Here is a 72,089-nt window from a genome sequence, read left to right as displayed (position 1 = left end):
CAGTGACACTCATGTCTGTGGTCCTGCAGTTGGCCCCACAGGGTAACCAAGTGCTTGGCTGAGAGCAGTCGAAAACCTCTGCACACCTGAGGAGCGGACAGAACAGCAGGTCTGACATTTTGTTAAAGTCTTCCTTTCACACAAGGGACTGTGGTGAAAATAAATTTTGATCCTCAGACAGTAATGAGAAGCAAACACTGGAGACAGAAAACCAAGGGTTTTATGCAACCCTTCTTCCCCATCTCCACGGAGATCCCCACACCTGCGTTCAATTGCTTTACTCTCTCTTCTCTTAAATCAGGGTCTTCTGTCTTCCTGGGACAGGACTGTGAGCACATATGCAGGGGGCTTTAATTAAAAGGGAACTGCCCAGAAAACAACAAAACTCTGTAAACTAATTATCCTTCAATTAAAAAATAAATTTAAAAAGGGGGGGAACTGCTAAGTACTCGAGAGGGTTTTGAATGGATAGGCACATTATGGAGTGCAACACTTTGGACCATGATGCACAAGAGGATGTCTATGGTAAGACCAAGAGATATAATATATACATACACAGTGTTTCCCAAACTAAAGGAAGCTGCTGCCAGATTTCTGCTGAACCCTTTCTGTAATGCAGACATGGTATAACAGATCTGTTTTTGTGTGTCCAACATCCTTTAACATATGATTTCAGCATCCACCTTCCTCCACTTTCTACGGACACTTGTTCCTGTGCTGCTACCATTCCGTGTGGTTGTCGTGGGACCGCCAATCACAATGTCTCGCCCCATCTTTCTGGACTCGATGATTGGTCCATGGAAAAGGCAACAGACCCAAGCTGGGCCAATCAGAGGTTTTCCTGATATATTAAAGCAGTAGGCAAGAACTCAGTTTTGCCCTATGGGAAAAGGAGACGTTTTTTCCCGTAGGGAGCTATAGGTTAGAGCTGCCTTTGGCCTCATTTTCCTCCATTCGTGCGGAGGAAGACAATGGACGCTGCGAGAGAACAAGAACTCTGATGACACTCTTGCTGCTTTGGCCAGTTCTGCAGCCCAGCACCCAGCCTACTTTACTTGCACGGACAGACAGATGGAGGAGCGGTGTATGGTGGGGCAAAGGGTATTTGCTTGTTGCTTAGGCTAGTATAAGTTGCTTTTTGTAATTTACACCTCAAAGAGTTGCTTCAGCATGCATATAATGAAGCATTACAGGATTTCGAGTGACAACCTGTGTTTGAAGCCAAGAGCTGATTCTTATTAACCATGTTCAAGACATCTAACTTGTCCAGACCTCAGTCTCATCATCTGTACAATATACAAGGTATTCATGAGGTTTAAATGAGCTAATTGTGTGAAAGTGCTTTGTATAATGATAAAATGTTGTCTGAATGTTAATTACTAATCTAAGCACCTTTCTCCTACAAAATAAAGGGGGGCCAGCAGTCTCCCTCATGACCCTCCCAGCCAATCCACTCTACCCAAAGGAACCACTGTTCTGACCCCTATAATTAGAGATTATCAGAAAACCTGGGTTTGAATACCAGTGTTGCTAATTATTAACAGTATGACTAACTTCTTTGAACTGTAGTATTATCATCAGTAAAATGGAGTTAATTTTAAAAGAAAAAGCTTTGGAGAGTAGCTGAAAAGTTTGCTAGGCTTTCTAATATAAGTTTCCCAACAAGGATCCTTATAATGTGGTCTGTTAAGGAATAAGTGGTTTATTTCTCTGCTATGAGACCATCGAGGGCAGGTGCTTGGGTTGGTGGGTGGCTTAGGCACCAGGTCTGATAGCAATTCGTGGATTTTAAGACTATTACAATCTGTATCAACTTAACCAACAGGAAAGGGGAGAAGAACATGGAGGAGGCAGCTCCAGTTGAGTGTGGTTAACTCTCGCTCAGGGTCCGTTAGTGAAGGCGTAGACATGTGAGCCCACCTGGCTCAAGGGAGCCTGGGAAATGTAGTCACAGGCTGGGCAGCCATGTTCCAGCTACAACACTTGCCAGCCAAGATGGGGAGCTACTGTACAAGGAGTAAATAATTGCATTTAAGGTGTTTAGACTATTCCAGAACACAGGGTTGTACCAAATATGAGCTGTTTAGTATTGTTAATTCTCATGCAGTAGAAAATTAGGAAAGAAAGTTTTTCCTCAAACTGGGCTACAGAATGGCTCTTTCTAGGAAAACTATTTCTCATCTCAAGATTATATTCTGCCAGGTTCCCTTGGCAGCTCTCAGCACATCACTCAACCCCTTCTCTCTAAGGGCTTCCATTCGTCTGCCCTGAAGAGCTTTTAAAATACTCCCTTGTGACAATCTTGAAAGAGCAGCCATGGAGAAAGTCCAGCCTTGTCTGCTGGAAGGCCCCGTTTACTTATGGGATGAACTCAGACAAGCAGACAATTAATGATAAATGGATGTTAGACTTGTTACATTTCCCAGACTAGTTTTAGCCAAATTATGAATTCATGTAAGCCAATATGGAGATCCTGGGAATCTCTTTTGTTAACTTGGGCTCCAGCCACTCCTCTTCTGCTTGCAGACTTGTGGGGAAGAGGGGATGTGGTGGGCACCTGGCTATAAGAGGATGGCTAAGATTGATTGACAGTACGCATTCTGATGTCATGAATAATGCAAGCCTCCGCCCCATTAGCCATGGAAATTTGCAGTAGGAAACTAGTGAAGTCTTTAATTATAAAGTCCTAACTGTTTAGTCTTCCAAGGAGACAGAGTTCCTAATAAATACTCTGGCAGAGGCCTTAAGCAGGGGGTGGGCTGCGTTGTGTAGCTGAATGTATGAAAGACCACCCACAAGGCTAGGAGGGCAGGCAGGCCAGAGTAGGACCTGTTCATGACCTCAGCAGATGGGCTGCCAAGGAAACAAAACGCCCCCCTGCCCCTTACCCCACCCCTGGAACTGCCCAGACCCAGGGAGGAATTGGGGCTCGCTTCGGACAGCCCACCTGCACTTAGCTCGTCCACAAACATTAGCTGGTTTCTTAGCAACCTGGAGCATCTTTAGGAGCCATTCATTGTGCAGTTTCACCCATCAGCTGTGACTAGGACCTGACTTCCTCCACCCTGCTTGTTACAGTTTCCAGCTGTGACCAAGCACAAGCGTTGGCTTGCAAAAGAAAAAAAAGGAGTGATTATCTCTCCCTTACTGGACTATAACGGAAGATGGGGAAATCAGGAAGTGCTTCTTCCATCGAGCACTCTTATAAAAATGCCTGCGGGTTGATATGTCTGGTCGGGGGTGGGGTGGGAGGATGGACTGCCTGAAGCCATCACACACACAGCGTCAAGTGGAAGCAATTCTCCTGATCATTTGGGCTAAAATTCTTTTATTGAAAGGTCCAGAAAGTTGAAGCTAGGTTGCTTATCTGTATTTATTTCTAGGCTGACACTCCCAGAAAATTACCTCAGTTTTCTGCTTCACTTCACTTGTCCAGCCAACCTACAGGGAAGTCAGTTAACTGCCTGGTTCCTTGTTCAGTCGCTAAGTCGTGTCTGCCTCTCTGTGACCCCACAGACTGCAGCATGCCAGGCTCGTCTATCTCCCAGAGTTTGCTCAAATTCTTGTCCTTTGAGTCGGTGATGTCATCCAGCCATCTCATCTTCTGTTGACCCCTTCTTCTCCTGCCCTCAATCTTTCCCAGCACCAGGGTCTTTTCCAAGGTTCAAATCCCAAGAGCTGCTTCTAGAGGCAGCCACAGTGTTCAGGTCACCACAATGTCACCTTCCCTATCACTGAAGGGAACAAGTGCCACCCTGGAGTAGGGGACCCCAAGAATGCCATCTCGTCTGAACACTAACAGACAGATGGACGCCACCTCGGATTTTCAAGGGAAGTACCAAAAGACAGAGGAAGCCTATACTAGAAGCTTCCAGAGCCCCTTCGGGTGGTATCCATAGAAACTGAAGAAAACAAAGGTAACAGGCAGCCCAACTTCAGGCTATGGAGACAGCCCAGGGTGAGTCAGAGCTAATAAAAGTGCTCTGTAATGTCCCTGCACAAACTGTTGAGACGCTTGCAAGCCTCAGAGTGTTTTCACTTTGGCCTGGAGCCCCAGAATCCATTCAGCTGGTGATTAATTGCAGGAAAGATCCTGGGAAATAGATCAGGAACTGAAAGTGGTTTGTATCAGTGTGATCATTAAAATTTGATCAAAAGCTGGACTTGGCTAGTTCCCTTTGGATGGTGTTTTCTGAAAGCAAGTTTGAAAAAGCAGTTCCCAGCCTTCCCACCATGAACTCGTCTTGAATTCCCGAGTCATATTTTGAGGCAACACTGCATAATGGATCAGAAGTAGAGCAAAGCAGATGTGTGCACTGGCACCTTTTTAGATGGCAATGTAGAAAGCAAAGAAATAAAAATAGTTTGAGTGTCAAGACAACTGGTAAAAATCAGAAGTCTTAGCAAAAATGCGTATGGTTGACTCATGTCTCTATATTAACAAGTAGTATAGAAGCAATGTTAAATTTATGGCCTTCCCAGGTGGTTCAGTGGAAAAGAATTTGCATGCCAATGCAGGAGATATGGATTTGATCCCTGGATCAGGAAGATATCCTGAAGAAGGAAATGGCAACCCACTCCAATATTCTTGCCTGGAAAATTCCATGGACAGAGGAGCCTGATGAGCTATATAGTCTGTGGGGGTCTCAAAAGAGCAACAATGTTAAGTTTGTATCCTAGTTAGGTCTTTTAGAAGCTTGGACTTAAAACATTTTCCCATAGTTACAGGGCCAAAGCTCTTATGCTGTAGATGTGATTACAGATAACAGTCACTCCAAAACCATCCCATCCATCCACCCTGCATCCACCCAATTTCACCTTATTGCACTGTTTTTGTTGCCTTTCTATATCTGTGTCCTCAGATAGACTCCAACCAAGTTCATTTTGAGAAAACTCTGGCTTTAGCTCAGCACTAAGTCTTCAGTAGTGAAAGTCACTCAGTCATGTCCAACTCTTTGCAACCCCATGGACTATACAGTCCATGGAATTCTCCAGGCCAGAATACTGGAATGGGTAGCCTTTCCCTTCTCCAGGGCATCTTCCCAACCCAGGGATCGAACCCAGGTCTCCCGCATTGCAGGCGGATCCTTTACCAACTGAGCCACAAGTGAAGCCCAGGAATACTGGAGTGGGTAGCCTATCTCTTCTCCAGCAGATCTTCCCAACCCAGGAATCGAACTAGGGTCTCCTGCATTGTAGGCAGATTATTTACCAACTGAGCTATCAGGGAAGCCCATTCTATAAATACCTGTTTAAATGATGAAAAAAATGAATGCTCATTCAATTTTTCAGCCCTTCCATAGGAATCTACACATTTAAACAGGAGAAAAATAAAACCGTAACTCCTGTTTTTTTAGATGATATCTGTGTTCTCTTCATTAATTTACCCCAAGTTCTTCATAAAGCTATAGATTTCCACCGCTTCTGTTGGAAAATGCGTTTTGGCTTCTAACCAGGATCTCAGGACACCCAAAACATGTTTATCCTGCTCAAGGGTTCTTAATGAAGACAGTGGCTTTCTTCCTCCCCAACTGCTCTGGCAGACAGGATTCTTTCTTTCTTCTCTTTATCTATGACCCCCTGCACTTACTGCAAAAGAAGGATGTCTCCTAGGGGGTCACAGAAGAAAGAAAGCCACCTACTCACATTCATAAGCACATGCTTGCATCCTGGGGAACATTCCTTAAGCGATGGATTTGTCTCCTAGGAACTGCTGCTTCCCTCCTTCCCTCTCCCCCTTTCCTTTCCTGTTTTTTTCTCTTTTCTTCCTTCCCTCTTTCTTTTTCTTTTGTATTCCTTCGAATTGAAAATAAGGAAAATAAGACAGTTTTGAACTCTCACTTTTCTCCTGTTCCAAAATCATTTAGAATGCTCAATTCCCAGTCTTTTCCACTCTGCACTCTGACAGTTAGCCAAAAAGAAACAGCTATTCCCCTCCACTTTGAGAGCACTGGTTTCTTTTTCTTTTTTCTTTAACACGATTTCATTTGTGCATTCCTGAGCTTTGCTCTTACCGTCTTGCAGTATTGCAGAGACAGCTCTTTTCCACCTTGTGTTGCCATCAGGGAAGCTCCCGTCCTGGCAGTCTGGATTGTGGAGATTTGTAACTGCTTAACTGTTAGGGGATGTCGGTGGCTAGCAGGAGGGTTGAAGACGGTAAAGGTATGAGAAAGTCAGTTGGGGAGATAACAGGTGAAGACTGGTTTGCTTTGAAGGCAACACCTATTCATTCATATTATGTGAGAAATATTTAGCCAAAATAATATAAATAGCAAACATTAATTTAAACAAAGTATGCTATAACTATTTGGGAAGATGGGAGTAGCAAGAAAGGATATACTGGGAGGGGGGAGGGGGACATAAGAAGATTTTAGAATTAAATTTAGCTCCTCTATAATAGAAAGTCGATAGACAATGTCCAACATTTTAAAATCAAGGCAATCCCCCGACTTTAATACATGGCATTTTCATTCATTTCATGCAGTCCAAAGTATTTTCTGATTTTTATTGTGATTTCTTCCTGGAAACAGGGATTATTTAGAGGCATGTTTCTAAATTTCCACATATGTGGAGTATATTTTGTTGCTGATTTCAGCTGCAATATTGTCAGAGAACATATGCTATATGACTTAAGTCCTTAAAAATTTGAGACTTGCTTTTTGACAGTATGTGATTGGTCACCTTCTCCATACGTGCTTGGAGAGAGGATGTACCCTGCCGTTGTTGAATGCTCCATGTGGTTCATTAGATTATTTCTTAATCAAGTTGCTGCAGGCTTTTGTGTTCTTACTGATTTTTATCTACTTGTTCTATCAGTTACAAAGCTTCTAAAACTTCAGTAAAATAATATTTTTGACCGTTCCTATTTAGTTCTGTCAATTTTTGCTTTATATTTGGTCATATTCTTAAGGTGAATACAAATTTAGGGGTGTCCTATCTTTCTAACAAAATGTACATTTTATCATTATTGTATCCCCCTTCATGGATATAGTTTACTATATCTGATATTAATAAAGCTATACCTACTTTCTTTTCATTGATATTTACATTATATTTCTTAATTCACCTTTTCCTTTCAACATTTCTGGATTTATGTAGATAATTCTTATAAACATAGTTTTTTTAAATAAGAGTTTAAGGATGTTTGACTATTAATTGTCTCATTGCCTTATACACAATTACTGCTCTATTGGGATTTGTTATTTTACTAAATAATTCATTGTTACTCTTATTTGGTCTACATTCTTTTTTTCCCTCTTCTTTCTTTGTTTTTATTTTGAATTTTTCCCCAAGTTTTATTGAGAAATAATTGACATACAGCACTGTGTAATTTTAAGGTGTATGTCATAATGGTTTGATTTGCAGATTTTGTGAAATGATTACAAGAGATTTAGTTTATATCCATCATCTAATATAGATACATAAAGGAAAGAAATTTCTCTCTGTGATGAGAACTCTTAGCACTTAGTCTCTCAACAACTTTCCTATATATGATACAGCAGTGCAAACTCTAGTTAAGTTGTACATCCCTAATACTTACATATCTTAAAACTGAAAGTTTATCCTTTTTGACCACCATCCTCCAATTCCTCCCTCCACTCACCCAACCACAAATTTGACCCCTTTTTCTGGGTTAGGTATTTTATTTTTGTATTTTTTTATTCCATATATAATCGAGATCATACAATATTTGTCTTTCTCTATCGGTATTATTTCACTTAGCATGATGCCCTCGAGCTTCATCCACGTTGTCACAAGTGGCAGCACTTTAAAGATAATGTTCCCTTGTCTTTTGTTTTACATAACTTTATATTGCTTCTCTTAAACTCACTTGTCTGTCTCATTGTTGCACCTTGAGTGTTGCCTGTATTATAATCAGGATCAGTTTAAGATTTTTATCTTATTTTACAAGTCATACTATAATGTAACTAGGTGTGGTTTTCTTTCTTTAAAAAATAATCTGTTTGAGATCAGCAAGATTTGTTTAATATATGGCTTATTATTGGAGAGGGCAATGGCACCCCACTCCAGTACTCATGCCTGGAAAATCCCATGGACAGAGGAGCCTGGTGGGCTGCAGTCCATGGAGTCTCGAAGAGTCGGACACGACTGACCGACTTCACTTTCACTTTTCACTTTCATTCACTGGAGAAGGAAATGGCAACCCACTCCAGTGTTCTTGCCTGGAGAATCCCAGGGATGGGGGAGCCTGGTGGGCTGCCGTCTATGGGTTCGCACAGAGTCGGACACGACTGAAGCGACTTAGCAGCAGCAGTATGGCTTATTATCTGTCATCAGTTTTGAAAATTTCACATTATTTTCTTCAAACATTACATTTGCCTCATTTTCTCTCTCTCAATCTGTGATATCTTCTTATTGAATCTTTTATTTACCATTGCCTGTGTGTTGTCCATTAATTTATCTCTTCACAGTTCAGTCTGCATTATTTGCTCTGACCTATCTGCCATTTCACTGATTTTCTCTTCATCTGTGTCAAAGCCTTTGTTCAATCCATCTATAGAGTTCTTAATTTCAGTTGCTAACTTTTTCCATTTTAAGATTTCCGCTTGGTTCTTTCTTATACTTTACAGCTCTTGACAAAAATTACTGGTCTATTCATTTGTCTCTCTGAACTTGGTGAACAGTGATATGAGAGATAATTCCCATATCTGAAGCTCCTGTGGGTCTCTTTCTTTGGTTTGTTGTTTCTGATTTTGTTTGTTTCATGTTGTCTCATCATGTTTTAGGCTACTTTTTTAAACTTTTTATCCTGTATTGGGGTATAGCTGATTAATAAACAATGTTGTGATAGTTTCAGGCAAACAGCAAAGGGAACCAGCCACACACATACATGCGTCCACTCTCCACCAAACCTGCCGCCCATGGCTTTTTTTTTTTAATTAGGTACCCAATGTTGTATTTGCCACATTGACTGTGGAATATACTTCAGGTCTAGGGTGATACTTTCCTCTAGAGAGGAATGTCACCAGCTGGTTTTACCTCCATCATTTTCAGAGATGAGCTCATTTGAAGTTGAGCTCCATTCCTTGTAAGGTGTTTCTGACTCTGATTCACCCTTATTCCTAGAGCGTTCCCTTTGGGATCTTAATTTAAAATTCACCAGAGGTTCCCTCGGTGAGCACTAGGTTGGTCCCCTTAGTCCAATATGACTGTCAACAAGTGACCTTCAGCCTTTCAGCCAGTTCCTTCAGAGTGTCCAAAGTTCCCAGCGCAAACCATCTCCATGTGCTGGGTCATTCCTTGGCCTCTCTCCTCTAGCCAGGGAATTCTTTGCTGTTCTGATTCCTCTCAGATGCCTCCAAGCAGACACTTAAAAATATTTTCGTCTTCTCTTCTAATTTTCCTCAGTGGGTGTACTGGTTTAAATTGGCCAGTCTATCATTACCAGAATGTCAGCAATTAAAAAAGAAAAAAGAGTACAGAATCTACTTAATGATATCCCGTCATTACATCACCAAGGTTAAAAATCAGCTCTTGGGTGGATTTATTCCATATCTACACCAACATTAGAGTATAAAAATTCTTTCTCTTGTATTAGAATCTAGGAAGAAGACTGCCAAAATTAAAGTCACAATTTGGGGATTTCCAATTTGTTTCTTGGTATGAAGTAAATGGATATAAGATACCTCTCTCCACTTTCAGTCTTCCTCTCTAATTTTTAAATTTATTTAAATATATCTCACAGAGTAATAACATGTAAATGTAGACATACATGAATTTTGGTTTGGCCTCTATTTTTTTTAATTTGGCTGTGTTGGGTCTTTGTTGAGACACACGTGGCCTTTTGTTGCCATGCTTGAGCTCTGTAGTTGGGATCTTAGTTCCCCAACCAAGGCTTGAAGCCACATCCCCTGCATTGGAAGGTGGATTCTTAACCCCTGGACCACCAGAAAAGTCTCTTTGGCCTCTATCCTTTTAGGGAAAGTCTGAAAATGTTTTGATCCTTAAAAAACTCAAACTTCAAATTTTTTAATATCCTATGTTTCTGAGATTTCTCCTCCTCCCCATGGAGTATGTACCTCCTTGCCCTCTGATGGCTTTCTTATGCCAGAATCCGAGGGAATCCTCACTTTAAAGGAACCAGCATCACGGTCATAAGAGCTGTAAACGTGGAATTTTAAAAATTTAAAGCAGGCAGTGGTATCTACGGTCTGAGATGGCCAGAGTCCAATGAAACCATTGAGATTAACATGTGCTGGAGCCTCTGAAATTTCTTGGGACTGAATAATTCCTAAGCTCAGTATCTTATCAAAACAGATTGGAGAATGATTTTTGCTTGATGTACTTTCCAATTAAATAATCTTATACACTATACTATGGCACCCCACTCCAGTACTCTTGCCTGGAAAATCCATGGACAGAGGAGGCTGGTAGGCTGCAGTCCATGGGGTCGCTAAGAATCGGACACGACTGAGTGACTTCACTTTCACTTTTTGCTTTCATACATTGGAGAAGGAAATGGCAACCCACTCCAGTGTTCTTGCCTGGAGAATCCCAGGGACGGGGAAGCCTGGTGGGCTGCTGTCTATGGGGTTGCACGGAGCTGGACACGACTGAAGCGACTTAGCAGCAGCAGCAGCATAAACTATGCTTCCTCATAACTGCACCATTATAATTGGATTAGAGAATTTGGGATTTACTTTTTAAAAAATCAAGCAGTTTAGGGACTTCTTAGGTGGCTCAGAGGTAAAGAATCTGTCTGCCAGTGGAGGAGACACAAGAGACGGGTTCAATCCCTGGGTTGGGAAGATCCCCTGGAGGAGGAAATGGTAACCCACTCCAGTATTCTTGCCTAGGAAATCCCATGGACAGAGGAGTCTTGCGGGCTACAATCCATGGGGCCACAAAGAGTCAGATACAACTGACTCTTTGTGTACACACACACAAGCAAGATGTGTAGATTGAAAGATTCGGACTTGACAAATTTGCCCAATGAGATCTTGATACTCCCTTCACTGAGGTGTGTATTGATAGATTAGAAGATCCTTCCAAGTAGATGATGGTTTCTTTCTATCATAGTAGATACCTCTAGTTAGGCGAGTAACTGACTGTAACTTCCTGAAAGAACTATTATTGGAATTAGAACATAACCATCCATCCTGGAAATACTAGCTGACCACATACTGAGATCAATGAATCCCAAAGTTGCCTGTTCATTTTATTCATAAAACAACATTTATTGAGTACTTCCCAGGTACCAGCTCTGGGAACAAAGCAGTAAAAAGTCAGACTTGGTCCTTGCCTAATGGGACTTATGTTCTAATAGAAAAAATATGATAATAGTACTGAACAGATAAGCAAAAGAATTGCAGGGTGTGCTGTGTTATCAAAATAAATAAGCAGGAGGATATGAAAGAGAGTGTCCAGAGAGGCCACTTTAGATAAGAGGGTAGAAAAGAGCCTAAGGAAATCAGTGGTGGCCTGAGGCATGAGATTGCACCACTCATACAAAGATCTGGGGAAAAAGAGGTCCAGGCAGAGGGAACAACCACTGGAAAGAATTTGGAATAGTCTAGGCCCAGAAAGGAGGCCCCAGTAGAATGAGAGAAGACCGGAAAAAAAAAAAAAAGAGGTGTTGAAAGATAGGCAGGAATTGGGGTTTTTAGGGATCTAGAGATCTTTGTAAAGGTCGTATGTGAATCTAATTGTGAGTGAATATTTTCTCAATATGGATGTGGATCTGATCAGTTCAGTTCAGTCACTCAGTTGTGTCCAACTCTTTGAGACCCCATGGACTGCAGCACGCCAGGCTTCCCTGCCCATCATCAACTCCCGGAGTTTACTCAAACTCACATCCATTGAGTCAGTGATGCCATCCAACCATCTCATCCTCTATCATCCCCTTCTCCTCCCACCTTCAATCTTTCCCAGAATCAGGGTCTTTTCAAATGAGATCCTTCTTCGCATCAGGGGGCCAAAGTATTGGAGTTTCAGCTTCAACATCAGTTTTTCCAATGAATATTCAGGACTGATTTCCTTTAAGATGGACTAGTTGGATCTCCTGGCAGTCCAAGGGACTCTCAAGACTTTTCTCCAAAACCACAAATCAAAAGCATCCATTCTTCGGTGCTCAGCTTTCTTTATAGCTCAACTCTCACATCCATACATGACTACTGGAAAAACCATAGCTTTGACTAGATGGACCTTTGTTGGCAAAGTAATGTCTCTGCTTTTTAATATGCTGTCTAGGTTGGTCATAACTTTTCTTCCAAGGAGCAAGTGCCTTTTAATTTCATGGCTGCAGTCACCATCTGCAGTGATTTTGGAGCCCCCCAAAATAAAGTCTCTCACTGTTTCCACTGTTTCCCCATCTATTTGCCATGAAGTGATGCAATGGATCCCATGATCTTAGCTTTCTGAATGTTGAGCTTTAAGCCAACTTTTTCACTCTCTTCTTTCACTTTCATCAAGAGGCTCTTTAGTTCTTCTTCACTTTCTGCCATAAGGGTGATGTCATCTGCATTTCTGAGGTTATTGATATTTCTTCTGGCAGTCTTGATTCCAGCTTGTGCTTCTTCCAGCCCAGCGTTTCTCATGATGTACTCTGCATATAAGTTAAATAAGCAGGGTGACAATATACAGCCTTGACGTACTCCTTTCCTGATTTGGAACCAGTCTGTTGTTCCATGTCCAGTTCTAACAGTTGCTTCTTGACCTGCATATAGATTTCTCAAGAGGCAGGTCAGATGGTCTGGTATTCCCATCTCTTTCAGAATTTTCCACAGTTTGTTGTGATCTGCACAGTTAAAGGCTTTGGCATAGTCAATAAAGCAGAAGTCGAAGTTTTTGGAACTCTTGCTTTTTTGATGATCCAACAGATGTTGGCAATTTGATCTCTGGTTCCTCTGCCTCTTCTAAATCCAGCTTGAACATCTGGAAGTTCATGGTTCACGTACTGTTGAAACTTAGCTTGGAGAATTTTGAACATTACTTTACTAGCGTGTGAGATGAGTGCACTTGTGCCGTAGTCTGAACATTCTTTGACATTGCCTTTCTTTGGGATTGGAATGAAAATTGACCTTTTCCAGGCCTGTGGCCACTGCTGAGTTTTCCAAATTTTTTGGTATACTGAGTGCAGCACTTTCAAAGCCTCATCTTTTAGGATTTGAAATAGCTCAACTGGAATTCCATCACCTCCACTAGCTTTGTTCGTAATGATGCTTTCTAAGGCCCACTTGACTTCACATTCCAGGATGTCTGGCTCTAGGTCAGTGATCACACCATCGTGATTATCTGGGTCGTGAAGCTCTTTTTTGTACAGTTCTTCTGTGTATTCTTGCCACCTCTTCTTAGTATCTTCTGCTTCTATTAGTTCCATACCATTTCTGTCCTTAATTGTGCCCATCTTTGCATGAAATGTTCCCTTGATATCTCTAATTTTCTTGAAGAGTTCTCTAGTCTTTCCCATTTTGTTGTTTCCTCTATTTCTTTGCATTGATCACTGAGGAAGGCTTTCTTATCTCTCCTTGCTGTTCTTTGGAACTCTGCATTCAGATGGGTCTGTTTTTTCTTTTCTCCTTTGCTTTTTCCTCTCTTCTTTTATCCTCCACATAAGGCCAAGGAAATTTATCAGGATTGATCTGTCATAAACTGCCTAGAAGTCTGTATTCTATGTGAAAAGCACAGAATCACTAAACCCAAAGTTAGGACACCTGGAGTACTGGCCTCAGCTGTGCTCTTCATAACAGGATCATAATGATACCTGGCCAGTCCATTTCATGAAGTGCTTATCATGTCTAGATGAACTGACTCATATCAAAGCATGTCAACATGGAGAACTGCATGAATACACAGGGTTATTTTTTGATTCCTGGCACAATGTATAACCTGTAACGATCCTTTCAAACAATTTCAGAGGAATAACAGGTCATCTGGATGCTATCTCTAGGGTAAAGCAGAAAAGTCTGTGCCCACTTACAGGGCTGTAGGAAGGATTAAATGGAGTCGCCTGTGTGTGTGTGCTACACCCAACACCCACTCTAGAGTCTGTGGCCTTCACCTCCTATCTTTCTTGGTTCAGTGCCTTCAGCTCTATTTTTATATTTACTAACCCACTCCAGTGTTCTTGCCTGGAGAATCCCAGGGATGGTGGAGCCTGGTGGGCTGCCGTCTATGGGGTCGCACAGAGTCAGACACGACTAAAGTGACTTAGCAGCAGCAGCAGCATGTCTCTTCTGGTCCCCATGTCAAAAAGTACCTGTCTTTCCCTGATGAGTAGTGATTTGAGTATTTATATATCTTCTTTTGTAAAGTTTCTGTTCAAATATTTTGCTTAGTTTCCCCGCCCCCCCCATTGGGTTGTTTAGCTTTTTATTGTTGCTCTGTAAAATTTCTTTATATATTCTTGACATGGAATTTGTTCTAATGTATGAAAGAGGCAATAAATAAAAGCTTAAAAGGCAAAAACAAAGCAAAACTTACCTGTCCCGTGACCAATGTTCTCATGATTCTTCTCTGTAAGGCAAAGAAGGATTCATTTATGACAGTCCCACCAAATGTTACCACTTAAATAAAATGCACTGGTTTCCAGAAAGCCTAAACAGTAACTTTAATTTGGGGAATATCAGGTACTGCAGAGAGGCTTCCCAGGTGGCTCAGTGGTAAAGAACCCACTTGCCAATGCAGGAGACCCAAGAGATGTGGATTCGATACCTGGGTTGGGAAGATCCCCTGGAGGAGCGCATGGCAACCTGCTCCAGTATTCTTGCCTGGGAGAATCCCATGGACAAAGGAGCCTGGCAGGCTACTGTTCATAGGGCAGCAAAGAGTCAGACACGACTGAAGCATCTTAGCACGCACAGCCTCATGCAGGTATTGCAGAAGTCATCAGTAAGAGAGAGGGAGGAGTCTGGATTTTCTGGACTCCCCAAATTACGTCCAATGCGTAGTTGTTGTGATTCTGACCGTAAGTCCTGTTGAATTTCCCCAGAATGTTAAACAAAGTTGGCACAACATTGACTCTCTGTACATTCTCCCCCTCGTTTGGGCCTTGTTACCAATTCCAGGCCAGATTGCCCTCACTGACCTACTGCTCTAACACTCCCCACACCTCTTCCAACATTTTCAGCCATTTTCTTCTTCCTTCCTGCCTCCCTAAAATACCTGTAACTAAGGTAACCATATATCCTAGGATGATCCTGGTTTCTACCTGTTTTTCTGGCATAATTATCAATATATTGATCCTTCTTTTAAATGTGTGCTAGTTTGGAAAACAAATTACCTGGTAACCCTACCTGTAGCTGAATGAATTTGAGCGAAGCCTGAAGGCAAGTCTAGGGTGAGGAAAGAGAAAGAGCAGAGCTTAAAAAGTCAAGCTTAGAAGGTGCCAACCCTTGTCTACCCTGCAGCGCCATCCCTCATGCATTGGTGCCAGGCCAGCTTTCGCTGGCATCATACCAGGATGAGACTGGCTCTCAGGAGAGGTGTCTCATAAGTAAACTGAAAGCAAGAGATTCCTAGAAATTAGAGGTAAAAAGATTCAAAAGACAATGGAGGATGGTTATATGAGAGCGTCAAAGGTTATATGCATTCCATGAGGATGCAGGAAGACAGTAGTTTTGTTGCTTCAATTTTATCTCCATTCCTGAGGGGGTGGTGAGGTGTACAACACTGGCGTCCTGGCTGATTCCTTTTGCTCCTTACCATTCGGGTGTTCCTGCTGAGGACCACAGAGGACTCGCCCTTACCAGGCAGGTTGCTTGGATTAGATTTGGTTGCCTGGACCAAAAGGCAGGACCAGGGTCAGGTCCCATTTGTCACTTGGTGACCATGAGAATTATTTTCACTTTGATGGGCAAACTTTCCAACTGCAAAGTAAAAAGAGTTAAACCAGATGGTCTCTAAGGCAATAGTTCAAAATATTTGTATATTGCTTAAAGAATTTGAAGAACTTTCTTCCTTAAGCAGTTTTACATTAATTTAAAATGTGAAAGTGAAAAAGCTGGCTTAAAACTCAACATTCAAAAAACTGAGATCATGGCATCTGGTCCCATCACTTCATGGCAAATATATGGGGAAAAAATGGAAACAGTGACAGAGTTTATTTTCTTGGGCTCCAAAATCGCTGCAGAGAGTGACTGCAGCCATGAAATTAAAAGATGCTTTCTCCTTGGAAGGAAATCAATGACAAGCCTAGACAGTGTATTGAAAAGCAGAGATATCACTTTGCTGACAAAGGTCCATCTAGTCAAAGCTATGGTTTTTCCAGTAGTCATGTATGGATGTGAAAGTTGGATCGTAAAGAAGGCTGAGCGCCGAAGAATTGATGCTTTTGAACTGTGAGGCTGGAGAAGACTCTTGAGAGTCCCTTGGACTGCAAGGAGATCCAACCAGTCAATCCTAGAGGAAATCAACCCCGAATATTCATTGGAAGGACTGAAGCTAAAGCTCCAGTACTTTGGCCACCGGATGTGAAGAACTGACTCATTGAAAAAGACTCTGATGCTGGGAAAGATTGAGGGCAGAAGAAGAAGGGGGAGACAGAGGCTGAGATGGTGGGATGGCATCATTGACTCAATGGACATGAATTTGAGCCAACTCCAGGAGTTAGTGAAGGACAGGGAGCCTGGTGTGCTGTGGTTCATGGGGTTGCAAAGGGTTGGACATGACTGAGCAACTGAATAACAACAACAAAAAACACAAGATGTAATTTCCAACACATGATGGATATGGACATTTTATTCATAAAGGCCTGGTTACATTATTCTTTAAAATGTATCCAAATACCACAGCCATTTTATACCCATATCATCTTTTTTACCTCAAAAAATTATTATTTAATACATGGAAAGCTTACATTGTTCCCGTTTCAATTTGAACTTATTTTAGTCTGTCTGTTGTTGTTTAGTCACTGTGTTGTGCCCGATTCTTTGCAACCCCATGGACAGTAGGCCACCAGGCTCCTCTGTCCATGGGATTTCCCAGGCAAGAACACTGGAGTGGTTTGCCGTTCCCTTCTCCAGGGGATCTTCCCAACCCGGGGACTGAACCGACATCTCCTGCATTGCAGGTGAATTCTTTACCACTCAGCTATCTTAGAATACACTCATTTTGTTCTACTTCCCCAAAAGAATTTTACCCTTGATATAATTTTCTGTATGTTTGAAAGTTTTTTTAAAAAATCACACTATCACTCCTTGATGCAACAAAAGTATGTGAACACAATTACATTTTTAAAATTTCCTGTGACTGTAAATTTCAAAGGGTAAAAACAGTAAATAAACTCTAGATGGAGTTATCACTACAACTGTTTTGACCAACTGAAATCATTAAACAAGTAAGTAAAATTTTATTGGAATTGTTTCTCTTGGAAAGATGGATAGAGCTGGCTTAGGTTTTGAGCAAGTTATTTATGATTTAGTACAATTTATTGAAATAGTTTTATTCCCCCCCCCCTCCTTTTTTTTTAAAGAAGTGCTAAGGAACATTCAGGTATGGCCTAAATCAAATCCCTTATGATTATATAGTGGAAGTGAGAAATAGATTTAAAAGACTAGATCTGGTAGATAGAGTGCCTGATGAACTATGGAATGAGGTTCGTGACATTGTACAGGAGACAGGGATCAAGACCATCCCCATGGGAAAGAAATGCAGAAAAGCAAAATGGCTGCCTGAGGAGGCCTTACAAATAGCTGTGAAAAGAAGAGAAGCGAAAAGCAAAGGAGAAAAGGAAAGATATACTCATTTGAATGCAGAGTTCCCAAGAACAGCAAGGAGAGATAAGAAAGCCTTCCTCAGTGATTAATGCAAAGAAATAGAGGAAACAATAGAATGGGAAAGACTAGAGAGCCCTTCAAGAAAATTAGAGATACCAAGGGACATTTCATGTAAAGATGGGCTCAATAAAGAACAGAAATGGTATGGACCCAACAGAAGCAGAAGATATTAAGAAGAGGTGGCAAGAATACACAGATCAGATCAGATCAGTCGCTCAGTCGTGTCCGACTCTTTGCGACCCCATGAATCACAGCACGCCAGGCCTCCCTGTCCATCACCAACTCCCGGAGTTCACTGAGACTCACGTCCATCAAGTCAGTGATGCCATCCAGCCATCTCATCCTCTGTCGTCCCCTTCTCCTCTTGCTCCCAATCCCTCCCAGCATCAGAGTCTTTTCCAATGAGTCAACTCTTCGCATGAGGTAGCCAAAGTACTGGAGTTTCAGCTTTAGCATCATTCCTTCCAAAGAAATCCCAGGGCTGATCTCCTTCAGAATGGACTGGTTGGACCTCCTTGCAGTTAAATTGAAGAAAGTAGGGAAAACCACTAGACCATTCAGGTATGACCTAAATCAAATCCCTTATGATTATACAGTGCAAGTGAGAAATAGATTTAAGGGCCTAGATCTGATAGATAGAGTGCCTGATGAACTATGGAATGAGGTTCGTGACATTGTACAGGAGACAGGGATCAAGACCATCCCCATGGAAAAGAAATGCAAAAAAGCAAAATGCTTGTCTGGGGAGGCCTTACAAATAGCTGTGAAAAGAAGAGAAGCGAAAAGCAAAGGAGAAAAGGAAAGATATAAACATCTGAATGCAGAGTTCCAAAGAACAGCAAGAAGAGATAAGAAAGCCTTCTTCAGCGATCAATGCAAAGAAATAGAGGAAAACAACAGAATGGGAAAGACTAGAGATCTCTTCAAGAAAATCAGAGATACCAAAGGAACATTTCATGCAAAGATGGGCTCGATAAAGGACAGAAATGGTATGGACCTAACAGAAGCAGAAGATATTAAGAAGAGATGGCAAGAATACACAGAAGAATACACAGAAGATCTATACAAAAAATATCTTCACGACCAAGATAATCACGATGGTGTGATCACTCACCTAGAGCCAGACATCCTGGAACGTGAAATCAAGTGGGCCTTAGGAAGCATCACTATGAATAAAGCTAGTGCAGGTGATGGAATTCCAGTTGAGCTACTTCGAATCCTGAAAAATGATGCTGTGAAAGTGCTGCATTCAATATGCCAGCAAATTTGGAAAACTCAGCAGTGGCCACAGGACTGGAAAAGGTCAGTTTTCATTCCAATCCCAAAGAAAGGCAATGCCAAAGAATGTTTAAACTACCGCACAATTGCACTCATCCTAAACGCTAGTAAAGTAATGCTCAAAATTCTTCAAGCCAGCCTTCAGCAATATGTGAACCATGAACTTCCAGATGCTCAAGCTGGTTTTAGAAAAGGCAGAGGAACCAGAGATCAAATTGCCAACATCCACTGGATCATTGAAAAAGCAAGAGAGTTCCAGAAAAGCATCTATTTCTGCTTTATTGACTATGCCAAAGCCTTTGACTGTGTGGATCACAATAAACTGTGGAAAATTCTTCAAGAGACAGGAATACCAGACCACCTGACCTGACTCTTGAGAAACCTGTATATAGGTCAGGAAGCACCAGTTAGAACTAGACATGGAACAATAGACTGGTTCCAAATAGGAAAAGGAGTACGTCAAGGCTGTATATTGTCACCCTGCTTATTTAACTTATATGCAGAGTACATCATGAGAAACGCTGGGCTGGATGAAGCACAAGCTGGAATCAAGATTGCCGAGAGAAATATCAGTAACCTCAGATATGCAGATGACACCACCTTTATGGCAGAAAATGAAGAACTAAAGAGCCTCTTGGTGAAAGTGAAAGGGGAGAGTGCAAATGTTGGCTTAAAACTCAACATTCAGAAAAGTAAGATCATGGCATCCATCCCATCACTTCATGGCAAATAGATGGGAAATAGTGGCTGACTTTATTTTGGGGGGCTCAAAAATCACCGCAGATGGTGACTGCAGCCATGAGATTAAAAGACACTTACTCCTTGGAAGGAAAGTTATGACCAACCTAGGCAGCATATTAAAAAGCAGAGACGTTACTTGGCCAACAAAGGTCTATCTAGTCAAAGCTATGGTTTTTCCAGTGGTCATGTATGGATGTGAGAGTTGGACTGTAAAGAAATCTGAGCACCAAAGAATTGATGCTTTTGAACTGTGGTGTTGGAGAAGACTCTTGAGAGTCCCTTGGACTGCAAGGAGATCTAACCAGTCCATCCTAAAGGAGATCAGTCCTGGGTGTTCATTGAAAGGACTGATGTTGAAGCTGAAAATCCAAATCTTTGGCCACCTGAGGTGAATAGCCGACTCATTTGAAAAGACCCTGATGCTGGGAAAGATTGAGGACAGGAGGAGAAGGGGATGACAGAGGATGAGATGGTTGGATGGTATCACCGATGCAATGGACATGAGTTTGGGTGAACTCCGAGAGTTGGTGATGGACGAGGAGATCTGGCTGCCGTTCATGGGGTCGCAAAGAGTCGTACATGACTGAGCGACTGAACTGAACTGAGGAACATTATTTATATAAAAGCAGATGGCACTGGGAGGATTTTCCTTACAGCAATATCAGTCTTTGATTTGAAGTCCTGAGTTACATGTAAAAAATAACCCTGTGATCCATTATTAAAAATAATTTTTAATGTTCTATCAGCTAACAAGCCTATAGGTCATCTTTCAATTATTTTGAAAGCAAATACTTGGAAAATACTTTTTGCAAGAAATTAGACTTGCAAAAGTATTTATTTCCTAACCTGTATTCACTTTTGCATTCAGAAAACTAAGATCATGGCATCTGGTCCCATCACTTCATGGGAAATAGATGGGGAAACAGTGGAAAGAGTCTCAGACTTTATTTTTTGGGGCTCCAAAATCACTGCAGATGGTGACTGCAGCAAAGACGCTTACTCCTTGCAAGGAAAGTTATGAGCAACCTAGATAGCATATTCAAAAACAGAGACATTATTTTGCCAACAAAGGTCTGTCTAGTCAAGGCTATGGTTTTTCCAGTAGTCATGTATGGATGTGAGAGTTGGACTGTGAAGAAGGCTGAGCGCCGAAGAGTAGATGCTTTTGAGCTGTGGTGTTGGAGAAGACTCTTGAGAGTCCCTTGAACTGCAAGGAGATCCAACCAGTCCATTCTAAATGAGATCCGTTCTGGGTGTTCTTTGGAAGGAATGATGCTAAAGCTGAAACTCCAGTACTTTGGCCACCTCATGCAAAGTGTTGACTCATTGGAAAAGACTCTGATGCTGGGAGGGATTGGGGGCAGGAGGAGAAGGGGATGACAGAGGATGAGATAGCTGGATGGCATCACTGACTCAATGGACGTGAGTCTGAGTGAACTCCGGGAGTTGGTGATGGACAGGGAGGCCCGGCATGCTGTGATTCATGGGGTCGCAAAGAGTGGACACGACTGACTGACTGAACTGAAATGAACTGATTCACTTTCTCAAAACTGACTCCGATATTTTGAATTGTTATTTTGTTTGGTCTCCCAGGGGTCTTTCCTCTCTGGGGTAGCACCCAGGATAAAATGCAGAACAGGGAAGAGTAACTTTTGTCAAGTAAGAACAGGCCTGGGAGAAAAGAACTAAGAAAGTAGAGCCTGTCCAGCAAGTTACTTTCCCAGACAAATGAATTTTAGGCATGAGCACTTGTATTTATTCTACATCTGGAAACTGATACCAACCTCCTAACCTATGAATATATACCCTGAAAGAAAATCTTCCTGATCCTCAGGACCACTTGCACCTCACTTTGAAGATCCAGCTCTAATATCTAAAGGTCTGGACAATGTTAAGTTCAAGCAAAACAACGGAAAGAAAAAATTTTCAAGTTCATTGCATTTACTTACTTCTGATTAGGTAATGAGACATTGAAGCCTGTACAGTAAATCTGCATACCCCAGCCCCGCCCCCACCTGTCCGTCAGCCATCCATTCTTTTCTCCAAGCAATGGATGAAAAGTTGCCCTGGGTAATCTGTGGAGATGATCTCACATATTCATTCAGTTATGATCAGAGATAGTCTTTTCTTCCTCCTCTTTCACAATTGCTACTGTGCTCTACATACTGTCTGGTATCTTTAGTGTTGCTTTGCTTAGAAATTATATTGGAGATTTTTTTTTTAATGTCATCATATAAAAAATACCCTTATTCTTTACTGACTGAACAGTAGTCCATTAAATGTTATAATTCACTTAAACAGGCCCTTATTGGTATTCTTTTAGCTTGCTTCCAATATTATTTAAACAATACTGTGATAAATACATTGTACATATATCGCTTTGCATATGTGTGAATATATTCACTGAGGAACTTCTAAAAGTGGAATGTCTGGTCCAAGGACCTGTGTATGTATTGATTTTAATTAGGCATTAGTAGTAAACTGCTTATCTCTGAGAGGATGTGCCGATTTAATCTACCACCCACAAGATATGAGTGCCTATCTTAGTTATCCATAACTCTGTAACTGTTCCTGTGACAAATCACCCCCAAATTGAGTGGCTTCCAACATCAGTAATCACTTCTTCTCCTTTGTTTCTGCGGGTCTGGATGATGTGTGACTTGGCTGGGTTGTCCTGGTTTGGGATCTCTTAGACGGTTGCGTTCAGCTGGGAGCTGGGGTCATCTTGAAGACTTCCTCAGTCAAGCCTCTGGTGTGGGACTGGGGAGAAATGAGCCCCAGGTGATGGGATCGTGGAGACCTCTCATGCGTCTCCGTCCTTTGGGGTCTCTCTACATAGTCTCTCTCAAGGTAGCCAGACTTCTTTCGGAAGTATCTGTCAGTGGACATTTGGGTGGTTTCCACGTCTTGGCCATTGTGGATAGTGCTGCTTTGAACACAGGGGTGCATGTATCTTTTTGAAATACAGTTTTGTCCAGACATATGCCCAGGAGTGGGATTGCTGGATCATACAACAACTCTATTTGTAGTTTTTTGAAGATCATCCATACTGTTTTCATAGTGGTTACATCAACTTACATCGGTGATTTTTCCATGAAAAAAAAATTTGCATGTGTATTTAATTAAATTTCACTTAGGCTTCCCTGGTGGCTCAGAGGTTAAAGCGTCTGCCTCCAATGCGAGAGACCCAGGTTCAATCCCTGGGTCCGGAAGATCCCCTGGAGAAGGAAATGGCTACCCACTCCAGTATTGTTGCCTGGAGAATCCCATGGACGGAGGAGCCTGGTAGGCTACAGTCCACGGGGTCGCAAAGAGTCGGATACGACTGAGCGACTTCACTTTCACTTTGTTTTAACCTTCTGGCTTTTTTGTCATATTTGGAAATTCTTCTCACTGGGAAACTGTGAGTGTTCCTTCCCGTGTTTTCTTCTGCTCTGTGTGGCTTGGCTTGGTTTCTACATTTTTACTTTTGATGCACTTAATATTAATTTTATTTTAAAGTGTGAAGTATGGACTAGAATGCCGTTTTCCGGTGGCTATCTAGTGTGCTTAAAATGTTGCCCGTGTCGTGTTCATGAACTCTGCGTGTCACCTCCTTCTGTTCCACTTGTTATGTGGGTCTTTATGTGATGCTCCTGCACTGTTTTAAATTTTGTAGTCACGTAGTGTATTTTAATATCTAGTAGGACTACTTCCCCTTGTTTATCATCTTCCTAATTATCTAGGCTATTTTTTCTAGTCTATTTTTCTGTGAAAACAATTTCTTAATTACATGGCGGTATTACCAGCCAATGATTGTGATTAGGCTGAGATATTTGGGATTTTTCTGCACATAAAAGAAGGAAATGGGAGGTAACTTGACATCTTAAGAAAAAAACCAAAAACAAAAACTGGCACTCAGAGAGACAATTTCAATCTCAAATCTGCAGAATAGCCTGTGGCCTTGCTCTAAGCCCTGATGATACTTAACTAGGAATGACCCAGCGTGGTAAAGATTAATGAGGAAAAGAAAAATGCTAACCTTTTATAAGATCATTTTCCTCTAGAGAATTTTAGTGTGCCAACCTTAATGATTAGGAATCATGCAACATTTCTGATTGCTTGTCTGTGTTACTGTTTGGGTATAGTTTGCCAAAAAGCAAATTGTTCCTAAAAGCACGGTGAAGGGGTAGTGTATGGCATTCAGTCTTTAGAGGTTTTATTCACAAATATTGTGTTAGGCTTTTCCGTATTTTTCAACAAGCCAACGCATCGAATGAAAATGTCTTAGAAGTGCATTTTTGTTACTTTTCGATTCACTTTCAGGGTTGTAAACACATTTCTGTGTTCTGCCTAATGTACAACAACATTAAAAGCATAGAACTTGGCTCTTGTTGCAACTTTCTTAAGGGATCAAAGGCACTTTGCTATTGTTCCCTCCTTGTTCTCCTGGGATGCTGGGAGATCCTGCAGAGTCTCTTGCAGTACACACTTGTAAAATGCCTTGGATTTGCAGAGGTTTTGCTATTAGTATTTAATAATGGGTCTCAGGATTTCAGGATTTCTCTCATGGGGGAAAAAAAAAACAAAGCTCAAAAGTTCAAGAAAAGCATGAATAAAAAGCAAACAGAAACTGAAGATCTGAAAACCCTGTTGCATATTGAATTGCCTCTGTATCTGTGTATGTGACCTTATTTGAAAAAGTAAGATCATTTTTAAGTTGTTTTTTTAAATTGAGATATACTTGACATATAACATTGTGTAAGTGTAAGGTGTAAAACGTGTTGATTTGATGCATTTATATATGGCAATGTGATTACCACCATAGCTTCAGCTCATATCTCTATCACAGTATATAATCATCATTTCTTTTTTGTGATGAGAACTTTGGAGATTTAGTCTCCTAGCGATTTTAAAGTATTTCATTCAGTACTATTTACTACTGGAAATAGGGTCACTGCAGATGTATTTTAAGTTTCTCAAGATGGCATCCCCCCTGGAGAAGGAAATGCAACCCACTCCAGTATTCTTGCTTGGAGAATTCCATGGACAGAGGAGCCTGGTGGGCTAAGGGGTCGCAAAGACTCAGACACAACTGAGCGACTAAACAGCAGGCTGCCATCATCCTGCATTGAGAATGGACCCTAAATCCAACAGCTGGTGTCCTGGTAAGAGACAGGACAGAAGGACTTAACACAGAGAGACACAGGGGAGAGAACAGTGTGAAGACAGAGGCAGAGACTGGAACGGTGAGCTTCTAAACCAAAAACGCTAGCGACTTCTAGGCAGTGACCAAAAGCTAGAAGATGGGCATGGACCGGGTTCTCCCTCAGGGCATCCAGAAAGAGCCAACGCTGCCGACACCCTGGTTCAGCCTCCTGGTGTGCAGAACAGAATAGGGGTCTATTATTTTAAGCCACCCAGCTTGTGGTAGTTTGTTATTGGCTAAGAAAGGGAGTGGGGGGCAGACACAGGAAACTACATAGACCTTTCATCAAGAGAGGCTGAGCAGAAAAGCTCAGGGTCTGTGAACTTGGTGAAACAGAAGAAACACTCTGCAGTTTCCCCACCCGCCTCAGCTCCCCACTATGCTCACTCCCAGGGCCCTAACTCACTCTACACACCTTAGATTTCCCCTCTGTGAGTCACTCTCCTCCAGATTCAAGAGGATCCTCTCTTTCTCTTCAAATTTTCCCCTGTGCCCAGACCTCCCCCCGGGTTCCGCTTACAGCAGAGCTTGCGAGCCTGTTCACAGCATGGTAGAAGGCAATAATATACGGGTGTTGACCTTCTCAGGAATATTTGTATTCTTAAAGCCGTTAGACAGGGCTCAATTGAGAAGGAATTCTCTCTCCTGGAGGAATCTCTGGAATCACCGTGGGGGCGGGGTGAATAATTTTGCAGAGGGTCTTCTCCCAGCCTCGGTCCTCCCTGCTTTCTCGCTTCCACTGCTTCCTCAGGGACCCTGTTTTCTGTGGTTTCATCAGAGCAAAGGAAGGACCCCACCAAGTCCAGCTGGATGAATGCCCTTTTCAGGCCCAGCACCCTGCAATGAGTGGAGGCCAGGGTGGGCCAGGCACAGTGACCCAAAGGTTAAGGCTTGTAGGGGACGCTGTGGAGAAACTGCTTTGAAGGAGGGGAGAACTTCCATGAGGGTCATGCGTGGGCAGAACTGGCTTCACAAAATTTTCAGGGCCCAGTACACATTGAATGTGGGCCTGGGGTTCATACTCATTAAGGGTGGCATGACGATGAGAGCTGAGCACTGAGCTGTGCAGGACCCCTCTAAACGTGAGGCTCCACACACGCATGTGTTCTCACGAGGTTGACCCTGTGTAGCGGCTACCAAAACTTTGAATCAGAACTTGAAGGGCTGCAGGAACTTGGGTCACTGGGCATCTATTTGTGGACTCATTCCAGGAGCCATGTAGCACAAAGAGATGCTGCCATCAGAGACCAAAGACATGGGCTTGGCAAGGGGACCTTGAGGAAGGCCCTCTGCCGGCTGCCCGGACGAGTTGGTATAGGTTACAGGGGAAAAAGTAAAATAAACATGATCAGGTATTTAAAGTCCTCCAGCAGGAAGGCTCCCGGTGACTGGGGGAGATCTTGTTTCTAGACCCCAAGGTTGTCTTGCCTCTGCAGGATGCTCTTGCCTTGGCATGAGCCAGAGTGTGGGGGGTTGGGAGTTTAGGGTGAGGGCGAAGGTTAGGATGCTGATGCTGAGGGAGCTTACAAGGAAGGGGAGAGATTTGGCGGGAAAGAGATACATCTCAGGGAAGTGGAATTCTGTGCAGGTGATGCAAACACTGTGCCTCCACACCACCCCCCCACTCCTACCCCACTTCCTGGCAGATCTGCAGTAAAAGAATGGCCTCTCAGAAATCTGTGGAGTGAGCTTTCTTTGGGAGGATGAAGAGAAGAGTTTAGTCTAGGTAAGAGTGTAGAGCTGAGGTGAGGGCTAGTATATTGTAGCCTTCTTAGCACAGAGAGGTAAACTTCTGCAGAACTCACTGAATTGAAGGGGGCCTCTGAGCTGAGCAGCCCTAGAACAATCACAATGAAAAGATTTTTGCCTTTTGTTTTGGTTCTTGAGCTTGGAAAACTCCGGAGGGGCGAACAAACAGCTGGGGGGCACAGTCTGGTTGGGGTGGGTTCAGTTCCTGGGAGGAGAAGAACATACAGGAGTGCCTGTTGACTTAGTTCTGGAAGCCAGGGGAGGAGCTGGGAAGAATAGTGAAGTCTCAGGCTCCCTCCTGTCTGACAGAGATTAGGCACTGAGAGTCCCTGGGGCTAAAGCCAGCCAATTTCTTTCCTCCCACCAGACCAGCTTTGGGCTATTCCCTGATTCAGAATTGTTGCACTGGCTCCTGGGTATTTTGCTGATGGCTATGACCTTATCATTTTCCTAGTCAATGAACCCTGGGAATTGACCTTTTAGTCTAGAAAGTGTTATCTCTGTATAACTAGCTGTGGGTTGTGAGTACCTCTGGTTTTAATTCACTTGTCAGACTGGTCTGAGGCCAGAGTACACGTTGCGGACTTTGTCAATTCCAGAAATGAGCTCTGAGCATATTTTCTTTCTCAAGTAGCACAAAAACTTTCTATTTGTCCAAAATAAATGACCAACAATGTCCTACCTAAACAGGTTCTACAGATACCTCCAGATACAGTGTGCCCCCTAAACACCCCAAGAATGTGTCCACAAATGTTTAATTTCTATAAACAACACTGGTGTGAACAAAGCAGGATCCACAGTTGATGTTTGTCATTCTTGTGTCGGGTGGGGCAAGGTATTTCTAGTTCCCTGCTTCACCTCTGAGCCACCTTTCTGAGAAACACCACCACCTCTTGCCGCTCTTCCAAACTGAAACCTTAGCTGACCTCAGCTCTGGTGAGATTCCCAGGCACGACCTACTTACACATTTCAAAGAAGAAAAAAAAAAAGACACTTTTAACTCAGCTGGTAGGTTTTACCTCCTGTTCTCAAGCATGGAGTTAACTCAGGTATGTAATCTTCTGAAGTGATGACTTCAAATCTACTATATGCACATTGGTCTCCACTTACGGAATTGCTATTTATATTAATTTAAACAGGTCAGAAAATACTCGGAGAAGGCAATGGCACCCCACTCCAGTACTCTTGCCTGGAAAATCCCATGGATGGGGGAGCCTGCTGGGCTGCAGTCCATGGGGCCGAGAAGAGTCAGACACGACTGAGCAACTTCACTTTCACTTTTCACTTGCATGCATTGGAGAAGGAAATGGCAACCCACTCCAGTGTTCTTGCCTGGAGAATCCTAGGGTTGGGGGAGCCTGGTGGGCTGCTGTCTATGGGGTCGCACAGAGTCGGACACGACTGAAGCAACTTAGCAGCAGCAGCAGCAGCAGCAGCAGCAGAAAATACTATAAACTCCTAAAATGTCATTTAGTACCAAAGCTTAAAATTATATGGTTTCCTTAAGCCACAAAAATAGAGCAATAGTAATACTTACTTTTAGGACTCTATATTTTAAGTCAGGGTTGTACGTGGCATTTGATCTCTGGAAAAAGTTGTTAGTTGCTTAAAGTATTCTTTGCCTTTTTCATCCTTTAACACTTATCTCCCCATTCCAGCCCACCACTCCTGCTCACCCCCCACCAAGAGCCAGCCTGCTGGAGGCCAGTGGTTTTTTTCCATTGTTTAAATGATCAACCACTCGGGGACTCCATCCATCAAGTCCAGTGTTTGGGTTTGTTTTGTTTGGTAGATGAAAAAGCCCAAACTCGCTGTTCCCCGGTCCTTTCTACATACCACTGTATGGAAACCAAGACCAAGTGTCCTCCCAAGAAATAACAGAAAACGGATAATTCTGTGAGCTAAGAAGGCTTCCCACTAAAGCCTGTTCTCCATCCTTCCCACCAAATTCTGCTCCAATTCCATAGTCTCTAGAAGTGGAGGGCCAAGGAGCAGCCGCAGAAGCCAGGCTCATTCATTCACTCGTTCATTCATTCATTCTGACAAACATTTACTGAGCATCTACTATGTGCTGGGTCCTGTGGCTACTGATGTTGATGTGGAGGAAGAAAGTTCAAGAACTCACAAATCCTAGCATATGGATTTAAGGTCAATCCTGGAGAGAAATAGTCTCAGAACCTTACGGCAAGGACACAGTCATCAACTGTCTCTGCTTCTAGCCTCCAGCCCACATCTATCGCAACAAGTGAATATGGCCAGTGGCGGAGGACTCTTCCTCAGGGAAGACTGTTCTTCCCATCAGTCCCAGCTTTGTCCCCTAGAACTTCACATAAGCACCATGCTATTTCTCCCCACAATCACCTTCTCCCGTTTGAAGGCAGTGGCCGTGTTGCTGGTATTCTTCACACAATGTAAAGGGTCAAAGGTGTGGGAGACTGGCCCATGCTGCTGCTGCTGCTGCTGCTGTTGCTAAGTCGCATCAGTCATGTCCGACTCTGTGCGACCCCGTAGACAGCAGCCCACCAGGCTTCTCTGTCCCTGGGATTCTCCAGGCAAGAACACTGGAATGGGTTGCCATTTCCTTCTCCAGGCCCATACCTCAGTATGGTAATATGCAGAAATGCCTGGGCTTTTCCAGAAACAGCTGGGGTGTCTCTACCCTAAGTCTGTTTGAATAAGACTATGAAAATCCTATTAGGAATGAATTCACCCAAGGAGAGGAGTAAGATTGAGGTGACCAATTTTACCCATCACCAAGGCTTGATCATTGAAGAGCTCTGGGTCCCAAAACAGATTTTTAAAATACACAAGTGTTTGTGTGCACAGAAAAGAAGACAAAAGGGTGATTTTTTTTCCTATAGGTGGGATGATTTTTAATGTTTTCTCTATATTTTAAATTATTTTTAATGTTCTCTACAATAAATATATAAACCCTACTAATAGAATAAAATTTTATTCAAAAAATCATGTAGAAACTAATTTTCCGTAGTGATTGACTTATCTTCTCCGTTTCACTACAGAACAAAGGTCCTTTAGTTTACGTAATAAATAACATTCATAAAATTCGGTTGATTAGCAAATATGCCTTGTAGAATTGTTTCTGTGTAATTTGTTGGTATTAGTCCTTACTTTCTCCATGTATACGACAGAAAACACCGAGCACCAGGTCCATAAAGATCCTTTAAAAGACATTAATGACTTTCTACAAACAAGCAGCCAGCAGATCTGCATTGGCATCTGTACAGTTTGAAAAAATAAACGTGTTAACCAGTCAGTCATGGCTGACTCTTTGCAACACCAGGGACGTTAGCCCATCAGGCTCCTCTATCCATGGGATTTCCCAGGCAAGCATACTGGAGTGGGTTGCCATTTCCTTCTCTAGGGGAACTTCCCTACTCAGGGATTGAACATGGGTCTCCTGCATTGCAGGGAGATTCTTTACCATCTGAGCCACCAGGGAAGCCCAGTTGGAAAACATAAAAGGAACCACCAATAGAAATCTATTTCTCCTAAAAGGCTGAAGAAGGCCGGTGACCAAGACACTAGGGCAAAATTTCTAGAGCAGCTAAGCACTGCTTCTTAACACATAATCACACTCAACTAAAATTGCTTTTCAGAATTTTAAGAGATTTACAAAACTGATCAAAAACATTCACACATGTGAAAATGACTGTCTAGAGAACTTGGGTTATAGTTACAGGACTTAAGGAAATGGTAACTCTATATCTTGCAACTGGTTATTGAATGCATGGGTTTCCTAGTAAGCATCCTAATGCTTTCAAAACTGTGAATTCTGTTTTTCTTAATTCTGATGGTTTGATGGTCATCAGCTTTTGTTCCTTTCTAGTGTGATGGTAGTCACACAAACTTGCTGTTTTCTGTTCCACTACTGGGTTTAAGGTTACAGGGTGAAAACGGTCACAATAAGCCCGTGTTAAGGCTGGCCCACTTGAGATGCAGGTTTCCAGATGGGTCCTGGGGTGGAAAGGGGTCACCTTGGAAACCAGCGGCATTGAGAAGTTCAAAACAAAGAGGTTAGAAGTAAACCTGACTCATTGGCAGTTCATCAATGGTCTTTGGTCTGGAAAATGCTCTTTAGCGTAACTGAAATACATGTTTCAAAACTGAGTGGAGCAAGGAAGCTATTGCTCAAGAATTGTGATTTTATGGATCATTTTTTTTGTTTCTTCTCCAACTCTAATTTAGTCTATATAATGATGACCTCATCAGAGTTGCCATAGAAGTAACTAATTTAAATGGGACATGTTGAAGTGACTCTTATTTTTTTGTGTGTTGTTCAGTTGCTAAGTCATGTCTAACTCTTTGCGACCCCCATGGCCTGCAGCACACCAGGCTTCCCTGTCTTTCACTATCTCCCGGAATTTGTTCAAACTCGTGTTTGAGTCAGTGATGCTATCTAATCATCACATCCTCTGCTGCCCCCTTCTCCTCCTGCCCTCAATCTTTCCCAGCTTCAGGGTCTTTTCCAATGAGTCGGCCCTTCGCACCTGGTGGCCAAAGTATTGGCGCTTCAGCATCAGTCCTTCAAATGATTTCAAGCATCAAGTCCTTCAGGGTTGGTTTCCTTATAGAAGAAAGTATAATATACATGAGGGATCCCTCTCACCTCAGGAAGAAGATGAGTTTAGGGAAAACAAAACTTGGAAAGGCTGACTTTTTTGGCTTTGGGAAGACACATTTGGGATCCTCCAAAATTAACTTGAAATGAACCCATGTTGTATTCCAGCTTGTGATGTAGTAGTTCACCCACATGTTCACTTAAAGTTAATCCTCTGTTTGACACAAATTCTGCTGTGATTTTGGGGGAATCTTCTTGCTAGAAGCACAAGTTAGTGTCTAACACAATCTGCAGTCTGGCTTCAGATCCTAGCTCCATTACTTACTAGTTGGGTGACCCGAGAAAGTCAATTCATCTCTCTGTGCTTTTGTTTTCCACGACTGTAAAGAGGAAATAATAAGAGTAGCTGCTGCTGCTGCTGCTGCTAAGTCGCTTCAGTCATGTCTGACTCTGTGCGACCCCATAGACGGCAGCCCACCAGGCTCCGCCGTCCCTGGGATTCTCCAGGCAAGAACACTGGAGTGGGTTGCCATTTCCTCCTCCAATGCATGAAAGTGAAAAGTGAAAATGAAGTCGCTCAGTCGTGTCTGACTCGTAGCGACCCCATGGACTGCAGCCCACCAGGCCCCTCCGTCCATGGGATTTTCCAGGCAAGAGTACTGGAGTGGGGTGCCATTGCCTTCTCCAAATAAGAGTAGCTACCTCATACAATTGGTGTTAGGATTGACAGAATTAGTGCACATAAAACAGAGAGAAGGGTGCTTAGGGTACACCACATAAAAACTTCTCTCCGTGTTGTTGTTAAAATTAGCTCTTTCTTTCCAATGTGTGTGAAACAATAAGAGTAACCACTGTTAATATTGTGACTTAAAGGAATGAATTCTTTACCAACTGCACTATCAGTTGGTAGCACAACTGATAGGGGGCTTATTTAACTTCTATGCAGAGTACATCATGAGAAATGCTGGGCTGGATGAAGCACAAGCTGGAATCAAGATTGCCAGGAGAAATATCAACAACCTCAGATATGCGGATGACACCACCCTTATGGCAGAAAGTGAAGAGGAACTAAAGAGCCTCTTGATGAAAGTGAAAGAGAGTGAAAAAGTTGGCTTAAAGCTCAACATTCAGAAAACTAAGATCATGGCATCTGGTCCAATCACTTCATGGCAAATAGATGGGGAAACAGTGGAAACAGTGGCTGACTATTTTTCTGGGCTCCAAAATCACTGCAGATAGTGATTGCAGCCATGAAATTAAAAGACACTTCCTCCTTGGAAGGAAAGTTATGACCAACCTAGATAGCATATTGAAAAGCAGAGACATTACTTTGCCAACAAAGGTCTGTCTAGTCAAGGCTGTGGTTTTTTCAGTGGTCATGTATGGATGTGAGAGTTGAGCTATAAAGAAAGCTGAGCACCAAAGAATGGATGCTTTTGATCTGTGGTTTTGGCGGACTCTTGAGAGTCCCTTGGACTGCCAGGAGATCCAACCAGTCCATCTTAAAGGAAATCAGTCCTGAATATTCATTGGAAGGACTGATGCTGAAGCTGAAAGTCCAATACTTTGGCCACCCGATGCAAAGAACTGACTCATTTGAAAAGGCCCTGATGCTGGGAAAGATTGAGGGCAGGAGGAGAAGGGGACAACAGAGGATGAGGTGGTTGGATGGCATCACTGACTCATTGGTCATGGGTTTGGGTGAACTCCAGGAGTTGGTGATTGACAGGGAACCCTGGTGTGCTGTGGTTCATGGGGTCGCAAAGAGTCAGACACAACTGAGCGACTGAACTGAAAATCACTGCAGATGGTGACTGCAGCCATGAAATTAAAAGGTGCTTACTACTTGGAAGGAAAGTTATGACCAAGCTAGACAGCATATTGAAAAGCAGAGACATTACTTTACCAACAAAGGTCCATCTAGTCAAAGCTATGGTTTTTCCAGTAGTCGTGTATGGGTTTGAGAGTTGGACTATAAAGAAAGCTGAGCACCAAAGAATTGATGCTTTTAAACTGTGGTGTTGGAGAAGAGTCTTGAGAGTCCCCTGGACTGCAAGGAGATCCAACCTATCCATCCTAAAGGTAATCAGTCCTGAATATTCATTGGAAGGACTGATGTTGAAGTGAAACTCCAATACTTTGGCCACCTGATGTGAAGAACAGACTCACTTGAAAAGACCCTGTTGCTGGGAAAGATTGAAGGCAATAGGAGAAGGGGACAACAGAGAATGAGGTGGTTGGATGGCATCACTGACTCGATAAACATGAGTTTGAGAAAGCTCCAGGAGTTGGTGATAGACAGGGAAACCTGGCATGCTGCAGTCTGTGGGGTCACCAAGAGTCAGACACAACTGAGCAAGTGAACTGAACTGAAAGGAATGAATGGGCTTCCCTTTCACTGTAGATGAATGGCTTTGTCATTGGTAAATTGGTGGCTCAGTGGTAAAGGATACATCTGCCTATCCAGGAGATGCAGGTTTGATCCCTGGGTCAGAAAACCCCCCGGAGAAGAAAATGGCAACCCACTCCAGTATTCTTGCCTGGGAAATCCCATGGACAGAGAAGCCTAGCAGGCTACAGTCCATGGAGTCAAAAAAGAATCAGACCAGACTTAGCAACTAAACAACAACAACAAAGGAACGAATATTCTTCCTGAAGTTTCTAATTTATTATCAAGTTGAAAATTGAGCGTTAGAGAGAATGTAACCCCATGTTTCAAAAGTGTGAAGGTATTTGTTTCTCTACAGGTATCTTTTTCCTTTACGTGGTTCATTTTAAATGTGACAGATGTGACTTTTTAAATTTTTTAAAATTGTAATATTTCTTTCTATTTATTCATGTACTTGACTGTGCCGGGTCTTAGTTGTGGCGTGTGGGATCTAGTTCCCAGATAAGGGCTGGAACCCAGGCCCCCTGCACTGGGAGCAGGGAGTGGCTAAGACTCCACTGGACCAAGGAAGTCCCAATGGGACTTTTTTAAAGGGGCAATTGATGAATTCTTTACAGAGGAGAAAGGCTGGAAGCATATCAGTTGTGGTTTTTTTTTTCCCCTAAGACAATAAAACAATGACTCTAAATGAGATTTTAATGTAAACCTTCTATAGCAATGACAGCACTTCCTATCATATTGTCTCATCTTCCAGTTCACTCCAGTGTCCTGTGTACCAATTTTTCCTGCAGCTGTTTATTGGGTGTTGACGCTGGAAAATCACCTACTCCCGGGAACCATTTGGTCTGCATTAAAATCTTTCTCTTCCCCAGGTGAGATGGTCTTAATTTTCTTTTGTTTGCTTTCGTTCACTTTTCCTTTTGTATTTTCATTTCCTTCAGGAGTTTTAGTGCGATTGTTTTTTCCTCTTTCATTCCCTTTAACAATTGGTCCTTCCTACTTGTGGGCTGCACTTACTGAATTGCGATGCTCTGCACTGCTTTGAAAGACCTGCTTTTATTTTTCCTGTTCAGGTCATTTGTGCAAATCCTTAAACTTAGAGAGTTAGTACTAATGACTGGTCAACTCTATTAATGCAGTCTCCCCTCTGTGAAAGTTTACTTTTCTGGTTCAAGGTCTTTCATTGCAACGCTTGTTAAGAGCCTTTATTGCTTGAAGAAGGTGCCTTTTGGAACCAAAAGATTTCCTGTTTATGCACAGGGCAGGGCCCAACTGAACTCATGACAGTGCAGGCAGCTCCTGAGATTTGCCAAAGAGCTTTGAGTGGGATTCAAGAGGAACCATGACAGGGACTTAAAAGCTAGTGTCTGCAGAACTGCCACGTCTCTGCTAGAGAGTGTGAGAAAGCGCCCAGCTAGAGTGGGGGACAGACTTAGTGCTGCCAGTAGAGAAGGCTGCCCCAGCCTCAGGGTTCCAGCAGGGGCTGCTTTTGAGTCTGAAGGGGTCTTGGTTCTAGAAGAGGAAAAGTTACCCTCTTCAAAGTCTCCAGGCTGTGTAGATTAAAAGCCAAGGACTGAGTTCCCATAATTATGACTACAAAACAGACTTCCTGGGGCTTCCCTGGTGGCTCAGATGGTAAAGAATCTGCCTGCAGTACAGGAGACCCGGTTTTGATCCCTGGGTCGGGAAGATTCCCTGGAGGAGGGAAGGCATGGCAACCCACTCCAGTATTCTTGCTTGGAAAATTCATGGACAGAGGAGCTTGGCGGGCTATGGGCCATGGGGTCACAGAGTTGGATGTGACTGAGTGGCTAACATACCAGACAGATTATTGTTTTGAGTTCCTTTTCACACAAATAGTATTTATAGAAAATTCAGACTTCCGCAAATCCCTTCAATGTCCACTAGGGTCTGGAGGGGTCCTAACCTGCTTCTGCTTAAGTGTGACACTTGTCACAGATCAGAGCAGGCCTGCAGGGACTCAAAGTTTTCTGTCCCCTGCTGAATTTTTAAACCCTATACTGTATTAAATGTTCCCTCTCTAAAGCTATCTCTGTGGAATAACTGCTCACAATGCCAGCAAACTCTTGTCTCCAAGCAGAGGATCCCTTCCCAGATTGGGGGGTGGGGTCCTAGAGGCTCAATTAACCACTGGAAGCTGCCTGATGAGGCAGAATCTCAGCAGGGAGGCCTGGAGAGGAGCCAGGACAAACCCAGCAGGCCTGGCCCCAGAGTGTCAAATTTCTGGGTCAGGAAGAACGAGATGAGGCAGTCACCCACATAGCCAGAGCAGCAAAACCAAGGAAAGAGTGTCCATTCTTCATTATGTGGGAAGGAAGAAAGTCATGGGTTCATGACCAGCTCCCTGAGGGGGTCTCACCCAAGTCTTCAGATGCACATGACCCTGGCATGCCCACCCTCCTCCAGATTCTCCTAGAATGGCCCTGAATAAAGGTGGCATGGTCTTGCTTTTTGGTTTCCTGGCTCCACACCAGCCAGTCCCTTCCAATCAGTGCAGTCATATTCCTGGTGGTAGGTGAGATATGGTGCTGTTCCAGTCTAGTCCTCCTAGGTTTGACACATGGGGTTAGTATATTATTATTATTGTTATTATTGTTAAAGCCCACCACCAGTATTTTTACTGTCAACTGAAAAAATAAAGAAAAAAGAAAGTCACTCAGTCGTGTCCGACTCTTTGCGACCCCATGGACTGTAGCCTACCAGGCTCTTCCGTCCATGGGATTTTCCAGGCAAGAATACTGGAGTGGGTTGCCATTTCCTTCTCCAGGGGATCTTCCTAAAAAAATACATGCAACCTAAAAGTTGAGAGTCATGTTTTTATCAGTGGAAATATTTAGGACTTCAAGCGCCAGAGGCAGCATCTCCAGTAACCCTGAAAGAACTGCTCCAGGAAGGTGAGGTGGGGAGCTGGGTTATATAGAAGTTTTGCACAAAGGGAAGGTAGTCTGAATGTCAAAAGATTATATATATTAAATTAGAGAAAACCAGATATCTCAAGTTAAGGAGTTTAGCATTTTTCCATGTGTGGGAGGGTACGGGAGCCTGAGCTCACTGAAGTCATTCCTTTGACACGCACCTCAGCTATGTGGGGCCAGTATCTTGTGTTTTCCCGTCCTGCGTTTCCTCAGGACTCACCATAGGGAGTGGCTGCAGTTGGACGGCTGTTACTTGGCAGGTGTTCTTTCCTTCCTGAGTTTCTTCAGAGCTCACCAGCTCACGGTGGAGGGCTTGCAGCCACTGATGGCAGTGACATCCTTGCTTATTGATATGGCAGGAAATATTCCAGTTCTCACTTCTAACCAGACTCCAACTATGCAATGACAGAGAAGAGCAAAAGACTCCATAAAATTATCATGTCTTCCTCTTGTTAAAAGCCATTTTCACCCTCATATATTGACCTCACAATATTGCTTATCTCTTACCACAATATTTCTGCATAATGAATAACCACAAATCTTGGTGACACATAAGGGTAACCAGTGTTTTGCTTGACTGTCTGGGGTGGTCAGTCAGGCAGCTCTGTGTGGGTGCCTCACACCTCTAAGAGTTGGCTAGCTTTGGCTGGGTGACTGAGGTGACTCAGTCCAGCAGGCTGGCCCATGCATGTTCTCATGCTTGGAGGAGGAGCACAAGGGAAGGAGTGAAATCATGCAAGCCACTCTAACTTCTGTCTATGAGGCATTGCTATCATCCTACCTGCAAAATCAGTCCCCCACTCAAGCCCAGGTTCAAGGAGCAGGGAAACACATTGCCTCTTTAGGGAGAGGGGCCACAAAGTAATGTGGCAAAGGGTGCTGGATGTGGGGAGGGTTTCAAATCCCACCACCATCCTGGTCTCAACTGATCTCAACTGAGATTCACTCCATAGAGAAGAAAAACTCCCACAATAGCAACCCAACATGGTGATGAGTTACAGTCCACAAAGTCAAATCCTTGACGCCATGAATGATCTGGAAAAAGATCACTTTGTTAGAGTGCTTCCCTGGTGGCTCAGACGGTAAAGCATTTGCCTGCAATGCGGGAGACCGGGTTCGATTCCTGGGTCAGGAAGATCCCCTGGAGAAGGGAATGGCAATCCACTCCAGCACTCTTGCCTGGAAAATCCCATGGACGGAGGAGCCTGATAGGCTACAGTCCATGGGGTCGCAAAGAGTTGGACACGACTGAGCGACCTCACTAATAAGAAATAGTTACCATAAAGTTGATTTTTTTCCCCTTGTTTGTTTTGGATTTTTAGATGAGGGTTGGGAGATAATTCTCCATGGATCTGTCTCATTTCTTCATGTCTTGTGAGCAGGGCCACTAACTGCCATTTATTCCTAGTTGTAGTTCCAAGTATGTGTCTATAGCACAGAGCCTTGGAAGACAGAGTAGCTCCTGTGGAGCAGAGGGGCAGAGGGCAGATGTTTTCCTCTAGAGCAAAAGCCAGGCAGATCTCTTTATTGCCTATTATAAAATATTCAAGCTCCCCTAGCCCAGGATCTTTCAGTTATCACACAAACCACAGTATTCACAGCATTGTCCTGTTTCCCTCAGCATTGCCCCTGTGGGATTTGGGGGTGGGGTCTAGAAGTACCAACGTGGATGTGAAGCTCATGCTGCTTGAAGTGCTATGACCCAATAAAATTCTTTGTCTCTGACTCAGGATTCTTCTGCCAGCATCTAGGAAACAAGCTACTTTGTTAGTTTGTAACTAGGACAACACTCAGACACCTCATGATCCTTAACAAGTCAAGTAGCATCCTAATGGGAGAAGGCGATGGTACCCCACTCCAGTACTCTTGCCTGGAAAATCCCATGGACGGAAGAGCCTGGTGGGCTACAGTCCATTGGGTTGCTAAGAGTCGGACATGACTGAGCAACTTCACTTTTCACTTTCATGCATTGGAGAAGGAAATGGCAACTCACTTCAGTGTTCTTGCCTGGAGAATCCTAGGGACAGGGGAGCCTGGTGGGCTGCCGTCTATGGGGTTGCACAAAGTCGGACACGAGTGAAGTGGCTTAGCAGCAGCAGCATCCTAACAAGCTGTTTATGTATCTTGCTCCCAGGAACACAATGATCTACCAATCACAGCTATTGAGCCCTCCCTATTGGCCAGAGCACCCTGACTGCTGCCGTGGTCTTGATGCCCACTATGGCAATTCTGCCTCCTTTGCTCAGATGGTTATCTGCCACCATCTCATCTGTCATTTCAGGATTCTGTCATTTGCATTGACATGAGGGAGCTCATTTCTATGACGGCATCTGCTACTATCGAGCCTGGTCCCTCCCAAGGACACCCCCCACCAAACTTCTCTAGGATGTCAGTGCTTCCCTCATCTGTACCCTTTATTGCTTAGTGAAGGGAACATTCCCTCAGCCTTCCTGAGGAATAGAATACACTGGTGGTTTCTGTGGTCTTGCTCAATAAATATATTCTAACATTCCCACAAATCTGAACTTTCTGACCTCTTCATCAGCACAATGCCAAGGAAATTCAAACATTTCCGCCTCATTTCCTGTGGCCACTTTTGGATCCAAACTTCAAGGAGCTATCCCAGCCCTATATTAGGATCAGTCCTGGATATCCTTTTCCAGGTCATGGGACAGGGCTCCTATATCCATAAATTCTCCCCTCCAGCCTCATATTCTGCTCTTCCTACCAATTCTACCTCCTCTCTCCACCCCCGTCTGATCCCTTTAAGATCCACCCCTCATGTGATCCTCGGCTCCTCAGTTCAGTTCAGTCACTCAGTCGTGTCCGACTCTTTGCGACCCCATGAATCACAGCACGCCAGGCCTCCCTGTCCATCACCAACTCCTGGAGCTCACTCAAACTCATGTCCATCGAGTCGGTGATGCCATCCAGCCATCTCATCCTCTGCCGTCCCCTTCTGCTCCTGCCCCCAACCCCTCCCAGCATCAGAGTCTTTTCCAGTGAGTCAACTCTTGGCGTGAAGTGGCCAAAGTATTAATAACTCGTCCTGCAATGTCTTTGGTGTGTAAGATTTTTACTCTTGGAGAAGGAACTGTGTGTCTCAACTCAAAGTATGCTGGAACTTAATGTTTGTTATTGTTTAGAGACAATGAAAGGAGGAGGGTCAGTCTTGAGGCACACAGATACCACGTGCATGTCCGTGCTCCTCTGCAGCGGGCGGGGCTTCAGAGGAGTGTAGTTCTCAGACCCCTGCTTCTCAGGCCCATCCATCCAAATCTCCCCACGCCAAATCTCAGGGTCTTACCTTTGTTTTCTCCCTCACATGACACAAGAGATTTATTGAAGCTGTGAATTAATTTCCTTTGCAGGTCTGTTCCTCTTACAACTATTCTGGGGCCAGTTTTGAGCACATTCTACCAGCAACTTCTGGGACCTTCTGGCTTCCATATCTTACTTCTAGTTGATAGTTGGCTAATCTGAATCACTTGGTTTTTTTTTTTTTTTTGAGGCTCCAGGAAGTTAAAATCAGGCCAGAGCCCTAATCTTTCCATTTCCATTACCCTCAATCCAGTCAAATGTTATAACTGCCATAGAACCCAGTGTTTGACCTTTTACTTAGACCTATACAAATAAGTCTTAGTGACCATGATGTGACCAAGCGTGAGAGGTTATCCCTGACACACTCCAAAAGGCCATCTAGAGAGCCTGCTTTTTAGGACCACTGCTCCCAACTCTCTTAGCCGTAGCTCCCTTAAAAGCAGAGTCTAAGCCAGTGTGTCAGCTGGCTTTCTTGGGAGTGATCCCAAGGAGTAGGAGTGAGGAACCAGGGGAATAAAACTAGGAAGGAGAGAAAGCCAATAAAAGAATATGATGTATAACAGTGTTCACCTCACCCCATTCCTGTTAAATAGTGTATAACATTCAATTGTTATGTCTTTAATATTTTGAGAAGAATATCCTTTTGGGTAATTTTGAATATTTTTAGTGACCTTTCAATTTTTTGTCTTATTTAAAATTGCTATTCTGTTTGGGATTTTTTTTCTTTCTCTTTTTTGTTCACTTATTTTTAAGATCCAGAGTTGGTTTTTAAAAAACAGCTTCAACCATTTTCATAGTCACACTTATACATTACTAGTAGGATGAACACTGATACAACATTCCTACAGAGCTTTTTGCAGTGTGTATTAGGAATTTAAAATGTTTCCATCTATTGAAATCTCTCTAAGACAAGCTGGACTTGGGATCCTGGAACAGGGTAGGTTTCAGCGAGCCTGGCTTAGGGCTCTGGGTAATGTAGGATTGACTTTTCATGGTTGTGTGTGCTCAGTCGCTTTTCATGGCCAATTTCCCCTAATTTTGTTGTTGATTTTGTTGTTGTTAGTGATGTTTCAGGGCATTAGAAGTTTTAAGCTTTTATCTGTTCAAACCTGTTGATTTTAGAAAGTCATTCTCCACCAGAAGTTAGAAAATTTCAACCATTTTTTCTTCTAGTTTTTTTTTTTCCCCAAAGTTTTGATATTGTAAAACCATATAACTCCTGCACACATATAGAACTAGTTACTTAAAACCTGCAATAATACCACATGCTAGAGAGGTGGTAGAGAGACTGGACCTCTCATGGGCTACTGGTGGGAATGTAAAATGGTATGGGGCCTCTAGAAAACAGGTTGTTAGTTTCTTATATAACTAAACATACAACCTGGCAATTGCGTTCTTGGGCTTTATTCCAGAGAAATACAAAATTATGTTTACACAAAAACCTATATGCAACTTTATTCATAGCAGTGAAATACTGAAAGCAGCCCAAGTATCATTCAATTTCTGAGTAGGTGAACAAACTGAGGTATATCCATACAACAGAATAAATATTTTCAGCCATAAAAAGGAATAAACTATTGATGCCTGCAACCAGATGGTCCTCAAAGGCATCATTCTCAGGGGAAGGGACAATCCCAGGAGGTTGCCTGTGTAATCCTAACATTTTTGAGATGACAAAACTCTAAGACAGGGAATAGGTTAGTGCTTCTCAGGAGACAGGGATGGTGGGAGGCAGGGAGTAAAGGGTGTTGAGGAGCCTGGACGAGTAGAATGGTTGGGGATGAGCGAGAACATAAAGAGTTAACATGAAGGAGTTGTTTTGTGATGGTAGAGCAATTCTGTGCCTTGTTTATGGCGGTGCTTACATAATTCTATTCATGGGATAACAATGCATAGAAACACACATGCAAAGGCACGTTAAAAAGAATGGTGGAAACTAAGGATAGCCCATAGTCTGGTTTAACAGTAGCTTTTCATTATCAGTTTCCTGGTCTTATACTACAGCTATGAATGATGTCATAGGGAGAATCATTGGGAGAAGCTGGGTGAAAAGCTTCTACTCAGGGCTCTACTAATCTTCCAGCCTCCCATGAGTCTATAGTAATTTTCAGAATAAAAGTTTGAAAAAGTAACAGTTAATCTGAAACTTATTTTATAAATGGTATGAGGTGAGAATCTGAATTGATTTATATCCACATGTTTACCCAAGATCCCACTAGTCTATCTTGACAAATACTTCCCTGCCGCAGTAATTCACGGAACCTCTTACAATTTTCACTAAACTCTTAAAAATACTGAAACCTCTTGCTAAGTTACCAAATCTCTGAATCTGTGTGTTCCTCATCCAAAGTCATACTGATTTAACTGATATGATTGTGTTTCAATAGCTGATTACACTCTTGATTCTTTCTCTCTCTAAGATGGTTTCTGAATACTTCCTATGATCCAGATATAGGACTAAGATCTTCACTTGGATTATAGTACTTAATCCTCCTGAACTCATATGAAGTAGGTTTTCTGAAGTTTTTTGAGAGGTTCATGGAAATTTGGCCCTTACTCAGAATCACAAGCTAGTAAGTGGCAGAGCTAGGATTCAAGCCCAGGCCTGTAGGATTCCAAAGACTATTCTTTTAACTATTGTTACATACTGTTTCTTCTTTAAAAAAAAAATTATTTCACTTGTTTATTCTTCTAGTTCAACTAACAAAATCATACAGTCATGTTCTGAATAGAAACAGGTAGTTTGGTTGTATATTCTCAAAAGTCTTAATTTTGAGAAGAGTTGACTATCAACGTTTACTCTTCCAGTGCATGGTCATGACATTCAAATCTTACATCATTCACAACAGCTTGATTTCAAAATTAAATATTTTTGAATAGGTAATCCATGTTCATGCTACAAATGTCAAAGGTGAAAAAGAGCATACAGTGAAAGCTAAGTCTTCATTCCCACCCCAGCCCACGGTTACCAATCCCTTATTTGCTGTTCTAAAAATAAATTATGGAATTATAAGTGTACATGTGAATATAGTTTATACATACACACAGAATACTTTGCACCTTGATTTTTTTTTTTTCATTTAAAAATCTTAGACACTCTTCCCAACTAATATGTCAGGAGTTCCCTTATTCCTTCATTGCCTACATTGTTTTCCATTGAGTACAATAAAATTTATTTCACCTGCCCCTCATTGATAGACATTAAGGCTTTCAGTTTTTTTCCTATTATAAATAATGCTATAAAGAACATCCTTGAACATACTTTATTTCACATATGTGCAAGAATGGCTGTATATTAAGGCCCTAAGAGTGAAATTTCTGGTTCAGTTATATGCAATTTGAATAGTGCTTTCCAATGAACTTTTAGAAACTTGAACAAATCTACATTACCACCAATAAGAGAGTGCCTGCTTTTCCAGAGCCCTTGTCAAATTTTTTATCTTTGCCAATCTAAGTGAAAATAGTATTTTATTAAAGTTTTAGTTTGCCTTTCTCATAATACAAATAAGAGTGAGCCTGAGCTGCCAGTCATTACTGATTTGTAAGAGCTTTTATATATTAGAGGATATTACCTTTTGCTTGTAATTTTAATTGCATTTTCCCCTGTATTTTGTATTTTTTTTTTAATTTTTAAATTTTGCTTATGCAGAGGATTCACCATGCAGAAATTTTCAAGTAGTCAAAACTGTCGATCTTGTTTTTTATGGTTTCAAAGACTTGTGTCATATTTAAGCCTTCTGTACTCCTATATTATAAAATTAAAAGTCATCTATATTTCTTCTAGTAATTGTATGGTTCTTTTAAGCCTTTCGTTTATCTAGAGTTTATTTTGTCTTTGTTTGGGTGACTACCCAGTTATTTCAACATCTTTTTTAAAGTGAGCCTGTTTTCTTTCCTGATTTGAAATGCCAACTTAGTCCCTTACACTAAATTTCTGTTTGTACTTGAGTCCATTTGTGGACTTTCAAGACTGTGTTATTAAACATTCTGACTATTCATATGTCAGTACCACACAGTTTTGCTTATTATATTTTGATAACATGTTTTATTATCAGATAAAGCTTATGTCTTCACCACTTTGCTTTTTCAAAATAATGAGCTTATTCATTGTTAATTTTACTGTGATGCTAGACCAGGCCTCAGGGCTCCAGCCAGCTTATATATTCTTTCCAGGCCCAGTCCCGAGTCAGGGTCTCTATGCACATTTTCGTGCACATTTAGAAGACTATTTAGCAATACTGTGAGCCCCCTTTGCCCATCCCCCTCTGGCAGGGGCTTCCCTAAAGGCCTCTACCAAGTCCTTGAGGGATTCACCTCCCAGGATCAAACACAGCACTTGAAGTACTTCTCTGGTTGAAGTTCTCAGAATGAGTTCTGAGGTTTGATGTTTTTCTCCAACTAATGTCAAATAGCAGGCCTGTAATTTTCCCAAATTTAAGAGCATTTTCCCCTGGCTTCCTGGCTGGCTCAGACTTGCAAAAATATTCTCGATTTCAACCTCACTTCCCCTCACATTGTGCAAGACAGTGTGTGGCAAAGACTTAGAATATAAAATGTTTCTGACATTTTCACTCTGTGACTTGCCAATTTTTCATTTGATTCTTTTTCCTTTTTATAAAGACAAATTAGAAAGCAATCACTCCATAACCTTTGGCTTTGTTATTTCTTTCTCCTTGGTGCTACCCAGTTCTATTTCCTTGTCTATCCCTCTTCTCTATTGATTTTGGATGGTTTAGTGTTTGCCTTTGGGCTTTGCAAAGAGAGTCATTGATTTTGAGTAGATCTACAAACGTTGGGCGCTTTTGGTGACACAGCCAATCTTAGTGTTGCTACTAAAGGCACTAGACATTGCCTTGCAAGTGAGTTTTTTGTCTTAGTGCATGATTATGGAAATAAAGACTGCTGACAGTTTTTGGCAAACACTTTGAGAGTTACCATCTGTCCATTCATGACAACAAGAACCAGGAGGACCCTGTTGAATATCCTACTGAACCACTGATGGCAAATGTGTCTTCAATTTCATCTCTAAGAAAAATGGGATATACTGTAATGGAGAGAGAATTTTGGATGGGGAAGCAGGAGAGTATCATCTCAATGCACTCTAGCTATTTGAAATTCCTCACCAGACTCTGGAGAAAAAGGCTAATGAATAACTCACAAGTAGGAGATTGTATCATACAGACCCTTCTAGATGGTTCCTAAATGATAAGGGGTAAGGATAATCTAAATCATGAAGACTACCTTTCTTTTATGGCTTCTCAGGTGGCTCAGTGGTGAAGAATCCACCTGCCAATGCAGGTTTGATCACTGGGTCAGGAAGATCCCCTGGAGAAAGGAATGGCAACCCACTCCAGTATTCTTGTCTGGGAAATTGCATGGACAGAGGAGCCTGGCGGGCTATAGCCCATGGGATCACAAAGGAGTTGGATACAACTTAGCGACTAAACAACAACAACACTTCTCTTTTACTTTTCTTCATCATAAATCATCCCCCAGATTTTTACCTGGTCTCTTGCATACAGCACATGAGAAATTAACAGCCAAAAGGCAAGCAGTGGAAAAGAGTGAAGGAAAAAATTTAAGTCATCCTCAGACTGGAGGACTAGATACTAAACAGTTGCAAGTTGCCTCTAAATATACAGCAAGGATGATGGTGTGGGATGAACTCAGCCAGCTCCCAGTGCCATAGATGGTGCTATGAAGGTGACCAGAAGGAAGCCTTGGCCCAGGAGCTGATGTGCTTGATGCTGCCATACGTGGATCCTGCCTGGCTGACCTGCCCAGCCAAGTGTTCTGTCCCCATCAGGGGCTCTGCCTCTGGAGAGGTAAAGAGCTGTGTGCTTCATATAACGTGCTTAGGGATTCATGGGTTACAATATGGTGATGCTCCAAGGTAAAGGGAGTATTTCAAAATAAGAAATGCACCTTCCCTGTGATTCAGTAACTCCTGGCTGAAAGCCTGTGAGGACATTAATTTGAAAACACAGATTTTTTCATTAATTTGAAAAAGTGCATTTTGCAGTTGCTTGGGCTGCTGTGCAAAATTTGTCCCCCTGAAATCAGCAGTAAATGCTATGGTTCTCATGAAAGGGGTCATTTTAATGGCAACTAAAGAAAGAGCTCACAGATGTGGGGAAGGTGAAGCAACGGGTGGCTGCATAGTTGGAGCTGGGGTGATGGCTCACTGGTTTGTGAACGGATTCACCTGCCAGTCAAGCAGGACTGTGTCCAGAACAAACCTTTGAAGGGACAATGAAGAAATGGCTCATGAACACTCACCAGTTTCTTCCCAGGCTGAGTCATCCTTGGTTCTTTCATGCCTCGGATCTTCCTGGATATTCAGGGAAGCAGGGGTCCTGTGTCTATCTAGAATTCAGAAGTCTTTCTGAGGTCATCTTAGTCCTGATTTTCATGTGATGGGTCATCCTCGCATTGGTGAGCCACTGTATGTTGGGTCAGCTTTCTAGCCACACCTGTCCCTTCCTTGACCAGCCCAGACCTGACTCCTCACATCCCACCCCTTACAGTAGTATGTGCACTGGGGGTGGGCCGGGTGGGAGCCGAACAGGCATCCTTTCTCCCCTGGTTGAGTGCATCTGCAGGCAGCCAAGGAGAGAGCCTGCTTACACCACACCTCGGTTTTCCTTACCCAGCTCTCCTCCATCTTGATGAAATGACTCACTCACATTTACTCTTGGTGGAATATCTGGAATCTCATAACCTCCTAGCCTTCATTCCAGCTTGTTATCTTCCACAATGTTGCCTCACCCAATATTTGGAATAGAAAAACACACGCAATGTGACAGCTTGGATATGAACTCAGTTCAGGGGAAAAAACCCAGTCATCTTTAATCTGATAAAAGATACCTAACAGAATCCTACTGGGAATGGGGCAGGACATAATGGAATATTACCCAGCAATGAAAATAAATGAATTACAGCTATGCAAAAAAAATAGGTAAGTCATAGAAACAATGTTGAGTAAATAAAATATAATTCCCAGAACCTACATGTATAATAATATAGCAAATTTATAAAAATAAAATCTAGCTAAAATGAGCTAGATAGATATTTTACTAGTTGTTGTTATTCAGTTGCTAAATCATGTCTGACCCTTTGCAACCCCATGAACTGCAGCATGCCAGTCTTCCCTGTCCTTCACTATCTCCCAGAATTTGCTCAAATTCATGTTTGAGTCAGTGATGCCATCCAAGCATCTCAGCCTTCTCCTCCTGCCTTCAGTCTTTCCCAGCATCAGGGTCTTTTCCAATGAGTTGGCTCTTCACATCAGGTGGCCAAAGTATTGGAGATTCAGCATCAGTCAGGGTTGATTTCCTTTAAGACTGACTGGTTTGATCTCCTTGAAGTCCAAAGGACTCTCAAGAGTCTTCTCCAGCACCACAGTTCAAAAGCATCGGTTCTTTGGCACTCAGCCTAGTACATATGTGTAAAACGTTATGTATGTGTATTCATTTCCTCTGGCTGTTGTAACAAATTACCACAAACTCGATGGTTTACAATAACAGATTATCATTTTCTCACAGTCCTGGAGGCCAGAAGTCTGAAATCAGTCTCTCTGGTCTAAAATCAACGTGTCAGCAGGGCTGTGCTTCCTCTGATGGCCCTAGGGAAGATATGGTTCCTTGCTTACCCAGCTTCTTATGGCTGCCAGTATCCCTTAGCCACATCACTCCAATGTCTCTCTCCAAGGTCACACTGCTTTCTCCTCTCCTACAGTCAAAGCTCTCTCTCACCTTCATTCTATCAGGACACTTGTGATTGTATCCAGGGCCAACCTGGATAATCCCAGCTGATCTCCCCATCTCAAGATCCTTAATTTAACCACGTTGGGAAAGTCTTTACCATATAAGATAACAATCACAGATTAGGATATCTTGGGGGTTCATTATTTAGCCTACCACTATTATATATATCAGAGAAGGCAATGGCACCCCACTCCAGTACTCTTGCCTGGAAAATCCCATGGATGGAAGAGCCTGGTAGGCTGAAGTCCATGGGGTCGCTAGAAGTCGGACACGACTGAGCAACTTCACTTTCACTTTTCACTTTCATGCATTGGAGAAGGAAATGGCAACCCACTCCAGTGTTCTTGCCTGGAGAATCCCAGGGACGGGGGAGCCTGGTGGGCTGCCATCTCTGGGGTCGCACAGAGTCAGACATGACTGAAGCAACTTAGCAGCAGCAACATTATATATATAATATATAATAATATTATATATTACATATGTGTGTATAGTTTCTTCCTAGAATGATAAATATTAATACTAAATTCAGAAAAGTGGTGCTGGGACAGGATTGTCCAGTCTGGTAAGAGCTGATTCTGTCCGTCTCTGCCTAGCTCCACACTCAGTTACTTCAGCTTGGCATCTTGCAATCAGTCATGTGGAAGTATTTACATCCCAGAAATGAATAAGCACTGAAGATTAGAGCTTTCCCCCCAGAGAACTGGTATATACTGTCGGGATACAATTACTATCTTGGTGGGGAAGGCAAAGGAGTGGAATTGGATACGGTAATGCTCTAGTTTTTAAATTGGGTAGTGTGCGAACAGATGTTTGCCCTGTTGTCATGTTTTGAACATGTATCTGTGTGTGTGTGTGTGTACACACACCTATGTAGAATATTGAATTTATAAATAAATTCAGGAGGAAAAAAATGGAAGGTAGTAAGAAGCTTCTGATCTTTCAAAAAAGAAAGAAACCTATACAATTACTGGAAAGGAGGTGAAGATATTGGATTTTAGTGATTCCCATTACTAGTGGGAGTATAAAATAGTACAGCCACTCTGGAAAATAGTATGGCAATTTCATGGAAAACTAAATACTCTCTTAACATACAACCCAGCAATTGTGGTCCTGGAAATTTATCCCAGAGAAATGAAAATTTGTGTCCACATAAATTCTGGACACAATGATCATAGTAGCTTCATTGGAAATAGCTAAAATGGCCATTTCACACTCCAAAAAATTGGTAACAATCAAAATGCCCTTCAATAGGTTACTGGTTAAATGTACTATTGTGTTTAATTATTGATAAATACAAAGACTTGGGTGGACCTCAGAGCTATTGTGATGAGTGAAAAAAAATCCAGTCATAAAATGTCACATATGTGGCAGCCTGGATGGAAGGGTTGCTTGGGGGAGAATGGATGCACGGGTACGTATGGCTGAGTCCCTGTGCTGTCTGCCTGAAACTCTCACCACACTGTTAATCAGCTATACCCCAATACAAAATAAAACGTTTTTTTTTTAAAACATCACATATTGTAAGAATCTATTTTATTCTCACAATGACAAAATTGTAGAGAACATGTAGTGGTTGCAAGAGGTTAGGAATGGTGGGGAGAGAGAGGTAGTGAGACTGTAACAGAGGAGGAGGAAGAGAAGAGGTGGGTAGCCAGAGGGAGGTCTTTGTAGTAGTGGGATATTCAGTATCTTGATTGTTATGATGGCCTCATAAATCCATGTATATGTTACAATGGAATGAAACTGTATATATATATACACATATATGAGTGTGTGTGTGTGCTAAGTCGCTTCAGTCCTGTCTGACTCTTTATGACCCCATCAACTGTAGCCCACCAGGCTCCTCTGTCCCTGGGATTCCCCAGGCAAGAGTATTGGAAGGCGTTGCCATGCCCTCCTCCAGGGGATATATATCGAAACACACACACATATACATATGCATTGTATTAATGTAATTTTCATGATTCTGCTACCATAATTACCTAAGATGTAGCCCTTGAGAGAAACCAGATGACATAGAACCTCTTTTATTCTATCTTTGCAACTTCCTGTGAACCTATAATTAAATTCATAAAAGCTTACTAAAGGTAAAAGAAATTTAAATATTTTCAAAAGAAAAAAGTGAAAAGTCGCCATTAATTTTATGCCTTCCCCCGAAAACTCAGCTCAAAACCTAACTTCTTTGCTAATATCTCCTTTCCTGTGTGCATGCTAAGTCACTTCAGTCGTGTCCGACTCTTTGTGACCCTGTGGACTGTAGCCCACCAGGCTCCTCCATCCATGGGATACTCCAGGCAAGAATACTGGAGTGGCTTGCCATTTCCTTCTCCAGGGGATCTTCCTGACCCCAGCAATTGAACATACATCTCTTGTGACTCCTGCATTGCAGGCAATTCTTTACCACTGAGCCACTGGGGTTTTCCCCAAATCACCCTTCAGACTAGGGTGAGTTCCAAATCAGAGCATCCACACCACGTCACCACTGAACACCCCTCCTCCCTACATGATCTCTTTCTTCTGAGAGCCATCATTTAAGACGCCTTTCATATGTTTCTCCATGTCTCTGCTATTTTTATATAACCTCTCTCTGGCTCCCTTCATCATGCCTTATCTTGAGCAAGCACCACCGCCCCCCACCCCAATCACCCTAGGACAATCTCTTCATCAGCGTGGGCAACAAACACAAAGGTTCTTCCTTATCCTGACCTGCAGGAAGTTTCCTCCTGCAACCTGCTTTTAAATCTCTGTCCCAGCCTGCCTCAATACCCTTTATCACACTGACCACTGGGGAGCAGGTTGAAAATATTTTCTGACAAAAGTAGCTCACTGAGGTGTATTTCCTCCACTTTTATTATTACATTCTCATTTTCCCTATCCAGCAGGTCAATAATTATTTTTTTCTCTTTTCTTGCAATAAATAAAAATTCCAGCCAGGATCAATAGCATCCCTGAATAGGCCAGAAAATTTCAACTTTGATAAACCAGGAGGTAATTAATGGAGGAAGGACTTTCTGATCACGGGCTCTCAGCTTATAAAGAATCAGACTCTTGGAGAAGGAGAGCTTGCAACCGTGACACATCATGGGGGTGAGTCCTGGGACCAGGGAAACTTCAGCCTGCAATATTCCTCCCGCCATTCTTCCCTCAGTCATTTCTGCAGATTCCTGCTGGGAACAACAGCTATTGATGCGGTTTCAACGTCCTGCCTCCAAATTTTTTTCTTTTTGTAGATTCATTTTTTGGTCTACATGCACAAAATTAAATTGTATCACAAGATTTCTAAAGGAAAACAACACTCCTCCTCTTTCCACTCCAGTCCCATTTCCCAGAGGTGACAATTTTGAATTTTTTCAGTGGTTTTTCCTGGTATTTGTCATACATACACTGCTCTCATAGGCATATCAGTTTTAGACATACCCACAATATCTGTTGACTTTTTAACCAATGGGGATTGAACTTTTCTTTCACTACCATCCCTCCTTCGCCTCCCCCAATACATTATAAATTTTTTTAATGTAATTGACATTTAGTTTGTAAATTTTTTTAAATTGGAGCATAATTGCTTTACAATGTATTAGTTTCTGCTGTGCAACAAAATGAATCAGCTATATGTGTGTGTGTGTGTGTGTGTGTGTATATCTCTCCCCTCCCTCTTGTGGGGAGCCTCCCGCTTCCCACATCCCACCCTTCTAAGTCATCACAGAGCACCCAGCTGAGCTCCCTCTGCTATATGGCAGCTTCCCACTAGCTATCTTTGTTATACATGGTAGTATATATATGTCAAATGCTGCTCTCTCAGCTCATCCCACCCTCTTCTTCCCCTGCTGTGTCCACGTTCATTTCCTATGTCTGTGTATCTGTTCCTTCCCTGAAAATAGGTTCATCAGTATCATCTTTCTAGATGCCATATGTAGGCACTAATATATTTCTTTTTCTCTTTCTGACTTACTTTACTCTGTATGACAGACTCTAGTTCCACCCATACCACTACAGATGACCCAGTTTTGTTCCTTTTTATGGATGAGTAGTATTTCATTGTATACATATACCATATCTCCTTTATCCATTCATCTGTTGATGGAGACATTTAGTTTTTATATTTTTACGTTCTCAGCCAAGCTATGTAGTATAAGGTAATTATATTTCTTATCTTTTATAATTTTTGCCTTATCTGTAGTTATTTGCCTTTCCTTTTTCTTAGTCTTGTAAATACTTCTCTGAATCTTTCTAAACTCTCCCACAAAACTGTCATAAATCCCTCTTAAAACAATTTTTCTCATGGTAAAGACGGGTTGTTCTAATCAGATTTTTTTTTTTAATCTGAAGATTAGCTTTTGGGAGTCTGAAGGGTTTCTCCCCTGATGTGGGCTGGCTGCTTTCTAGGCCTGCTGAACAACAATTATTCTCGGACTGCCCTGCACTGCTCTTATATTAGGTCCTGGACCAGCTGGATTCTTTGAGGAGGAGACACTAAGACTGAGTTAAGTGATTTATTGAGGAGTAATACCTGCACAAGGAGAGGCAAGAGTAGGCTGGACAGGAGAGCGGCCACATGGTGTTGCGGACCTAGCAACGAGCCCACCAGCCCCTCGAGGAGCTGCAGTGCGGTCCCCCTTGAGAGGCCCCGTGGCAGCAGAAAGGACGAGGTCCTGTTACCATCTTGCTCAGTCAGTGACCAGGGGCCACCTCAAGAAGAATGTAACCTTGGCTCAAAGCTGAAGCATAACCCAAAGGCTACCAGAGAGAGGCTGTCAGCTAACCACCCTCCTTTCAGCTGAGCAGTAAATCATTTCCTGAAGAGAGTCTGAGCAGCACATTTCCAGGTCTGCACTGACCCTGTTTTCTGAATCCCACATCTTCCTCTTTCTTATTTCACTCCCTCACTCATTTTGTTGGAGAACACTCTCGTACTTCCTCAGAACACTCAGAATGTAAAGTTTTTGAAAATTAGAATGTTTAAAATGTCATTGTCCTACACTTGGACTTGATAATTTGGTTAGGTACAGAATTCCACACCCCTTTGCCTGATAATTCTGAAGTAAATGTAAGCTGATAACTGTTCTACTGACGTCTAGATTCTGAAGTTGTTGATAAATCTGATGCCCTTGTGTTTCCCACTCCTTGTATTCTTACTTTTTTTTTTTTTTTTAACCAACTTTTTTTCTCTCTCTGGAAATTTTAGAATTTTTATTCCCAGTGTAATTCCCACTGCAATTTAAAATAATGTGACTTGGTGAACCTTTTTTATTCATTAGGTTGAGCACATAATGGGCATGTTGAATCTGGAGAATAATGCCATTATACACTGATAAGTTTTTTAAAACTATCTATTAAATAATTTTCTTTGCTTATTTTTTTCTCTTCTCTCTTCCTTGAGCATGTTAGTTAGAGGTAGAGCTTTCTGGATTTATCCTTTTTTTAAATCTTTTCTCTCTTACTACCTATCTTTTGTCTTTTTTCATCAACTCTCTAAAAGCGATTTTATCTTCCAATTTGTCCATTGAATTTTTAATTATAGCTGTCATGGCTTTTATTTTCAAAGGTCTTTAAAAAAAAAAAAAATCCTCTGACTATTCCTTTATAACATCCAGTTCCTGTTTCATAGACACAACATCTCCCATTTCTCTGAGGATGTTAGGAGTTTTGTTTCTTTTTAAAATTCTTAGTACTATCTCAATTTCCTCTAAGTTCCTTTCTTTCTTTTTCCCCCCTTTGTATATTTTGTTCTCTTTCAGGTTGGAGGTTTTCCGCACGTATCTGATGATCGTTAGTTATCTGATCAGGTTTAAGAGTGAGATACTGCAGAGCTCATTGAAAGGTACAAAGGCGAGGTTTGTTACACGTGAGGCTCCACTCTGGGGAGATCAGGCGGCAGGCTGGCTGTGGCAGGCAGAATCTTCTAGCTGTGGCATGTGGGAGCTGGTTCCCTGACTAGGGATGGAACCCAGGCCCTCTGAATTGGGAGCTTGGAGTCTTAGCCACCGGGCTACCAGGGAAGTCGCCGGACACCGATTTTTCTTAAGCCTCTGCTTTCAATAATACATCTCCTTCCCATCCTCCCCTAAGATCTAAGATGTGCTGATATCCCAGAATGGGTAACTTCTTATGTTTACATTTTCCAGAGAATAAATATCTAGCTTCTAAACTAGAGGGTGGCGGTAAGAGGTAGCTGCCTACTGGGTGGGGGAGGGAAAGGATGGGGCTATAAATGCTCTTTACACAGCTGTCAGCTAGTCCTCTGTTTTCATTTCCATTCTTAACTGACACCTTCCGTGATACGGAACACTCCAGTTCCGGAGACTTTCCAGGGCTCTGTGGTGTGAACGGGCCTGCTCCTCGCTGTGTCTCTCTCTGCCAGCACCTTCTTACATTTCAGCTTTTTCAGCTCTGCTGTATCAGTCACTTCTATGTCCACTTCTTCCAAAATTCTTACACCTTTAAGTGGCTGTCATCTTCTTTAATTTGGAATATATATATGTATTTGCCAAATATATCTTTACTAGTGCTTTTTCAGACAGAAGAGAGAAAAATGTGTGTATTTAATGTACCATGCTTAATTGAACACTCCTGACATGAGTTTCCAGTGGGTTTACAGGAAGACTACAGTAATTTCCCTTTAACTTTATTCCAATTCTCGCAGACGTTTGTGCATCCTTATGACACATTTAGGAGAAACTGCAGTCCCAGTGTCCCATGACCATCTGACCATGTTGTTTCCTTGATCGTCCAGACGTCACACAGTGTGCTTCAAGCAGTGTGCGTGTCAGGCCCAATTCTGGTTCAGTTATTTCCCCTGCTCTTTTGGAATGTACTCTGCCATGACTTTGTTTGTGATTCATTTTTAAGCTTTGGTATTAAGGGTGGAATGGGTAGAATAGGACTGAACACTGTAATATCATAACTTCCCAGTAGAAATTCACATCAGAAGTCCCCCAGTTTTTAAGCCCAAAGGCTGAGGGTTGGCTGCCTAGAGAGAGTAAATGTTTTCACAAAAGGAAAAGAATGATTGTTTACAAGCATAAAACTGTATTATCTACCACTTCTAAGAGGCATAAAATTGCTCAGGGTGAAAAGGACATGAAACACTGTCCAATCCAGCCACTCGTACAGGGTTTAGAACCCCTCACACCCCACCATCCCCGTCAGCCCGTAAAAGGAGGGTGGAGACTGGGCTTGAACTCTTCTGGTGATGAAAATTGACTCTTCCTTTAAACAAACCTTGCGCAGCTCTAACTGTTCTGACTTTTGCTATCTGCCCCTTATTGAGCACCAATTATGAGCCTCGTTCTCTGCCATGAGCTTTATGAATATCTCATTTAATCCTCACCATAGCCCTGGAAGTGTTATCATTCCCATTTTGCAATTCAGAAAACTCAGGTAGACTGTTGGCCTAAGATCCCGCAGCTAGTGAGTGGCAGGGCCAGCAGAACAGTAGGCTCTCTGGTTGTAACTCCTCATTTTCCCTACTGGTTCTTCCTTTTGTCAAGCCCCAAATGCCCACTCTCAATAGCTTTCACCCACTGGGGCTATTTCTGTCCCTTGGGAGTATGGAGGGAAAAACCTAACCTCTCTTCCACATGAGCACTCTTCAGGTATTTCAAGGTATTTATCTGATGTCCTTTCCACTCTAGGCTAAACCTTTCTCTAAAATAAAAAAAGAAGAAGATGATGATGATTATAAGAAAGAGCAATATATGTTTTAAAGGTGTTAAATGTATTTTACCCTTTAGTTTTTGAGTTCTTTGTCTATTTGTGATGCTGAAGGGCTACTGGTTCAGCCTCATAAGAAGGCATAAGTTGGATCTCTTCAGTGTGTAGTTGGAAAAGTTGCTACTTAGATAACAGTGATGATTCTTACCCAAACTGATGGTTATGAAGGGCCATGATGGGCCTATAAATGCTGCATGCATATGTGCCTAGTTGTATCTGACTCTGCGACCCCCCTGGACTGTAGCCCACCAGGCTCCTCTGTCCATAGAGTTTCCCAGGCAAGAATACTGGAATGGGTGGCCATTTACTTCTCCAAGGGATCTTCCCGCCCCCTCCAGGGATCGAACCTGCATCTCTTGTATCTCCTGCATTGGCAGCTGGATTCTTTGCCACAGTGCCACCTGGGAAGCCCCCCTATATTAGCTGGAAACATCTAATACATCAACCTCTGAAGTTGCACCAATCATAGCGGGATTCCCTCGGGAGGAGACCCAGATGAGTCTGGAGCAGTATTCACTGCTTACTAAAGGGGTTCTTAAATGGTTTTGTTGTGCACCCTAAAGTAACTTCAGATTATAAACTGACATTGGACCCATGCCCATATAAATTCCACCAGATAGCCTGATTCCTTGGTTGCAAGTAGGTTTGTTTTATGGCGCTGTTGCCCATATTTGCCTGATCATAAGTCCCTGGGGAGCTTATTTAAACTACAGAGTTCTGGACATCACCCCAGACCTCCTGAGTCAGAATCTGCAGGGGAAGGATCTGCAGTTTTCATAGGTCTTTCTAAGGGATCCTCATCATTACCAAGTTTGGAAAACGCTGTTCTGAGGAGCGCACTGCCTAAAATTCCATTCCTTGTCTAAAATTTGGAGAAGACAAAGAATTGAAAGAAAATTATGAGGGTTAATGTTATGTGTCAAATTGGCTGAGCCACCATGCCCAGATATGTGGTCCAGCATTTTTCTGGATGTTTCTTTGTGAGTATTTTGGGATGAGATTAACATTTGGATCAGTTGACTTTGAGTAAAACAGAGTGCTCTCGGTAACATAGGTGGGCCTCACCCAATCAGCCAAAGGCCTCAATAGAACAAAAACTGATTTCCCTACCATGCATGCTAAGTCACTTCAGTCGTGTCTGACTCCTTGTGACCCTATGGACTGTAGCCCACCAGGCTCCTCTGTCCATGGGATTCTCTAGGCAAGAATACTGGAGTGGGTTGCCATTTCCTTCTCCAGGGGGTCATCCTAACCCAGGGATCAAATCCACATCTCTTCTGTCTCCTGCATTGGCAGGGGAGTTCTTTGCTAGTGCCACCTGTGAAGCCTGGTCTCCCCAGAGCAAGAGTGAATTCTGCAGTGGATGGCCTTTGAACTTGAACCTCAGGAAGGCTCTTCCCTGAGAGGGGTGGTAGACTACTTGAGAAGAGAAGAAATGAAGACAGCTGTAGTATTCTTTGAAGGGGCAAGGGGGATTGAAAGGTAATTGTTGCTTAATGGGGGCTTCCCTGCTGGCTCAATGGTAAAGAATCTGCCTGCAGTGCAGGAGTTACAAGAGACACAAGTTTGATCCCTGGGTGGAGAAGATCCCCTGGGGAAGGAAATGACAACCCACTCCAGTATTCTTGCCTGGGAAATCCCATGGACAGAAGAGCCTGGTGAGCTGCAGTATATGGGGTCGCAAGAGTCAGACATGACTTAGCGACTAAACCATCAAGTCGCTTTATGAGAGAACAAAAGAGCTGTAATAACCTTGCTGTGACAACAACCGGTAACAAATACTTTTGGAAAGCAGCAGGAGTAGAGACTGAGGCCTGTTTTTAATACTAGATTTGTTTTGACATCAAACTAACTGAGGTATAATTTACACACAATAAAACTCACCCCTTTAAAGTAGAACATTGGATGGATTTTGATGAATGTATAAACTCATGCAACCACCATAAGCATCAAGATGCAGGATATTTCCATTACTTCAAGAGTTCCCTTGAACTCCTCTTTAGCCAGTTCCCTCTGCCACCCCTGGCTACTGGCAACAACTGATTTATTTTCTGTTGGTATGGTTTTGTTCCTAGAATTCCATGTAAATAGAATCATATGGAATGTGGTTTTCTGTGTCTGGCTTCTTTTATTTAGCATGATGCTTTCGAGATTCATCTAATCCTACTGTGTCTATTGGAGAAGGCGATGGCACCCCACTCCAGTACTCTTGCCTGGAAAATCCCACGGGCAGAGGAGCCTCGTAGGCTGCAGTCCATGGGGTCGCAAAGAGTTGGACACGACTGAGCGACTTCACTTTCACTTTTCACTTTCATGCATTGGAGAAGGAAATGGCAACCCACTCCAGTGTTCTTGCCTGGAGAGTCCCAGGGACGGGGGAGCCTGGCGGGCTGCGGTCTATGGGGTCACACAGAGCCAGACACGACTGAAGTGACTTAGCAACAACAACAACTGTGTCTATCGATAGGTTTTCCTTTCTATTGCTGTTCCATTGTATGGATATACCACAGTTTATCCATTCGCCAGTTAATAGACATTTAGGTTGCTTCCAGTTTGGGGCTATTATGAATGATGCTGCTGTGAGTACTCCTACTTAGGTCTTGGTACAGAAATGTTTTCATGTCTTTTGGGTAAACAGCCAGGAGTGAGATTGTGGCAGCACATGTTAAGTGCGGGTTTACCTTTACAGAAATTGACGAACTATTTTTCAACGGCTGTACTATTTTGCATTTGCAACCGCAACGAGGTACTCAGGCTTTTTTGACAAAGACATGATGGAGACATGATATACGACAATTCGCTGCAGACAGATCTACAAACACCTTTCTGTTTTTTCATCAGCAGAGACAAAGAATTCACTTTGTAGAATGCACTGAACTTGGAATCAGACTGAGAGGGGTTGGTTACTGGATTCAACAATATTATTCCTCTAACTCTGGAAAAGTCACTCCATCTCCTTCATCTATAAAATAGAAACAGTAATAGTTCCTCTCTGCTTAGGCATGTTGGAGGATTAAATGAGAGAAAACACACGATGTACTTAATATAGAACCTGGTACCTAAAAAGCAATTAGTACAGCTTACCTCCATTACTCTCATATCTTCTTTGAAATAGTATTTGTTGCACCTGGGTTTAACTATATGAGAACATGGACTATGGATTTGACTTCTTTGGAATTTCTTGTGGGTAATAATTTAGAATTCAAGAAAATCATAGGAAGCCAGCACAGATGTTTTGTCATTGAAAGAAGGTATTTTCCTGGCATGAAAAATGAACAAGTCTTTTTATGTCCTGTCAAAACTTTCTGACTTCAGTTTCCTAATCTGCAAAACAGGGATAATAATTCTTGCCCTGCCTCTCATGGGTTTGATGTGGAGATCAAAGGAAAAACTGAACATTAGAAAGTGTTAAGTGACAAAGAAATATTTGCCACCAGTGATGTTTTAGAAGAAAACTTTCATGAGAGATGATTTAGTTAGAAATAGAGAATGGTGTCCTTTAAATGGTGTCCTCTTTCCAATGTTACACTGGAAAAAATAAACTATTAGTTGGGGGAAAATTGCAACAATAATGCTCTTATAGTGAAACTTGTAGGAAATTGGTACAAAGAAGATCAAACTGCCAGGTAGGTCCTAAGCTAGCACTGATGTACCTCTGAAGAAAAAAGAACATCCTACACCTGACACCTTTCAGACTTACAGTAGGCTAATGAGCTGAATTCAGTGTGGCCTTTTAGTGGCTACAGGAGAATGGTCTGTCTACGCAGCCAAACATCTGCTTTCTGTTGCTTACTCAGATGACGGGTGAGTGTGAATATGCCACTTGAAATCTTTTTTGGGATACTATTAATTGCCTGAAAAAAAGCTGTTTACACAATGGCATTTTCTACAGTCAGAAAAGTTTTCATAGAAATATAAATTATTTAATTTTCCATTAGAACCATGTGAGGAGCAAAATATAAAGTACAAAGTTGCATTTGGGAACAGAGAGATAACGTGTATTCAGAATAGAAAAGAATTAATCGTGCCATCCATAATTTATGAGCACCGCCAGGCAGTCAACCTAAGCATCTAAGTCCTGGTTTTTCTCTCAGGATCCAGATCTCAGGGTTTGGTGCTACCTGTCCTGAAGAGGAATTCTAATTGCCCCTCATCTCCGCAAAAGGAAGAGGAGAGAGGAAGGAACCTTTGACACAGCTGCCACTCAGCCTTATCTAGTGGACGTGGACTCTCAAATGCAAATACTTAGCATTTTTCATTCAATAAGGTGCTTTTTTTTTTTAACCAAAGTCAAAGCATTTATCATAAGTTATTTTTAAAGCTCAGAGATAAGTGACATTGTACTTTTAATTGGTTAATGGATAAATATATTCATTCATTTTATTCCCCATATATTTTTAGTGTGGACATTCTGATGTGGACATTCTGCTATTGCGTGGTCAGATATAGAACACATGGTTTACTCAGAAGTCAGCCTGAAATGTTACCATTCAGAAGCATTCACTGAGTACCTATCTACTGCAAGAATACTTAGAATTATCATAACAATGAAATATGATCATGTTTGTGAACATGACTAAGTATGTGTATATATATATATATATATATACACATATATATGTCTTAATTTTATAGATGAGGAAGCCAAGGCCCAGAAAAGTATCAATAAAATAACTTACCCAGCATTCCACAGCTAGTAAGCAGGAGAAATAGAATTGAAAATCAGTTACTGTTATTTTGCTGCTGCCAAATAGTAGATATATAACCCAAAGAACTCAGGACATGAAAACTCTAGAAATACCATATTTTGACCTGTGACCACAAGAGAACTGCAGGAATACCTCAAGTGTTCTCCAAGGAAATCAGCTTCAAAATTGGGACATGCATCTCAAATATCACTAGGTTCCTTAAAAACCTAAGTAGTTCTGTAATCCATAAGTTTCTTTGTGAAAGTCACTCAATCATGTCCTACTTTTTGTGACCCCACGGACTATAGTCCATGGAATTCTCCAGGCCAGAATAATGGAGTGGGTAGCCTTTCCCTTTTCCATGGGATCTTCCCAGGTCTTCCACATTGCAGGCAGATTCTGTACCAGCTGAGCCACAAGGGAAGCCCAAGAATACTGGAGGAGGTAGCCTATCCCTTCTCCAGTGGATCTTCCCAACCCAGGCCTCAAACCAGGGTCTCCTGCATTGCAGGCGGATTCTTTACCAACTGAGCTATGAGGGAAGCCCATACGTATTTTTTAAAATATTTCCTAAATCTATATCCTACTCCCAACCTAGAGTGTTCCTTGGAATAGGAAGTGCCTTAAGTTTACTAGCAGTTGAGTTCTTCAGTATTCTTTTATATAAACCCCAATATTTTTTTCACACTTGAGTGAATATTCCCCATTTCCAGTGTTCTGAATTTTGAGGTACATATTCTTTCCCTATCCATTCTTTCAGAATTTTGTAAAATGTGCTTGTATCTTCCTCCCTAATGAGGAATACTCTGTTTTTGAGTCTGTATGAATCTGTCCTTCATAAGCACGTCTCTTCATTGTATAAGTTGACTCTGAACATTCTGCAGATGAAAGAAAAGATAAAACCTGCCTCCTTGGCCTCCTTTGCAGGCCTCCCCTCATTGGACATGGGCTCCTTCCCTCTGTATCCTGCAGGTCTGCTTTAGGATGCCTGTTCCTCTCTTTTCACTCAAGAAATTTAAAACCAATTAGAATTTAGAGTCTTTCTTGTCTTTTGGTGTTTCACACTGTTAAGAGGGCAGAATATCCCCTACCTTTCTGATGAGTGCTAACATTTTAGCTTTAGAAAGATAGTACATTAAAAAAAAATTTTTTTTTGAGCAGAATCAAGCAAAGGATGTGGGAAAGAGAGAAAATGACCACTTTCTTTGGCAGTCAGAGGTTTTGTGCTACTGTATAGCACAGAGAACAATATTCAATAGTCTATGATAAACCATAATGGAAAAGAATATTAAGAATATATACATTAATATATGTATAACTTTGCTGTACAGCAATAATTAACATTGTAAATAAACTATACTTCAATTTTTTTGAACCTGAAAATTAAAATTTTAAAAGAAAAAAAAACGTCCTATGGATCCCAAGTATGGCAGACATCGGAACCATCTGTAGATTCCCGGGTTCAGCCCCAAACCTAATGAAACGAAGATCATGGCATCCAGTCCCATCACTTCATGGGAAATAGATGGGGAAACAGTGTCAGACTTTATTTTTCTGGGCTCCAAAATCACTACAGATGGTGACTGCAGCCATGAAATTAAAAGACGCTTACTCCTTGGAAGGAAAGTTATGACCAACCTAGACAGCATATTCAAAAGCAGAGACATTACTTTGCCAACAAAGGTTCATCTAATCAAGGCTATGGTTTTTCCTGTGGTCATGTATGGATGTGAGAGTTGGACTGTGAAGAAGGCTGAGTGCCGAAGAATGGATGCTTTTGAACTGTGGTGTTGGAGAAGACTCTTGAGAGTCCCTTGGACTGCAAGGAGATCCAACCAGTCCATTCTGAAGGAGATCAGCCCTGGGATTTCTTTGGAAGGAATGATGCTAAAGCTGAAACTCCAGTACTTTGGCCACCTCATGTGAAGAGTTGACTCATTGGAAAAGACTCTGATGCTGGGAGGGATTAGGGGCAGGAGGAGAAGGGGACGACAGAGGAGGAGGTGGCTGGATGGCATCACTGACTCGATGGACGAGAGTCTGAGTGAACTCCGGGAGTTGGTGATGGACAGGGAGGCCTGGCGTGCTGCGATTCATGGGGTCACAAAGAGTCGGACATGACTGAGCAACTGATCTGATCTGATCTAAGGCTAGAGTCCAGGAGTCTTCAGTTTAACTGGGCTCCCCAAAGGGCGATTCTGATGCAGGTGGTCAGAAGCCCTGCAGAGGTGTGATGTGCTCAGAAAACCATTCTCTTCTGCAGAGAGGCAGTGCAGCAGATCTAAGACTAGCAGTATTGATGATCTCTCAATTGCGATAGAAGATTTCACTTAAAACTCTGAGCAGTCTTAGGGGTTTTTGTTCTCCTGAATAGTCTAAAAAAAACTAACAACAACAAGAAGAAAAATAAAAACAAAAACAGAAATATCTACCCACCAAATCTAATAAATGCAGCCGAAACAACAGCAACAGCTTCTTGCCCACCCTTTGGAGAGAGTGGTTTAATTCTTTTCCATCAAGTAGTAGAAAAAGAAATGGTTAGAGAATCTGTGGGTTTCTCTTTCATGGGGCCTTTGGAAAACCTTTGATTTTTGCCCTGAATGAGAAATGTTTAATGTCCACATGCACAATCAGATAATTTCCAAAATGCCTTTCCCCTGGTCTAACTCAATTCAGATAACTGTGTTTGTCTGTGAGAAACCCTCAGGGAAAACATTCAGGCCAAATGATCTCATGCCTGGATTTTGCAAAACAATATGTGCACAAGAGCAGAATTTATATCATCATCGAATCTGTGCCATTCCCCAATCCAGCCCTGGGATATTCTTCAACAACGTGGCTTCTTTGCCATGTCTGAGTCACTTCCTAGGCCTGGATCCAGGACAGCCTGCAGACCCCTGGCCACCATGCAGGCCACATGAGGAAGCACTTCTGTACTATTTCTAGGAATAACATCTTTGAAAATTATTTAACACTTATCTCACGCATTTTGCTATCCAAGATGGTTTTAAATGGGGGAGGAGGTTAGTGTGGCTGAACATGGTATTTTATTTTTCCTCAAAATAATTTAAATTTTCTCTTGTGTCTGAGAGAAAAAACACAGGTGCTCCATGGCAGTAATGACTATCCTTGGAGATACTGGACTAGCCTCTTGGGGCAAAAATTCTGGAGATTTTGTTTACCACCTTGAGGGGATCAGCCGCCTCTGCATGAGTGTCTTGGGGGACATGTGGAATCCTTAGACTCTGCCTCTTTTCCAGGGAGATAGATGAAGCAGGAAACGTTCTGGGTAGAACCTCTGACCACAAACAATCGATAGTAATACTTCTTGGCTTGGGTTTATTAGACTGCATCTTGGTGGTTGAACAATTTTGACATAATTTTCCTGGCTGTCACCTCTGAAAGGGCACATGGGTATATGTGGTCTATATGTATATTTCCCCATTGAAGACGGAAGTCAGGAAGAGTTACCCTGTGCTCTGCCTCTGCGGAGGAGGCTACAGTTTCCAGACAGGCCTACTCAGAAGTGTCCTGGAGGCTGGTCTTGACCTCTGGAAGGAGGCCCATCTAATCGGGTGACTGCAAGATGAAACCTCCGAGTCCAAACTTCCCCACACATCACCTGTTCAAAGCATCTCTTTTGGTTTGGTTATAAGTTCTGAAATCTCACCATTGAAAATTCACTTGAGTTGCTAGATCTCCTCTTGAAGAGGTTGAATAAGAATGAGTTGGGGCTAGGACCAACCTGATCCTATACAAATCAGGTATCAGCTCCTGCTGAAACCTCTTTCTAGTCATTGATCCTATTTCGAGCCCTCATAGTCTAGGGCCATGTTGCCGCTTCCTGTTTGAGATCAGTGTTCTCTACCAGCCTCCCTGAAGGTAGGAAGTGTGTATGTTCATCAGTGTGTCTTCACTGGACATGGCACATGGTCTTCACTCTATAATATCAGCTGAATCAGCCCAGTTTCTTCCATTGTAAAATGGGATTGACGGTGGTATTGCTGACCTTCTCACGGTGTCTGTGAGCATGAAGTGAGATAAGCCATGTCAAAATGTTGGTCAACTATAAGGAACTGTGCAAATGGAGGTCATTATAATAACTTGCAAGGAAATGGGAGCAAAGTCCCAAAGAGGGATACACAAACCTCACCATTTTGGATATTTTCCAGGGTCCCCTTCTAAGTGGTTACACTGGACTTTGTTCTGTCTTTATACCAAGATCTTTTGCTCTGTGTAAACCTGAAACAATTAACCCCGTTGATGTTCCCAGAGCTCTTTTTCTTAAATGAGTCACCAAAGGTAGGAAAATCAGATACTAATTTTCACAGAATCTGTTGGATAACTGCTTTGGTAGATGATTGCATTCACTGTTAAGGCTAACAGCAAAAAGAAACTGAAGTGTCCTCATTATTCATACGGATCATAATCGAGTGGGAGACAGTAACGAATTGTGTCATAGAAGAGATGCCAGTCGCTTTTCCCCCGTTCACAGCTGCTCAGTATAGAACGTGCCTCCCCTCCCAGCACGTGGGCTGTGTGGGCAGAGATGGAGAGCCATAGTTCAAACCTTCTCACCTTAGAGAAGTAAAGGCATAGGGCCTTGCCATTTGCATTGTCGAGTACTGGAACGGAGACATCGAGGAAGAGTCTACCCTGGAAACAGGAAGGAGGAAGCCACGTTGTGTAGGCTGAAAGTGCCGGTGCCCATCAAAGCAGAGAGAGGCAGATGGGGGGCCTGGACCCTAATGCCCCATTTTACTAGGCCCTGTGTGTTTCCATTCCCATTGTCACCATGCCAAGGTCCACTCTAAGAAGGGATCTGTCCTTCCAAAGGTAGCTGAAACATTATGAGCAGGAAGAGGATTAGAAAGCAACACACCTATGTTTAAACAAGACAAAAAAATAGAAAAAGAAATAGCACTCATTGATGGTAAATGCTGAGCATGCAGCAATAAAGCAATAGAGATTTTTTGATATTCTGGATGGAATTTTTCCGCTGGTTTAGGTTCTTCAGAGACTAGTGATGCCGGTGCCTTATTATATTTGTTCGGTTTATGAAAAATAAATTGCCTGAGGTAAAAGCCAACACCCTATGAATGGTAGAAAATGGAGGTGAACAAAGGGCTCATGTCCATGATTAAAACTGAGGAGACAGACTAAGTGGTGACAAAGAAATTGTTGGAAATTGGCGTCTGTGCCGCTTCGTTTGTCCACCCTCTGGAGGTGGTGGGAAGGATTTGGATGGGGGTGGGGTTGTCAGAGTTAGCTGTGACACGCACAGCTTTCTAAGTCATATTCATAATTGAGTTGTGCCTACTTAGAGATAATAATTCTCAAGAAAGAATGATTCATAGGAAATCTGTATTGCTGTCCCAATGTGAATATAATACACCAAGCTGTACTTACAAGACTTATATATGGTTTCTCTTTCTAGTCTAAGATTTCCCAAAGACCTTTGCTCTTCAGTTATGTTTTCACTATTTTTGGAGATAAAACTTCAAGAGTCCTCCTCTTTTACTTCTAAGGTCCTAGAGTCTTTATTCATACCCATGCTCTCGTTTCCTTTGCTAGTCCTTAATCTTTTTTCTTCTGCTTCTTCCAAGTTTTGTATTATTTTTGCACTTTTGCTTTTTTTTTCTACCAACCTTCTTTTTGCTTTTTGGAAAATTTCTTTTTAGATTTTTTTTTTCCATTAAAAAAAAAAAAAGCTGGTCTTCTGTAAAGTGCAGTCAGGAAGAAAGAAGGTAATCTCCCTTCCTGTGTATCCACCTTGCTTGCTTTTCTGGCATAATCATCAAACTATTGTGGTATTTCAGGCCCACCATGTATCAGAATAATAATGTGAAAAGTTCAAAAGAACTGTAACCCCGAGGCCATTTGCAATGTGTTCATTCGGGTAAGTACAAAGTCTAAGTGAGTTTGAATATCAGCTTATCTCAGATTCCCATTTGTTGTTCATTTAAGCAATAAATATATTCAATTTATTGCTCTAATCTTGTGCTGGCTGAACTCAATATCTGCCTGAACATTTGTGGTCCTTTTCCAAGCCTATTGCATTTCCATTCTCATGCCTCTTCATTGCGGTCCGAGGTTCTTCTTTACCTGCCAAACTGCATATTATGTGGGGAGATTGGCGGTGCCGGTGGTTTTCCTTTGGGCTACTTCTTTACTTTCATAAATAAAAAGTAAGCTATGTAATACTCTCAGGCAGTAGGTAATCGAATCTATTTCTTTCTTTAATCAATTGCTCAGTGAGAGCCTACCCTGAGCCAGGCACTGTGCTTGATCCCAGGGATGTGGTGATGACAATCACAGAAATGGCGACAACAACCCACCTGACCTCATGATGCTCACGGTCTAGCAGATGGCTCAGAAAGAAAACTGATAAGAGGACTAAGGTGAAACTGCTAGAGGCCCAGTTTTACACCAACCCCAGAAAAGATGGCATTTTTCAGAAATTTACTTAGAAAATACTTTATTACATCTTCCTGAGGGTCATTCTGGACATAACTGTTAAATTTAAGATCATTTTTTTCTTATTCTCAACAGCAGTGAAGACCTTTTGCTCAGCAGCCTCCTAATGGGAACTCTCTATATTTTTTCGAGTAGCTATTAAGCTGCCTTCTTCTATTTTTCTATTATCGCATTTATCTCTCGAAGGACTTATTTGTCAGGAGTTCTTGCAGAGCTCACGGATATCGTCAAGCATCTCACTAGTCTCAAGGGGATTTCCTTGACTCCAGAGAGAATAGAGCATTAAGCTATATCCTGAATAATAGTGGACAGCACTTTAAAAAGATGCTTTTCATTTTAAGGTGGGAAAGATGATGTTCTGGAAGTATAACATGCATTTTCTTTAAGATAATTCATTTGTGCCACTAGGTTAAAGGAGATAAGAAGCCTTAAGTAATATATTTTTCATCAGAACTTCTACAGCCACAAATTATGCTAGGTTTTATGTAGCATTCAAAAGAAGTTTAATTCCTGACCTTATGTAAACAAAAGGTATAATGATCGTAAGCAGGGCTGTTGTTGCAGTCCTGTTATTAATGGCCTTTTGCAAAGGTAATGGCTGACCCTATGTTTAAGCACTTAATACTACCTGGAATTGTATTGTTGTTTAGTTGCTAAGTTGTGTATAACTCTTTTGAGACCTCATGGACTGTAGCCCGCCAGGCTCTTCTGTCCATGGGATTTCCCAGGTAAGAATACTGGAGCGCATTGCCATTTCCTTGTCCAGGGGTTCTTCCCAACCCAGGGATCAAACCTGCATCTCCTGCATTGGCAAGCGGATTCTTTACCACGGAGCCATGGGGGAAGCCCAGTACCTGGAATCCTACAACGTTATACCTTGATTTCCACCATCTGTTTATACATTCCCATCCCATTACCTCTTGAGGAAGCTTACCAACACACACAACAAGCCGAGTGCTTCTATCTTGTGAGACTCTTCAGGCTTTTCAAGGCAGCTTCTCTGCAAATCAAAACCCCTTATTTTTCTTAAGAATTCCTTACATACTACCCTGGTTGCCTGCTTCCCAATTCACTTGACAATAGTCCTCTGTTTCTTCCTTTGCTGTATCTCTTACACTGGTCCCTTCTTTCTTTCTCTTCCAACACCTTTACTTGTACTTCCATAAAAATTCACTACCTCTCCCTAGACATGATCAGACAGTTGCAATTTGGGGAAACATAACAACATCAGGCTCATTTTTGTGAACGTCTTTTAGAGATCGTGGGGTCAAAACAATGGGTGTCATCACTGCCAATCATTCTGGGGCAGGATTCGACATGACATTTAGTTTTAGCTTCACCTGCAATTTGCGAAAGAGACACTTGTGGACCCAGGAAAGTAACATACCTCTTCCAAGTCTAATTCTGTCAATTCTAGGCAGAGCAAGTGTATGCTGTAGAAACACTTTTATATTGCCTAGAACTTCTCCCTTCCTCATAAAATCATCAATGTCATCCCCCCCTACCCCAGTAGCATGAACTTCTAGGCTATCTTTCAAGCACTAATACATACAGAAAATTAGTCTACATTTTTTCTTACCTGTCCTTCCAGGATGAAAGCTCTGTGTTTTCCTCTTTGGTTAAAGCTGCTTCCTCCATCCAAAATGACTTCTGTCTTCTCTCTGCCTGGCAAACCCAATAATTCTCAACACTGATCACCTTACTCAATCACATGTGAAACTTTAAAAAAAAAGAAAAAGAAGAATTCGCCAAGTAGATCCCCACTTTGAGAGTAAAGTCCAGCACATATATTTCTTTAAAATGCATTGAGAACCACTAGCCTGCCTAATTCATTAATGTTCAGTTCAAATCCCACCTCTTCTGCAAAGACTTCCCTGACTATACCAGGGAAGAAAGTCCTTCTTGCTTGCCAGTATGAGTTCATTAGATGGTATCTAGCACTTATAGCCTCACATGACCCTAAGTTAGCTCAGAAGCTTGTGCACCATGAAACTAAGTCTTACCAACCTTCTATTCTCAGACCACTAATGAAACTGAGTCCCTAAATTCAAGTTGCGTTACTGAGTTTATGATTGATCTCTCTATTTGAACTTTTATTCTCTTTCATGTCCCTCAGGATTGAGGAATATCAAAGAAAAGGAGTGGACTGAAACTGAGCAGGACCCTTTGGGGACTCACTGGGTACAAAAGCCACCCCATCCCCACCCCCCACCCCCCGCCATTTCTTGTTTGTAGGGGAAAGAAAGGCTTTAGTCTCCTAGGCCTTCCCCCAGTTCCACAGAGCAGACTGAGGCAGTTAATGATTAGAACACCAGAGTCCTAGGACTCCTAGTTCCTCCTGAAGGAATATAGATAACAATCTCTGAATTGTTCAATAGAAACTAGGACCCCACCCAAGTGGAGGATGGTGACTGGATGCGACCACAAGCACGTAGATCCCAGAGGGGCTGGAACCAGAAAGTTGAGATTCCGAAAACATCTCCCTGTTCCTGTAACAGAAAGGAACAAACCTGACTCCATAGTGGATCTAGTCCTTTAGCTCTAACCCCTGAACCTTAATCATGCTTGGTCTGCACCTTTATAAAGAATGTTGCCTATAGCTTGAAATATACATAAAAACCTATCCTCAAGGCTCTGACCTTTAAGTTGCAGCACAGAGAATACCATTTGTCTTGCTGGAGGCTTACAGAACTGTGTGGACAGCTACAAGAACCAAGAATTCCTGCACCAAGAACTTTGCCACATCCAGCCACACCCCCTCCACTTTTAGTATAAAATAAGCCTGAATTCTAACTCAGGCAAGAGGGTTCTTTGGAACATTAGTCCACTGTCTTCCCAATCTGCTGGCTTTCCAAATAAAGTTGCAGTTCCTTGCCCCAACACCTCACCTCTCAATTTATTGGCCTGTCCTATGGCATGAGCTTGGACTCAGCAATACTACCTCACTACCAACCAATCAGAAGAAGTTTCAAAGCTGATAATGCATCCTTTGGTCCTCTCCCCTAACACCGTATTTAGACACCCTTGCCTAAAGGCCACCAGAGAGTTCAGTTCTTTTGAGCATGAGCTGTCAGTTCTCCTTGCTTGACACCCTGCAAGTAAACTCTCATTTTGCTGCAGACACTCACTGAGCTTGGCTTTATGTGCTGCAGGCCCACGCACCCACGCTTGGTAACACCAGCACAGCGTCTTGCCACAGTCATCTCTGTAAATAGTTCCCAATTGTTTGCTACAGGCTGACGGCCACGTGTGACCATAAATACATGTGGAGCATGTGTTGGAAGAAAATGAATCCTGGGGATCCAAGGCAGGGTGTGGGAGCAACAGGGAATTTTCTAACAACTTACGTCCACAAACAAAGGCAAGCTGCATGCAAGCATGAGCTCAGTTTGGGCCAGGTGAGCCCAGAGTGGGGTCTCAGAAGTGGGGTGAGGTGGAGTGAAAGTCCATGCAAAGTCCTAAAGAAACTGCAGTTTTGAGGTTTGGGGAGACAGCTTCCAAATGAAGAGAGGCTGCTCTCTGGCCCACGCAAAAAACTTTGTTACTGAATTAAGTCCTATGACCCTGTTCAGGCTCTAGCACAGCTGAGGGTCTCTACCTCAGCAGGGGAGGTTTATTTTCCATTGGGGTGCAAGCAATCAGTAAGGAAACTGAAGCTGAGATGGACAGAGCAACAAGATTTATTCACTGGCCAAAGCACGGAGAGGTGGGAGCTAAGTTCACAGATCAACTTCTCACCCACCTGGTGAGACAAGTCTTCAAAGACAAAGGAAAGAGTGAGGTCTGTGATGGCAAGGGATATGCATAAGTCTATGTGGAAGAGGCAGAGCTTTTCCCAAAGGAGTGGGGTGCCACCCCCTTTTTATCCTTTATTTGGTCCTTAATGTCCAGTGATGGCTGCCAGGGGCTTCCCTCATAGCTCGACTGGTAAAGAATCCACCTGCAATGAAGGAGACCCTGGTTTGATTTCTGGGTCAGGAAGATCTGCTGGAGAAGGGATAGGCTACCCACTCCAGTATTCTTGGGCTTCCCTTGTGGCTCAGCTGGTAAAGAATCCACCTGCAATGTGGGAGACCCAGGTTCGATCCCTGGGTCGGGAAGATCCCCTGGAGAAGGGAAAGATTACCCACTCCAGTATTCTAGCCTGGAGAATTCCATGGACTCTAGAGTCCATGGGGTCACAAAGAGTCAGACAGGACCGAGCAGCTTTCACCAACAGTACCACCACCACGGCTGCCAGTGGGTGTCATTTAATATGCTAATATAGTAAAATCAAGGTATAATGAGGCTCAGGGTCTGTTGGAGGTCATGTTTGTCACCATCTTGGTCCCAGCTGGTTCCATCTGTTTGTTTGTGGCTTGCTTTCTTATCTCTGGATGCTTTAGCTTAAAGATTTATGTTAACTCCTGCTAAGCGTGGGAGTTGGAGGGTTTTGAGCAAAGACTTGGAGCGGCTCTGACAACAAGTTGAGTCTCCAGGGAGGGTTTAAAGATCTTAAAAGACAAATTCCAGACTTGGATAGGGGGCTGGAAGGAAGGAGCAATACAGAAGAGGAGCTGTTTCAATATGGAGTTGGAGGAGGATCATGGGTGTAGGGGGAGGAAGCAGGCCCGCCTCAGAGAGACCGGCCTTCTTGAGTCATGTTTTAACCATTCATGAGATAGATGAAGTGCCAGACTCACATATTAATCGATTCCTTTCATTCCCTTCCCTAGTTCCCAGGGTGGTGAGGCACTTTAAAAATGGCCGAGCCGACACGCTGCAGTGAAAGAAGCAGAGAGGACCCACTGCGGGGGGAGTCCTGTCTTCTGGGAACCCCCTCTTTTCCAGCGGCTGTCCCCCACCCTGTGGACTTGCCCCGGGGAGGCCAGCCAGGCAGGAGCCTTTGTAAAGTTACCCAAAGAAAACTCTACAAAGAAACCTTCTGTTCAGGAATGGCCTGGGGTGCCTGTTTCATCACCGACCCTTCCCTTCCTGTGATTCCACAAGTGATAGATATTTTTTAAACAGAGAAACTAGATCTTTCCGATAACACATTCATTGAGACGTTCCCACCCTACCACAGCTGGAGAAGTCCACCAGCCAGAACGTTTGATTAGAAACAAATTAAGAAAACTCAGTCTCTGGGCCCAAGGGTCTCTCTCGTCTCCACGGGTGGGTCTCAGGGTAGTAAAGGGGCTGAGGCCCCTCCACTCAGCCATCTAGAAGGAAGTCACCCAAATACCAGCATCTGTGCCTCCCTTCCTGCCTGGAAATCCTCCAGCTCCAATCTTTTCCACTCAGTTCCCTGAACACTTGCTCTGCGGTGCCGGGGCAGTGGCTTCTGAAAGGAGACAGAGCCCACCACGTCCGGTGTGCCTGCTGGGAATGAGTCCTGAAGCTGCTCTGCATCACAGCAACCCTGGGACATGGGTGTTATAAGACCAAATTTAAAGGGTAAAAAACTCAAGCACTGAGAAGTTAAACAAGATTCGTTGCTGTTGTTCAGTCGCTCAGTCGTGTACGATTCTTTGCAACCCCATGGACTGCAGC

General features: G+C 42.5%; 1 long non-coding RNA gene across 1 annotated transcript; it reads right to left on the bottom strand.

The window, feature by feature from the left end:
• Positions 1–29,608: 29,608 nt before the first annotated feature.
• LOC133255287 (uncharacterized) lies at positions 29,609–57,430 on the bottom strand. Its single transcript, XR_009738915.1, has 3 exons — positions 57,277–57,430; positions 36,816–36,990; positions 29,609–29,928 (listed from the first exon to the last, which is right to left on the bottom strand). It is a non-coding gene; the product is annotated as an uncharacterized LOC133255287 (long non-coding RNA).
• Positions 57,431–72,089: the final 14,659 nt, after the last annotated feature.

The sequence above is a fragment of the Bos javanicus genome, chromosome 10, assembly GCF_032452875.1.
Source record: "Bos javanicus breed banteng chromosome 10, ARS-OSU_banteng_1.0, whole genome shotgun sequence".
NCBI classification, from domain to species: domain Eukaryota; kingdom Metazoa; phylum Chordata; class Mammalia; order Artiodactyla; family Bovidae; genus Bos; species Bos javanicus.
This window is presented reverse-complemented; position numbering and strand designations above follow the sequence as displayed.